At 39.7% G+C, this 72089-nt stretch overlaps 2 protein-coding genes and 1 long non-coding RNA gene across 3 annotated transcripts; 2 read left to right on the forward strand and 1 right to left on the reverse strand.

Annotated features, from left to right (window-relative positions):
• Positions 1 to 15103: 15103 nt before the first annotated feature.
• LOC104100351 (vicilin Jug r 2.0101) lies at positions 15104 to 19701 on the reverse strand. The gene is made up of 6 exons (XM_009607564.4): positions 19266 to 19701; positions 18986 to 19161; positions 16533 to 16613; positions 16156 to 16413; positions 15717 to 15993; positions 15104 to 15549 (listed from the first exon to the last, which is right to left on the reverse strand). The coding sequence occupies exons 1-6, from the start codon at positions 19591 to 19593 to the stop codon at positions 15347 to 15349; spliced, it is 1323 nt and encodes a 440-aa protein (XP_009605859.1). The 5' UTR covers positions 19594 to 19701; the 3' UTR covers positions 15104 to 15346.
• On the forward strand, positions 16832 to 18748 carry LOC104100348 (uncharacterized). The gene is made up of 2 exons (XR_687224.4): positions 16832 to 17382; positions 18477 to 18748. It is a non-coding gene; the product is annotated as an uncharacterized lncRNA (long non-coding RNA).
• A 14032-nt stretch (positions 19702 to 33733) lies between the features above and the next one.
• On the forward strand, positions 33734 to 34201 carry LOC138898729 (uncharacterized). The gene has a single exon (XM_070184825.1). It carries the CDS (start codon positions 33734 to 33736, stop codon positions 34199 to 34201), a length of 468 nt encoding a protein of 155 aa, XP_070040926.1.
• The last annotated feature ends 37888 nt before the right edge of the window (positions 34202 to 72089 follow it).

Genomic DNA, 72089 nt, shown 5'->3' on the forward strand with positions numbered 1-72089 from the left:
TCCAATTCATTCCAAAAACCTCAGCGAACTCGAACCAATCACCCAAGCAAGTCACACAATAATTATAAAGCATAAATTGAGCAGTAAATGGGGAAAATAGGGTTGTAATACTCAAAGCGACCAGCCGGGTCGTTACATTAAGCAAATAACTCAACAACAGGAATGACCTCAGTGGGTCCCAACAAAATAAGCATGTAGCCTAGACATGGTTTCTAACATGTATCACAACTCAACAGCTCTAGTACGTAGAGATTTCATGGTTACAGATAAGATCGGGTAACTACACAGTACCAGAAAAATAACGGAGTCACAATTCACACGATGCACACCTACACGCCTGTCACCTAGCATGTGCGTCACCTCAACACCAAACACATAACACATCAACATGAACCCCTCAGCACCAAGTTTAGAAGTGTTACTTACCTCGAACAAAGCCAAATCCAATATCGAGCAGGCCAAGCGATGCTTGACAAATGCCATCTCGTGCGTAACGACCTCTGAACGCCTCGATACTAGCCAAAAGCAACTCAAATACATCAATTAATGCCTAAGGAAACAATTCCAAATGATAAAGGTCGAATCTTTAATTACAAGCCCAAAATCGACCCAAAAGCCCAACTTAGGCCCGTACTTCAGAACCCGATGAAACTCACTAAATCCGACAACCCATTCAATTATGAGCCCAACCATACTAGTTTCACTCAAATCCGACTCCGAATCGGCGTTCAAAACTAAAAAATTCGCTTTATGAAGTTTTAGACAAAACCCCCCCAATTTCTCTTTAAAATTCATCTACCAATTGCCAAAAATGAAGATGGATTCATCAAATAAAATTAAAATAAAGTGTAGAACACTTACCCCAATCCTTGTGACAAAAATTGCTTCAAAAGTCTCCTCAATTTGAGTCCCACATCTCTAAATATAGCATTTTGCCTAGCATCTTCGCTTTTGCGAACAAATAAGCAGCTTCTGCGGCCTCGCTTTTGAGACATAACCTATGCTTATACGGAACCAGCTGAGAACTCGACTCTCGCACCTACGGACAAAATATCTGCTTCTGCAATATCGCAGGTGCGAGCCACCATTCGTACCTGCAAAATTCCTCGCTCTTGCGCATCCACATATGCGCTCCAAATCGCCGCTACGGTGGTCTTCCTCACCTTGCCTCTGCGACCATCGCACCTGCGCAAAACAGCCGCAGGAGCGATCACACCATATCTGCCACCAACAATTTAGTCAAAAATTATCCAAACAAATCCGAACCTCGTCCGAAACTCACCCGAGCCACTCTGGACCCCGTCCGAATATACCAACGAGTCCCATAATATAACACAGACCTACTCGAGGCCTCAAATCTTGCATAACAACTTCGAAATGATGAATCACACCTCAATTCAAACTTGGATGAACTTTGAACTTTCAACTTCCAAAACTCGTGCCGAAACATATAAAATCAACTCAAAATGAACCCAAATTTTGCACACAAGTCCAAAATGACATAACAAATCTATTCCAATTCCCGGAACCACAATCTGAATCCAATATCCAAAAGTAAACCTCCCGTCAAACTTATAAACTTTCCAAACCTTCAAATTTCCAGCTTCCGCCAATTAGAGTCGAATCCTCTAGGAACATCCAAATACAAATTCGGGCATATGCCCGATTCCAAAATTACCATCTGGATCTAACAGAACCGTAAAAACTCCAATCCGAGGTCAAATACTAAATAGTCAAACTTGGTCAACTCTTCCAACTTAAAGCTTCAACAATGAAATTCATTCTTCCAAATCGATTTTGAATAGCCTAAAAGCCAAAACCGACGATTCATACCAGTCATAATACATAATACGATGCTGCCTAAGACTTCGAATAGATGAATGGGATGAAAATGCTCAAAATGATCAGTCGGGTCGTTACAATACCATATTCATGTTGGTCGGTCTTTATTACGCTATATAATCTTCCGCATGAAATATGTATGACTAGTCCATATATTTTCTTAAATTGTGTTATTACCAGTCCCCGCAATCCAAAGATTTTGATTGATGTATATTTGCAACCTCTGATTAATAAGCTAAAACAGTTGTGGTATGATGGAGTTGAGACATATGACATATCAACTAAGCAAAATTTCAACTTGCGTGCTAACTTAATATGGACCATTAATGATTTTCCTATGTATGGAATGTTGTCTGGGTGGATGACTGCTGGAAAGTTAGCATGTCCTTACTGCATAGAAAATGGTAAAGCGATCACTTTAAGACATGGCCGAAAGCAGTCATGGTTTGATTGTCATCGTCAGTTCTTGCCAGTTGATCATAGGTTCAGAAGGATGAAGAACGCATTCAAAAAGAATACAGTTGAACGTGATTTGCCACCTCTAATTTTGTCCGGTGAGAAGATTTGAGAGAGAGTTCGGAACTTCACTAAAGTTACTGAGGCCCCACCTTCAATATTTCCTGGATATGATGTTACTCATAACTAGAAAAAATAGAGCATATTTTGGGAGTTGCCATATTAGAAGGATAATCTTCTCTGATACAATCTTGATGTTATGCATATTGAGAAGAACTATTTTGACAATTTGTTCAACACAGTGATGGATGATAATAATAAGACAAAAGATAACCCGAAGGCTAGACTGGACTTACAAGAATATTACAGGCGACCTAAATTATATTTGTAGTCTGCGAACAATGGTAAGGTGTTCAAGCCCAAGGCCAGCTACACATTCATTTTGGAACAAAGACGATATATTTGTGAGTGGGTTGCAAACCTAAAGATGCTCGAGGGCTATGCTTCAAACCTAGAAAAATGTGCCGATATGGTTGAAGGTAAGCTGACTCATGTGAAAAGTCATGATTGTCATATCTTCATGGAAACCTTAATCCCTATTGCATTTTGTGGTTTACCTGAAAATATCTGGAAACCCATCACAGAGTTAAGTTTGTTATTCAAAGACTTATGTTCTACCACATTAAAGGAAGAAAACCTATTTCAAATGAATCGGAATATTCCTGTAATCAGTAATAAGCTAGAAAGGATTTTTCCATGTGGTTTCTTTGATGTGATGGAACACCTTCCAATTCACCTTGTACACGAGGCGCGACTTAGAGGGCCGGTTTAATACAGGTGGATGTATCCATCCGAGAGGTAATGATCAAACCATGATTTATTCTTGTAATTTTCTTTAACGTTATCGTCTAATATGACAATATGCACGACTTTTGGCAAGTGTAAACGATTTGTTAAACAATCCATTTTTGTTCTTACTACTTCGACAGTCATGTGCCATGTGCTAGAAATAGGCCCAATCGGCACAATATCATGATTGAGATTGATCCATTATATCCACTAATGTCCATATTCAATCAACCAGTAAATTGTGGCCCAATCGGCCTAACTAGTATGGAGTACAAATCAGCTTCAAATGTTGCTAATTTGTCTGGAAGTTCAACCCTTTCTTAAGTAAGTGTTGATGTAAGAATAATTTACATGGACTGCTATTTAATTTGGTTGATGCAACTAACAAAATTTTCAATGTGTCGCTCAGGGACTTCGTGAGTCAATTTAGCCATGGTGGTGTATATTCTACATTTGAGGCATGGTTTAAAGAGTGTGTAAGTGCATCTTACATACTTTCTCACATGTGAATATACATATTTGGTCACTTGTGAATATACTTGCTCACTTGTGATTTATTTAACACTACATGTAGGTCAATAATCCAAACAACGGTGTTAATGAATTTTTGAAAGACATATCTTGGGGACTTGTACCTATGGTTACAACTATGTCTAAGTATTTTGTCAATGGTTACAAATTTCACACTGAGAAATGCCAAGTATAAAAAATGCAATAACAGTGGGGTGTGTGTCAAAGGTGGTGAAGGCAACTAGGATGGGAAAAATAATTATTATGGTGTGATCAAAGAGATTGTAGAATTATAATATTCTGGTTGGCCAAATAAGAAGATCATACTTTTCCGATGCAAGTGGTTTGACCCAACACCTAGAAGAGGTACACATGTACACTCGTAGTACAACATAATTGAGGTTAATAAAAAGAGGGAGTATGATCTCTATGATCCTTTTATAATTGCAGAAAAAGTCAGGCAAGTATATTATGCTCCATATCCATTGCGGAGGGATAAGGCTGATTGGTTGGTTATAATCAAAACTAAGCCTGTTGGTAGTGTGAAAGTTGAGAATGTTCTAGATGTTGCTTACCAAAACGATACCTCAAGTGTTAACCAAATGGTGGATGATCAGTTAGAAAATGACTTGGAGCATCCTCAACGCATATTAGAAGAAGTTGATATGGAGGAAATAACAATCATAGAAAATGAGGATGAAGAATCACCTAATGAAAATGAAATAAGTGAAGAGGAAGAATTATCGGAGAAGGAAGGATACTTCAAAGACGACTAGCATGTTAGTTTTTCAAGAACTCCCAACTTATATAGATTTATATTCTCAATTCTAACATTTTTTTTTAATTTATGCAGATGATTGATAGGGGTCGAGGTAGGTCTAGGAAGAATAAGAGGCCTATTGATCATGATGATAATGCTACACCTTCGCTTCCTTCCACTCCACACTTGCATCCCTCCGTTGTTGATGGCCGGCAACAATCTTCTAGGCACACATATATTCCACCACATCCATAGGCAGATCCAGGATTTAAATCATGTGGATTCAAATTTTAAATTTTTTAGCATTGAACCCATTATATTTTAAAGTTATAGGTTTATCTCTACTAATTTTTACAATTTTAATGAATTTTTACTCTGCATCAAAAGTTATGGGTTCAATTGAACCCGCAGAGTATACGCTAGATCCACCCATGTCCATCTACTCATCAGACTACCTACAATTCACCCGGCCATCAGTATTCTTACCATTCTCCGCCACAGGGCTATACCTCGCTTCCTCCACATGATCTGGCATATAGTTACATGGGTCTATCGAGTCAGCAGTCACAAGGCCATGTGGTGATACGCCCGTCATCTGCTCAATTTGTTTCATCACCATCTGGATCACATCCATCTAGATTTCAGCAAGCCGGATCGCAACATTGGTCTGGATTGCAATAGGGGTCTAGATCATTGCAGGGGTATGGATCGCAACCATCTTCATCAGCGACCCCGTCTCCCTCTCCACAGAGTTCGTCTCCTAGCATTTCTAGACTTCGTCTTTGGGATAGTAGCGTTGACCCAGATTACCCCCCCTCCCTTTCTATGCACGCTTTAGATTAATCGGAGGATGATGATCCAGAGGAAGTGTGGTATGATCATTATCATAGGATGATCATCAGGTCTGAGGGCAATGGGTAAGATTTATTTATTACTTCTTTATTTTTGCTGAATTATAATAGCTACTCTTGTTTATTTAATGTAATTGCTATGTTGCAGTTCATACCTAATCATCGAACTCCAAAGATAATCACTGAAGCTCTTGTCCGGTTGTATGATGCACCCTATGCGACTTGGAGTGAATTTCCACCAGAGCTCGTGGAGTAAGTGTTCAACCAATTTAAGGTTTTAATACAATTCTTATCTATTTAAGCATTATATTAACAATATTTTCATCTAACGTTACACACTTCATTTGTAGACTAAGTGTGCCTGGGAGGACCGGCATAACAGTGAAATTCTTGCAAAGTTTGTGTTAAAATGTCGTAAGAGACTATCAAATTCCTTCAGCTCAGCTCGAAAGAAGAACAAGAAGACTTCATGGGTTCTGCCGCATATATGGGAGGATCTGTTGAGGCAGTGGACCACCGAGAAATTCAAGAAGAGTGAACAGGGAAAGAAGGCCCAAGAATCTGAGAAGGGTGGCTCCTTGCACTGTGTGGGTGCAAGGAGCATGGGGACTGCGAGGAGACTACTGGTAATTCCTTAAAATATTTACATATATTTTTCTCAAACTATATTTATATATTTTAATTTATTTAACATGTTTTATTATATTTGTAGGAAAAAAACTATGCGAGGAAGATGACTCATGATGAGTTCTTCATGGAGACTCATATCCGGAAGAAGAAGGCACTGACAGATCCAAGTAGATGGGTCTAGGACTGGGCGGATACTACATATGTAAGTTTCACAAATACTATAACTTGAAATTAATATTTATAATATTATATAGTTAATAATTTTCTATCTTCTAAATAAAGGGTCGCTACAAGCCTAATGTGGAGGAGTACACTCAGAGCTTGCCACCGAATGAGCAAGGCGAGCGACCACCCATTTCAGACGAAGAAGCGCAAAAGATATGGTTGGATGTTGTTGGTGGTCCTAAAAGGGGGATAGCATACGGCCTTCCAGAGAGATCATTTTGGCGTTACAAGGCTGGATTGCAAGGTATAGGGACTTCCGCCCAGGGAGAGGCAATTGATAGGTCGATTCTCTCGTCTATGGAGAAGAAGATCGCAAAGCTGACAGCAGAGCTTGAAGAGATAAAGGCCAGAGAACAAAAGAGAGATAAACAATTTGATACCCTTCAAGTTCAGCTAGAAAAGAGAGACCAACAATTTAATATCCTTCAAGGTCAGCTAGCCAATCTTCTTGCTAGTGGTGCTTTCCCCATTCCCCGATCTCGTGAGCCTTCCCCAGATGCTAATCCTTCGAACTATGCCGACGATGAATGCTATAGTAGTGGAGATGAAGATGATGTAGTACAAAACACTCACTGAATAATGTTTGAACTTTTAACTTGTGAAACGTTTTGTTGTTGTGTATGATATTTTGTTAATATAGTTTAGTGGAGATGGAGATGGTGATAATGTTTTGTTAATATAGTTTTGATAGTTGTTATTGTTGTTGTTATTATTGTTGTTGTTGTTGTTGTTATTGGTTGAATATCTGCAATATAATGCTGCCATTATAGGTGTTTGGTTGTTGGCAGGTGGTGCAGCTATAAAACAACTATATTTTGCCAAAACATTACCCAGAAAACCGACCGACTTCGGTCGGAACTTTGGTCGGAAATGTTCATCTGATTTCCCAGAAAATCAAATTTACCGATTGGCTTTGATCGAAATTTTTGATTTTAAATTTTAATTATTTAAATAATACTAACCGATTTCGGCAGGAATTAATAATTTTAAATAAAAATGAATAATTATATATTTTAAAACTACCGACCGATTTCGGTCGGAATTGAATAATTTTTTTTAAAAAATAATTAAAATTCAGACCGAATTCTGTTGGTATTTTTAAGATAATTAAAAATTATTTTCAACAATACCGACCGAATTCGGTCGGTAACTTTATTTTATGTTCATACAACCTGGTCAAAGTGCGTTGACAGTTACCGACCGACTTCAGTCGTAAAATATATTGTTTTATCGACTAATTGAAAACGGTCAAAAATCGGTTGATTTTTGATGGATTCCGACCGATTTCGGTCGGTTTTTGTGGACGCTTTTTGGCAGTTTTTTAGTAGTGTCTTATCTATTCAATTTTAAAATTAAAGAGAATTTTTTATTTGAATCAATTTAAAATTACATATCTTATAATAATAATAATAATAAGTTATTTTTTAGTATTAATAGATTATTGGTATTTTAATCATTTTAACAGAAAAATATATATATTAGCCCTTTTTATCAAACACTTTAAATTTTCTTTGATTGGTTCAACCGTCTCTTCAGTGACGTTAGAGGACCTAAACTTGTAAGACGGCTCTAATCAGAACAATATCGATAGCAACCTGATTAGTTTGATATTGAGACATGATTGTTGTAGCTGATTCAACATTCCTATGCCATCAATACACACAAGAAGCTGTCAAATAAAATTCGCCTAAAAGAATAGGAAGAACAGATTTGCAAACTACATATTCTTTTCTTAAGCTCGTATATCCAAAAAGCAAACCCCCCAAAAAAAAGAACCACTCTAGTAAAACTCAGGTAACAGATCTACTCCAGATTTTCGTTTGAAGCAAGAGACTCCAGAGCAATGTCACCGTGGACAAGAGCAGTAGCAGGCGGCGCCAGAACGGCGGTTGCGTTGTAATAGTGACAGTGATTGATATTATAAGGAGCCATAGCTGGTGGTTTAGGACAAGTAGGTGGTCCAACTGGTGGACAAGGTGCTCCCTTCATGAAATCACAACGGCATCTCCACCAATAAATTCCTCCACCAGGTGCTACACAATAAGTACTGTACACCTGGTAGTCCAATCCCTATGTAGCATGGTCTACAAGTTTCATAGCATGCATTTTTATCGGGGCAACCTGTATACGGTCGAAATAGATTTCGGCCTTCCTACGTTCGATCGAGTTCGAGTGTTAAAAAGTCGGAATGAGATTTTAGGAGTGAGCTCTGAGGTCGGTACTAACGAACCTCGAGCCCGAAGGTCACTCGAGGAGGCGACTCGATAATCCTATCGAGCTCGTGACCGAATCGATCCGCAAGGCACTGCTTCGAGGTCGGAAATGCGCGACGCCCATCTCGAAGGTCGAACTCGATCCAAGACGAAAGGGCCCGACCAAGTAATGAGTTCGAGCTAGTATCTAGCTCACAGACAAGAGTCGTTGCAACCACACCAAGAGAGAAAATCTTGGCATGAATCAAGGAAGAGATAAGTCATCATGGACCTTCCACTATATGTTTTATTTTATTGTTTTTTTGTAATCACCCTCTTCTATAAAAGGGGGAATCCTTGTAAGCTAAAGGAGAATATTAACAGTTATCCCCTTGTGCTCGTTTTAATTATTCATTCTTTTCGCTTATTATTTTCATCCTCACAGTCAACAATACACATATTTCCATTTCTCTACGCGATTTATATCGAATTGCATCGCATATCCTTAGAACCATACGCAAATCGAATGTTATCCGATTTTTTCGGTAAACAGTTTGGCGCCCACCGTGGGGCTAAGGGTAACAGTGATCGTTTGATATAAATCTAAAGTACACGCCAGTTTGCAACTTCAAATCAGCAATGGCTTCACCTATCGACCACGAAGCCGGTCTTCAAGATGAAGCCAACAACTTGGCACCCGGGGCCGGAAGGCCAGTCGATGATGGCACCGAGGCTCAAATCGAAGCACCCGAAATTCGAGCAGAAGTACCATTGGTTGTCAATTCACAAATAGCTCTAGTGGCGAATCAGCGTCCCGAACCGGAAAGAAGCATTCAGGGTAGTACTCGATCCGTAGCTCGAGACACCCGTAACGTGGAGGAGATCGGAGTCAGCTTACGGATGATCTTCGAGATGTTACAAGCCCAACAAATAGCGATAGCTCAGTTGCAGAGCCAAACTCAGGTACAAAGCAGGCCGGAGCCCATTCTACTTCGAGAAGTAACCCACAGAACGGAACCAACCATAGAGAAGTCATATGAGCAAGAATCGGGGACTACTCCCGAAATTACTAAATTGCTCGAGGAACTCACAAAACGAGTCAAAGCCAACGATAAAAAAATAGAGGCATATAATTCCAGGGTCGACCAGATCCCGGGAGCTCCACCAATGATAAAAGGTCTAGATTCGAAAAAATTCATTCAAAAACTTTTTCCCTCGAGTGTAGCCCCAAAACCAATCCCCAAAAAATTTTGTATGCCCGAAATACCCAAATATAACGGAACAACCGACTCCAACGAGCACGTCACTTCTTACACGTGTGCCATCAAGGGCAATGATTTGGAAGATGATGAGATCAAATATGTATTATTGAAAAAATTCGGTGAAACCCTGTCAAAGGGGGCAATGCTATGGTATCATAATTTACCATCTAACTCCATTGATTCTTTTGCTATGCTTGCAGATTGCTTCGTTAAAGCACATGCCGGAGCCATAAAGGTCGAAACTAGAAAGTCGGACCTGTTCAAGGTAATACAAAAGAATAATGATATGCTAAGGGAGTTCGTAGCTCGTTTTCAAATGGAACGAATGGATCTGCCACCAGTCACAGACGATTGGGTTGTTCAAGCTTTCACTCAAGGTCTAAATGAGCTGAGCTCGAGGGCTTCACGGCGGCTGAAGAAAAATCTTATTGAGTACCCAGCTATTACTTGGACCGATGTGCACAATCGATATCAATCCAAAATAAGAGTCGAAGATGACCAGTTGACTTCTAGGTCCATTACGAAAAAGCAAAAGTCGGCAAGAGATCGATGCCGGCCATATAGCGGGAACGATACTACTGTTGAGTATCCGAGGCCTCTTTAAAATCAACCTCGTACACAGGGGAGCTTTATCATTGAACGCATCTGTGATGATTATCAAGTTCGGTGCAAAGGGAAACGTCGTATGGGCCAAATGGTCAAAACGAACCATGCTTGTATAGTTGGCCCGAGACTTGACGCAAAACATGAACCCATGTATAATGACTTGCAAAGAAAGCTCTCTTCTTTACCGATATCCTATGTTCAAGATTTATTATGCAAATAGGATCGAGTTCGAATCATTCGCTCGACTGCCAAACCTACGGGCTACCTTTATTTCGAGTTCGAGAAATCACTCACTCGACCATTAAGCCTACGGGCTACTTCAACTATTATGCCTACGGGCTACATTGCATCGAGTTCGAATCATTCGCTCGACTGCCAAGCCTACGGGCTACCTTTATTTTGAGTTCGAGCAATCACTCACTCGACCATTAAGCCTACGGGCTACTTTGATTATTATGCCTACGGGCTACATCGCATCGAGTTCGAATCATTCGCTTGACTGCCAAGCCTACGGGCTACCTTTATTTCGAGTTCGAGAAATCACTCACTCGACCGTTAAGCCTACGGGCTACTTCAACTATTACGCCTACGGGCTACATTGCATCAAGTTCGAATCATTCGCTCGACTGCCAAGCCTACGGGCTACCTTTATTTCGAGTTCGAGCAATCACTCACTCGACCATTAAGCCTACGGGCTACTTTGATTATTATGCCTACGGGCTACATCGCATCGAGTTCGAATAATTCGCTCGACTGCCAAGCCTACGGGCTACCTTTATTTCGAGTTCGAGCAAGACCATTAAGCCTACGGGATACTTCAACTATTACGCCTATGGGCTACATTGCATCGAGTTCGAATCATTCGCTCGACTGCCAAGCCTACGGGCTACCTTTATTTCAAGTTCGAGCAATCACTCACTCGACCATTAAGCCTACGGGCTACTTTGATTATTATGCCTACGGGCTACATTGCATCGAGTTCGAATCATTCGCTCGACTGCCAAGCCTACGGGCTACCTTTATTTCAAGTTCGAGCAATCACTCACTTGACCATTAAGCCTACGGGCTACTTTGATTATTATGCCTACGGGCTACATCGCATCGAGTTCGAATCATTCGCTCGACTGCAAATCCTACGGGCTACCTTTATTTCGAGTTTGAGCAATCACGCACTCGATCATTAAGCCTACGGGCTACTTCGACTATTATGCCTGCGGGCTACATCGCATCGAGTTCGAATCATTCGCTCGAATGCCAATCCTACGGGCTACCTTTATTTCGAGTTCGAGCAATCACTCACTCGATTATTAAGCCTACGGGCTGCTTCGACTATTACGCCTGCGGGCTACATCACATCGAGTTCGAATCATTCGCTCGACTTCCAAGCCTACGGGTTACCTTTATTTCGAGTTCGAGCAATCACTCACTCGATCATTAAGCCTACGGGCTACTTCGACTATTACGCTTGCGGGCTACATCGCATCGAGTTCGAATCATTCGCTCGACTGCCAAGCCTACAAGTTACCTTTATTTCGAGTTCGAGCAATCACTCGCTCGACTATTACGCCTACGGGCTACATTATTTCGAGCAAAACTACTCATTTCTTCGAATTAAAACAAACACTTGACTATTTAAGCTGAAGGACGCTCGAGCCCGATAAAGCAAAGGGGCCTACCCACGAGGACCGAAGGCAACAGAGATTTAAATTCAAACTATCTATTTAGTTTGAAAGGCCATTTCTCTTTAAAAATAAGAAAAAAATTTATTTACAAATTTTTCTTACAAAGGCGGCTACTCTTCCGAAAGGAAGTTCTTTATACAAAAATCGAAAGCGGTATCACAAGAATGCAGTGATCGACCTAAGGCCCTAAACGACTCAATCTTCATCGGAGGCCGTATTCTCGGCATCGTCCTCATCTTCAGACTCCCCCGAGTCATCGGAGTCCTCCTCAGGAAAGGCCAACCTCCGCCCTGGCGACTTCAATCTCGGACCCAATGTCGAAGCCCTGAGCTTTAACCCCTTTGAGAGCCTCTCTCCGAGCCTGCCACTTTGCATGTTCGACTATGCCCGCAACTTTGGCTTGATTAACTTCAATATCGAAGCCTGCAAACAAAAGGAGAAACATTAGAATTACCTACAACTCTGTGTAAAAGAAGCGGCGAAAACGCCATCAGAAGTTACACGATTCAAAGCATGTTGGGCCTCGTTGAAAAGACAGGCAGGCCCTACCACATTCATCACTGATTGATCTTCTCTGGTCACTAAGGACCGAAGGTAATTGGAAATTTCCACAGGGGAAGAAAAGATTCGGGTATCCTCGATAAAGTCGGGGACTGTAAAGACGCATAAGATGATCGAGCATTACATACGTCATGGTCAGGATCGATAAAAACATTAGTGTATATCTGATCGAGCTGCTGGGAAATCATATCGTTTCTCACCACATCCTTTTTCAAGAAACGAGGGGACTATTTGTATATGGTCAAAATAGATTCCGGTCTTCCTACGTTCAATCGAGTTCGAGTATTAAAAAGTAGGACTGAGATTTTAGGAGTGAGCTCTGAGGTCGATACTAACGAACCTCGAGCCCGAAGGTCACTCGAGGAAGCGGCTCGATAATCCTATCGAGCCCGTGACCGAATCGATCCGCAAGGCACTTCTTCGAGGTCGGAAATACGCGACGCCCATCTCGAAGGTCGAACTCGATCCAAGACCGAAGGGCCCGACCAAGTAACGAGTTCGAGCTAGTATCGAGCTCACAGACAAGAGTCGTTGCAACCGCACCAAGAGAGAAAATCTTTGGCAGGAATCAAGGAAGAGACAAGTCATCATGGGTCTTCCACTATATATTTTATTTTATTATTTTTTGTAATCACCCTCTTCTATAAAAGGGGGAATCCTTGTAAGCTAAAAGAGAAAAACAAAAGGAAGATCACTTCTTATATTGACAGTTATCCCCTTGTGCTCATTTTAATTATTCATTCTTTTTGCTTATTATTTTCATCCTCACAGTCAACAATACACATATTTTCATTTCTCTACGCGATTTATATCGAATTGCATCGCATATCCTTATAACCATACACAAATCGAACGTTATCCGATTTTTTCGGTAAACACAACCACCTGGTACACTGTCTAAATAGCAAGCATACCATACTTTTCGCTACCAAAACTGGGTTAAAAAAAAGAGTTAAACTTAATACGCTAACATCGCAAATAAATTTTTCACATTCAGCTCACCTATTGTAAAAGGTGAAGTCATCATTGTTATGTAGTGTATTGTATCATATCGTATCGTTTTGATATATACAATGTCTGGATATATTGTATTGTTTGTCGTCGTTTCATGGTATCATGCACCAACAATATTGTTTACCCTTAAAATCGGATAACAATTAGATTTGTAAATGGTTTTAAGGATATGTGATTTCACTTGGCACAAATTGAGAAATATGAAAATTGAAGTTAGAAATTAACTGTAAAATAAGGCAAACCAATATATCATACAGCTTTGGACCTTGAGCTAGGTTGCCCTCGCACCAACTAAGTCTATTTTTGAAGAGTAAGAACTTAACTACTGAATAAGAGAGCTTAAGAGAGAAAACGTAATATATTGCTTTGTTATGCGTCAATCTGTGCTTACAAAATGATTGAAACCCCCTTTATATAGTAGAGGAGTTCTACATATGGTATAATTCTAAATACAGAAGGAAATCTCTTGATTGGCTAATCAACCGGTCTTGACTTGATACATGCCGAGATCTCCGCCACAATCCTCGCCCGGTCACGGATTCCTCGACTTTCTGTTATTCGACTTAGCAGACTTCCTTCGATCTCGCTAGATCTCTATCCTTCTCGGTCTCGACCTTAGCTGGTCTCGATCTCGATCAATCCCTGAATCACGAACTAGGCAATATTTATTCATGTAACGATCCAATATAACTTGGGATTGAACCTCGGTCTGCCATCCCGGTCTCGATTAACCATACAAAATCGGGCCCAATTTTGACCGTATACAAATATAAAGAATAAACTTGTAATATTATAAAGAAAAAATAAGGTACAAGGTAGAATTATTATATAAAAAGGTAGGGTAAAAGATTAAATATGATTATTTAATAATAAAGGAAGGGCAAGATGAGAGAAAAAATATAAGGTAATGACGCAACCACACCAAATCGGTTGTTCCATAAAGTGACACTTTTCGTCGTTATGTAACGACAGATTTAACGATACGATACAATAAAATTTAAGTAACAATCAAAACAAACATTGTATTTTAAGTAACAATATAATACAATACAACAAATAACAACCATACAAACAAGTTGTAAGACAGATTACTCGTTATAACCAGATGAAATACATTAATTGTGTAATAATCCTTTGAAAATGTATAAAAGTTAAATAAAAAAAGAATCCTTCAAATGGAAATTAATGCCAATTAACAATGGGAATTTTTATCTTAAAGTAGCAGGAGTACTTATTAGTTTGGATTTCTTGAAGATGTGAAAGTACCTGAAAGATATGCTAGAAATCCAAGAACTAAGGTTGCGCACTTGGCCATTGTGAATTTCTTGAATTCAGAAACCAAACTGTTTCCAGACTCTATTCGATTTGTTTACCTTGGGAGAATATGCTAACTTTTGGGATAAAAAAGGAGAAGCCATGTTCTGTACTTTAAAGTTGCTCCCATTTAATAATCACTTTATATTTTCAGTGTCCATTTGCGGTGACTTGTTACTTAATTACTTACGATAATCATATTAATTCCATTTTCCCACATTTTTAGTAGGCTACATTTCTAACTTTAAATCTCTAAGTCCTTGAAGATTTTGGGATAAGAATGAGATTAAATGCAATTTTCTTCACAGAAAGAAGAGGATACGAGGAACTCAGCACAAGGTTCTCTATCTTCTGTTTAAAAAGGAGGAACTTTATTTATGTTACAAAAGTTACATTGCACTTGAGAAGATATTAGAAGACGCCAATAACGCTATGCCACAGAAGACGCCCATTTATTTTAAGTACGCAGATAGTACATCTACTCTTGGACCCATTTTCTTATTTACTCACAAAGCTCTCACTTCATTCTTGCTGCCTCGTGCTAAGGGGGCGGATTTACCTTAGGCCAAAGGTGCCTCGTGCTGTCTACAACTTAAAAAACGAAGTCCAAACTTGAAGAAACATATTGTCGTTCCCTTGTTGCTTCTTCCCTCATCTGTTGCTGTCGCTGCTCTGGTCCTGCCACAAAATAGGACTGATCTTGCTTCTGCAAGATTTCTTCCACCTCACTTGCTGGCATGTTGAATGACACTTCTTTTGCTTCTCTGTCTATATTTCTCCATATGCTTTGTCGACCTTAAATTTCAAACCAGCCAAGAATATAAAAAAGAGAGTTTAATTCTGTACAATGATAGTGTAAATAATTACACGCAATTATTTATAGAAAGTGGAATTAGTACCATGAAAAATAAGATGTTCCAACTATGTCAAGTAATAAAGAAATGAGGAAAGTAATACCATACCTGCAAGGAAGTTCATTCTGTTGTTATGAGCATTGAATCCAATACCAACCATTCTGAGATCTGAATCCCCGGTGGCTACAACGGTAATAGGATGGCCTGCACGAATTATCAGAACATCACCAACTGATAGAGAACCTTGGACTTTCTGGTAGTGGCGCCCCTGTCTCTGGCTTTGGCTACCAAGATGAGGGCATGCCATTTCAAAGCGCCCATTTCCTTCTACAACCATGACAAACCATGTTGTCCTTGTACAGTATACTGGTAATAACATTCCACCCTGCAAAATTAATTCTAGAACGTTCAAAATTAAGGTTCGGCTATATAAATCTTCATCGTCCATATCGCTCCATTCAGTATATGTCCATGGGATGTTAGTGTTTGGAAGCAAAATCCAATGTGAGGTCATCTCTGAAATTATTTAAATTGAAAAGTCGCTTACTTGGTTTATGTTCATGATACCAGCAGCAGCATCCAAATCCCTCAACTGTTCGAATCTCTCTGGGGTTGCCTCAAAGTACTGTCCAAATCTGTTTCCAAGTAATGGGCGTTCATTCAATAGATTGAAAGGACCTCTAGTTTGTTGCTTAGTGGAGCGTGAAGCGTGTTCGCTTATTGCTCTAATTTGCTCTTCAGAGGCTTTGACAAATATTCCCTTTCTTTGTTGTCCAAATAGCCCCTCTATCGTGTCCCTTGGGATCTAATGAATTATAAGAGCAAATACAATTTACAAGTAATTAAGATTGCAAGTAACGTGAATCAAAACACTGAATTAAAGAGAAGTAATTCTTTTGCTGAATTAAGCAGCAGCTGGCTTACATTGAAAGCAGTCTCCAGAATCTCACTGCTGAAAGCTCTGTAGAAGGATTCTGGATTTTCACCTCCACCACTAAAATATTCCTGAATTCAGATATTATATTAGTATCCAAAAACATCTTACACTACCATGTCCCAAATTGTCGGTATTTTGTATGAAGTCTCATTTCACCAAATTTGCAGGTCAAGAATAGAAATATTAAACAATTATAAAAATATTCCCTCCCAAATTTAAAAGGTTGAATAAAATAACCTCCCAGGGGAGAGACAAAATTTTGGGACCTATTATCTTCAATTCTACTCCCTCCAATCCAAAAGAATGACACTCTCTCTTTATTAGATCCTTTCCAAAAAAGGAACACATTTCAAAATTTAAACAAATTTAATTTAAATTTCTATTCTACCGTTCATGCAAGCTTATAATCACACGAATATTAAAATTACAAATTATAAAAAAAAATTATTTATATTATGACTTAATACCATATATTTCAAAAATCTTCATCTATATAATGACCGACGAACTGGGCCTTGGCCCACGAAACTAATTAAGTTAATAAGACAAATATTATAACAAAGTAACAAACAAACAAAAAGGGAAAAAGAAAGAAAGAGAAAGAGGCGGTGAGAGAGGGAACAAAAGAGGCGGTCTATGAAGGTTTATAAAAGAAGAAGAAAAACTAGCTTTATTTGCTGGTTTCATCGTGAAGTTGGCAGCAACTCTCCAAGAAAAAGAAAAAGAAAGAATATTAAGGAAAGAATAGCAAGAACCAGAAACCTAGAAGCAAAATCTAAGGCTAACGCTCCCGGCAAACACCTAAATTCCTTACTCTGTTATTGCTCCTTCATTCAGGTGTGTATGAAAAAAATATTTACCCATCAATCGATCTTTTCTTTTTCTAGGAGTAATACGTAATAGCTGAAACTTACAAAGTCAATTATGAAAATGGGGAAACTTCAACTTTGGGGCAAAGTAATCGGGTAGCAAATTATCAGGAAGCAAATAAGAGAAAAGATATTCTTTTCCAGAATAGAATAAAGACCGCAAGTCCTTTTGAAGATGGCTAGGAATAAATAAATTGATGCACACACCAGCCGAATATAAACTTTTCCGAGTATGAAGCACAATTTTTATAACCTGCTATTAAAGAATGTTGAAATTATTTTTAGAACAAAAATTTAGGTAGGAATGCTAGAGTTGCCACTCAAACTATTTGTACAGAGAAGTGACTTGGTGCAATAGTTGAAGTGGGAAGCAACTTGAAGTTGTTCGGCAATAGTATTGCGAGTGATGACTCTTTCATAGTTGATTTTCAACTATAGACTAGTTTCTTGCATCAAAAATATTTGACAAAAGTTTATTTACTTGCATATGGACAAGCAATAGTATAATTTGGTATGTTGATATATGCCAAATGATGCTTTAATACATGATGTCTTTTACAATTAATATGCTTTGGAGTTAATTTATTTATGATTTCTTCTCCTTATTTTGGATTTAATTCTTGATAGAAGAAGTATAAAAATATACTGTGCTATAAAGGAAATGGCTTTGAGAATCAACTTGGCCAGATCGCCGTTATCTAACGTCGGGATCGTTAGACCTGGTGCACCTGGTATGATAGACCGGTGTATATCACACTTATGCGCTCTAGAAGGGAACCTAGCTGACGGGGTTGTCATACGGCCATGGTAGACCCATGGTGATTCTAGCTTAAGTATCTCTCATTTTAAAGAGATTATAGAAAAATATAATTATGAGCATGTTTTCACTCCCTTGATTTATCATTTCATACATGAATTATTGTGTTGGGTTAATAAACTATTGTTGAAGATCTTATGAGATACATGATTTCTTATATATGCTTGTTCCAAATAATTGCTATGGTTGACATTATTACTCTCAATCGGTCCCGTGTTTCTTCTTTTCTTTTTTCCATACCACAGATAATATAGCTGAAGCTGACACTTCGATCAGGTATAGTGATTGACAGAGCTGACCATAGATCCCGTAAGCCTCGCACTTGCTTCGCGTGGGTTGTCATTTTGCTTAGAATTTTTGGCATGTTGTTGGTATAAGTCCTAGAGTTCTGGTCCTTAAGTCGGTCTTGGACTTATATTTTGGCTTGCGTAGTAATAGAGTAGCTTGAGACGTGTAAAGTTGATGTTGAATCATGTGGCTTTGTGTTGTTGATATTTTTTTTAGACTTTGTACTTTACTGTTATTGTAGTTATGGTGTGTCGAGTTTGGGTTTGCTGACACGTTTAAAGTTTTGGATTGCTACCGGTACAGAGGAGACTCTTGCCGGTTTTTTGACATGAAACCGAAAGAGTTAGTGGTCTTAGACCCACTTAGCGCCGGTCATGACCCTCGTCCGGTCGTGACAATCTACCTCTAAACTCCGTGTTAGATCAAATTAAGCCATATCAATTGAAATAGGAGGGACTATGGTTACCTGAAATTGGCCAGGAATATTAACGGTCTTGGCTAGCACGTAAACAAAGAACCTTTCATTGTTATTCCTGTTGATCATGTAGATTGTTGAACCAGCATTCACTCTGATTACATCTCCATTTTCCAAGTTGAAGGAGTTCTTCTCTTCTTGTTCCGCTATACTTATTGTTCCTCTTCCTGAAAAGAAAGAAAAACAATTACTCCGTACGTAGTAATTCACAGAGTTCGCCTAGTCGTTTTAGTATGAACCATGAGCAAATATACAAGCAAAAGGGACTTACCTCTAACAACAAAAAGTATGATTTCAGCATCACAGTGATGAGGAAACATGAAAGACAGAGGTTCAAATTCAAGGACTGCAACTCCATACTTCTCAAGTCCTCCAAGAAGTTCAGATCTTTCAGTGAATTTCTCAAGGACTCGAAATTCACCATGTTTTGATTTAAATCGAGATCTGAACCTCTGTGACTCAAATAAGTAGGGATTGTTCTCTTCTTCATCACATTGAGAATAAAGAAAGATTGAGAGGATCAAGAAGAAGAGAAATAAGAGCTTTGGTTTAGTGAAAATTGCCATAGTTATGAATATTGAACTGTGATGGAAGCTCATTCGGAAGTTTTGATGAAGAGATCTTTGATTTAGTGGGGGAATTTTTGATGAGTTTGAAACTCTGCAAGCATGCAGGTTGACAAGTGTTGAATTCAACACTAACGAGGAGAGGTGTTAACTGTGATAAGGCTGGTCCATGTTACGTGGGGTACAGTGTAAGGACAAATTTGTAAAGGATAAGATTTATAGCATGTTTGAACAAGCTTTTTTTTGAGATAAAAGTATTTTTTTTGGTCAATTTTTTTCTTCTTAAAATTAAGGTGTTTACAGCAAAAACAGCAACAACATATCCAATATTATCTCACACCGTAAAATTTAGGGAGGGTAGTGTATACGCAGACCTTACCCATACCTTGTGAGGATAGAGAGGGTGTTTCCAATAGACCCTCGGCTTAGGAAAGTATAAGCACCACATTAATAAAAATATAGATAAGAAGGGACAGTACCAAAAAACCATATAAAAATAGAAGAAAAATAACAATACAGTAATGTGATAACAATGGAAGAAAATAATGGTTAGTCATAAAAACCTACTACCAACAGAAAGCAAGACTGCGTGCCAATACTACTGTTATGAACACTCTAGACTACCTACTCTACTACCCTAATCCTCGACCTCCATACCTTCTTATCAAGGGTCATGTTCTCGGTCAGCTGAAGCTACGTCATGTTTTGCCTAATCACCTTTCCCCACCTTTTCTTTGGCCTACCTCTACCTCTCCGTAGGCCCTCCAATGTCAGCCTCTCACACCTCATAACCGGGGCGTCTGTGCTCCTCCTCACATGACCAAATCACCTAAGCCACGCTTCCCGTATCTTGTCCTCAATAGGGCCCACACCTACCTTGTCGTGATTAACCTCATTTTTTATCCTATCTAACCTGGTGTGATTGCACATCTATCTCAACATCCTCATCTATGCTACCTTCATCTTCTGGACATAAGCGATCTTGACTGGCCAACACTCAACCCCATAAAATATCGTTGGACCACCACTCTGTAGAACTTACCCTTATGTTTCGGTGGCACCTTCTTGTCACACAAAACACCGGAAGCGAGTCTCTATTTCATCCATCCCTCCCCAATACGATGTGTGACATCTTCATCAATCTCCCCATCCCCCTGAATAATAGACCCAAGGTACTTAAAACTCCCTCTCCTAGGGATGACCTGCGAGTCCAGCCTCACTTCCCCTTCCCCTCCTTGAGTCTCGCCACTGAACTTACACTCCAAGTATTCTGTCTTGGTCTTGCTCAACTTGAAACTTTTAGATTCTAAGATCTCCCTCCATACCTCTAATTGCGCGTTCACACCGTCTCGCGACTCGTCAATAAATACAATATCATCTGCAAATAGCATGCACTACGACACTTCCCCTTAGATTTTGCGCGTCAGTACGTCCATCTCCAGAGTAAACAAAAAATAGCTGAGTGTCGACCCCTGATGCAACCCCATCATAACCGGAAAATGATCTGAATCCCCACCCACCGTCCTCACTCGGGTCTTTACTCCATCATACATGTCCTTAATCAACCTAAGGTAGGCAACAGGAACACCTCTAGCCTCCAAACATCTCCATAAAACCTCTATCGGGACTTTATCGTACGCCTTTCCCAAGTCGATGAACACCATATGCAAGTCCTTCTTTCTCTCCATATACTGCTCCATTAATCTTCTAACAAGGTGGATGGTTTCTGTAGTCGAACGCCCCGACATAAACCCAAACTGGTTCTCGGAAACAGACACACTCCTCCTCACCCTTAGCTCTACCACTCTCTCTCAGACTTTCACAGTATGGCTAAGCAACTTGATACCCCGAAAGTTATTGCAATTTTAGATATCACCCTTGTTCTTGTATACAGCAACCATCATGCTCCACCTTCACTCTTCTGGCATCTTGTTCGTTCTAAAGTTTGAACAAGTTTTTTTGAAGCAAACGTGTGTGTTTTTGTCAAAAGTTTTTTTTTAATTAAGGTGTTTGACAAAGCTTTTGAAAGGAAAAAGTGCTTTTGATAAGAAGCAAAAACAGTTTTTGAGAAGCAGAAAAAAATAGTTTCTCTCCAAAAAGTACTTTTTTGAAAAACACTTTAAAAAAATACATTTATAAGCACTTTTTAAGAGTTTGGTTATACATTAATTGTTATTCAAAAGTGTTTTTCAAACTAAGTAGTCAAACACAAATTGTTTCTCACCAAAAGAATTTTTTTTAAAAACACTTCTCAAAATAGGCTAATTTTAGAGGTTTGGCCAAATAGGCTATTAACCTATTGACATAATTGGATACATGTGGCGAGTAAATAAATAGTAGTATTTAATTCGTCTCAATTTAGGTAATATTTTTTTTATGTTATATTTTTTTATTTAAAATAATACTTTTCTTTAATGAATGAGTTTGCGGTCACACAAATACTTATATAGTACTCCCTCCTTTTCAATTTAGATGGGTAGTTTGACTCGACACGAAATTTAAGAAATAAAAAAGACTTTTGAAACGTGTGGTCTTAAAAGCTTAAGGGGTTTTTTGTGAGGTCATGACATTTGTGTGATTATAAAAGTTTCTCATTAAAGGTAAAATGGATAAAATGAAGAATTTAAAGTTGAATTATTTTCAAATTTAGATATGTATCATTTATTTTGAAATAGACTAAAAATGAAAGTAACTCATCTAATTTGAAACGGAGGGAATAATTGTTTTAGACCATAATATCTAAAGTTTTTTTTTTCCTTTTCAAACTCCAGAGATTGAAATTGGGAGGGAGGGGAACAATACAAACTACTGATGCTATTGCTCATTATACCCTTTGTTCGATTCTTTGTACCGCATTCAGCCAAGATAGCATTAAATGGGTGGGTGCGTGCGGAGAATTAAAGAACTAATTGTCTTTTCTTTCTTGCTATATTCAAGTTTTAACTCACTAATCTTTATCGTTAGTGACGGATTTAAACTAGAACAAAATAAATATGATAGAAATATGTAGTTTGACTTGGTACAAAGTTTAAGAAGATTTTTTTTTTTTAAACTTGTGATCTTAAAAGTTTAAGGGATAAAAGTTTTGTGGGCCATGACATTTGCGTGGTTATAAAACTTCTCATTAAGGGTAAATGGTAAAATGAAGAATTTAAAGTTGAATTATATCCAAATTTAGAAATGTTTCATTTATTTAGGAACATACTAAAAAGGGTACCTCATCTAATTTGAAACGGGGAGTATATGTTTTGCATTTGACGCTAATCTAACAATAGACACTACTAAAAAATTGTCAAAAAGCTTCTAGAAAAACTGACCGAAATCGGTTGGAATTGAACAAAAACCGACCGATTTCCGACCGTTTTCAATTCGTTGAAAAAACGATGGTTGCTAACGGCTATCGACCGCATACGGTCGTGTTTTCGACGATAATTTTCAACGCACTTTGACCAAATATTCTAACATAAAATAAACTTACCGACCAAATTCGGTCGGTATTCTTAAAAATAATTAAAAATTATTTTTAAAATTAGCGACCAACTTCGGTCGGAATTTTAATTATTCATTTTTTAAAAATTGTTCAATTCCGACCGAAATCGGTCGGAATTATTAAAATATTTAAAATTTAAAATCAAAAATTCTGACCGAAGTTGGTCGGTATTATTAAAATATTTAATATTTAAAATCAAAAATTTCGACCTAAGTCGGTCGATAAATTTAAATTTCTGGGAAATCAATTGAACATTTTCGACCGACTTCGGTCGGTAGGCGGTCGATTTTCTAGGTAAGCTTTTGGTAAAATACTGTTGTTTTATAGTTGCACCACGTGCCAACAACCAATCATCTATAATGGCAGTATTACGAGCATGTTTGGACATAAGAAAAATTTTACTTTTTTTCGAAATTTTTTAACTTTTTTCCGAAATTAGTGTTTGGCCATAAATTTTCCAATTTTCACTTAAAGATAGATTTTGGAATTTTTCAAAAATTTGAAAAACTCAAAAACGCTATTTTTTAAAATTTTCACTTATATCACTCACAAAACTTAAAAAATAACCCATTCATGTCCAAACACATCTCTAGTTTTCAAATACCATTTTCACTTGGAAATTATTTTCACTTTTTTCCGAAATTTTACAATTCTTATGTCCAAACACCCACTACATTGCTGCCATTCAACCAATAACAACATCAACAACAACAACAAGAACAACAATAACAACAACAATAACAACTATCAAAACTATATTAATAAAATATCATCTCCATCTCCACTAAACTATATTAACAAAATATCATACCCAACAACAAAACATTTCAATGAGTGTTTTGTACTACACCATCTCCATCTCCACTACTAGAACCTTCATCGCCGGCATGGTTCGAAGGATCATGACAAAAAGGAGACACATATGGGGAAGGCTCACGAGACCGGGGAATGGGGAAAGCACCACTAGCAAGAAGGTTGGCCAGCTGACCTTGAAGGACATTAAATTGTTGGTCCCTCTTTTCTAGCTGAACTTGAAGGGTATAAAATTGTTTATCTCTCTTATGTTCTCTAGCCTTTGTCTCTTCAAGCTCTGCCGTCAGCTTTGTGATCTTCTTCTCCATTGACGAGAGAGTCGACTTATCAATTGCCTCGCTCTGGGAGGAAGTCCCTAAACTTTGCAATCCAGCCCTTTAGCGCCGAAATGATCTCTCTAGAAGGTCGTACGCTATCCCTTTTTTAGGACCACCGACAACATCCAACCATATCTTTTGCGATTCTTTGTCTGAAAGAGGTGGTCGCTCACCTTGTTTATTCGGGGGCAAGCTGTGAGTGTACACCTCCACATTAGTCTTGTAGCGACCCTTTATTTAGAAGATAGAAAATTATTAATTATATAATATTATAAACACTAATTTCAAGTTATAGTAGTTATGAAACTTACATATGTAGTCTTCGCCCGGTCCTCGACCCATCTAGTTGGATCTGTCGGTGCCTTCTTCTTCCGGATATGAGTCTCCATGAAGAACTCATCATGAGTCATCTTCCTCCCATATTTTATTTCCTACAAATATAATAAAACATGTTAACTAAATTAAAATATATAAATATAGTTCAATAAAAATAGAATTAAATATTTTAAGGAATTACCAGTAGTCTCCTCGTACTCCCCATGCTCCTTGCACCCACACAGTGCAAGGAGCCACCCTTCTCAAATGCTTGGGCCTTCTTTCTCTGTTCACTCCTCTTCTCGAATTTCTCAGTAGTCCACTGCCTCAGAAGATTCTCACATATGTGCGGTAGAACCCATGAAGACTTCTTTCTCTTCTTCTGAGCAGAACAAAAGGAATCAAATAGTCTCTTACGACATTTGAACTCAAAATTTGCAAGAATGGCACTGTTATGCCGGTCCTCCCAAGCACACTTAGTCTGCAAATGAAGTGTGTAACGTTAGATGAAATTATTGTTAATATAATGTTTAAATAGATAAGAATTATATTAAAATCTTAAATTGGTTGAAAATTCACTCCATAAGCTCCGGTGAAAATTCACTCCAAGTCGCATAGGGTGCATCATACAATCGGCCAAGAGCTTCAATGATTATCTTTGTAGTCTGATGACTTGGTATGAACCTGCAACATAACAATTACATTAAATAAACAAGACTAGCTATTATAATTCAACAAAAACAAAGAAGTAATAAATAAATCTTACCCATTTCCCTCAGGCCTGATGATCATCCTATGATAACGATCATACCGCACTTCCTCTAGATCATCATCCTCCGATGAATCTGAAGCGTGCGTAGAAGGGGAGGCATCTAGCTCAACGCTACTATCCCGAAGGCGAAGTCTAGAAATGCTAGGAGACGAACTAGGTGGAGAGGGATACGGGGTCGCTGATGAAGATGGATGCGATCTAGACCCCTGTTGCGATCTAGATCCCTACTGCGATCTAGACCCCTACTGCGATCCAGACTCCAGACCCTGTCACAACTCCATCATACCACAACTGTTTTAGCTCATCAATCAGAGGTTGCAAACATACATCAATCAAACTCTTTGGATTGCGGGAACTGGGAATAATACAATTTAAGAAAATATATGGGATAATCATACACATTTCAGGCGAAAGATAATACGACGTAATAAAGGCTAGTCATCATGAATATGGTGTTGCAGAAATAGAAAATTGCGTGAAACCATCAGCACACAAACCCAACAGAACATTCATCGATTCACTAGCATAATCCTGATATGTTCTACCAAAATACTTCCAAGCTTCCCCATTTGAAGGATGACACATAACACCAGGAGACCTTCTATTTTCATAGTGCCATCTCATATGAGGAGTGGAACTCATCGATGAGTACAACCTCTTTAATCTAGGAATAAGAGGTAAATAATGCATCGACTTCACAACAACCTTCTTCTTGCTGGAAACCCGCTTAAAACAAGGTTTTTCACAAAATTTATAACTTTCTAAATCTGCATCACCCTTATAATACAACATGCAACCATCTTCACAACAATCAATTCTCATAGACAAGAGTCCTAACTTAGAAACAAATCTTTTAGCCTTATAGAAATCTTCAGGTATATTGAAAGTTGGGTCAACTAGTTCACTCAAAAGGCCAATGAAAGAATCTATTCCCGCTTGAGAAATATTGGTATCTGATTTGATACTTAATAATATTATTGCAACAGACAACTGAGAGTGCATACTACCTTAACTTAGTGGACGACTAGCGGCCTCTAACTGTTCATAAAAATGTTTTTCCTCTTCGTTAGGAGCTTGTTCAACACTTTCATGGGGTTCAAACTCGAAGTGCATCCAAAAAGAATCTGCAACCATTTTATGGTATATAGGATGTTGAACGTTATTCCCCACCGACCTACTACTTTTACCAACAACTATGTTATGAAATACACCATCACTACCATTAACCTCTCCATGACTAGTCCACACAAAATAATTATCCATAAATCCTTTTTATTAAGATGAGTCTTAACATCCTTCGATTAAAAAGAATGCAAACACTTGCACTTCACACAAGGACACCTAATCATCCCTCCGATCAGAAATGGTTCAAGTGATTGTAACGACCCGACCGGTCATTTTGAGAGTAATAGCTCAGATCCCCTATTTCAGCTTCTCCCATATTTATTTATGCTATTGTGACTTGCCGGGAGGTTTCGTGTTGGGTTTTGGAGTGTTTTGGGACACTTGGACCCTAAATGGAGGTTTAAGCCTTAGGATTTGGATTGTTGTAGGAACTGTGTGAAGATGACTCTAGAATGAAATTCTGTCGGTTTCGTTAGCCCCACTAGGTGATTTTGGACTTAGAGGAGTGTCCGGATTGTGTTTTGGAGGTCCGTAGCTTATTTAGGCTTGAAATGGCAAAAATCGAATTTTTAGAGATTTTGACCGGTAGTGGACTTTTTGATATCGGGGTTGGATTCTGATTCCGAAAGTTGGAGTAGGTCCATAGTGTTGAATATGACTTGTGTACAAAATTTGAGGTCAATAGGACGTGGTTTGGTTTGTTTCGGCATCAGTTGTCGAATTTGAAAGTTTCAAATTTCTTTAAGTTTGAATTGGAGGGTGATTCGTGATTTTAGCGCTATTTGATGGCTCGACTAAGTTCGCAAGGTGTTTTAGGACTTGTAGGTGTGATTGGTTGACGTCCAAGGGGCCTCGGGTGTGTTTCAGATGCTCAACGGATCATTTTGGTCTTTGGAAAGATAGCAGATTTTTCTAATTTTTTTGTTGCATAAGTTTGTTCTTCGCGTTTGCGAAGAAGAGCTCGCATTCGCGAAGGCGTGGCCAGTGTAAGCATCAAAAAAGCGAGGAGTAGGACGCGTTCACATAGAGGAAAAATGGAACAATCGGGACCCCAAGGATTTGTTCTACGCGTTCGCGTAGAGGAGAACGCGCTCGCGAAGTGTCTGGCAGGTGAAGCTACGCGTTCGCGAGAGGACTCTCACGTTCGCGAAAGAGGAATTTTGATAAGTGGATTTTTGTTCTACGCGAATGCGAGGAGATGGCTGCATTCGTGAAGAAGGATTTCCTGGGCAGTACTTAAACATTCCTAAACAGGGGGTTTTGCCATTTTATCAAAAACTTGAGTTGGGAGCTCGGATTTGGACGAGATTTTGAGGGAGTTTCAGAGATATAGATTGGGTAATGATTCTACACTCCAGTTTGGTTGTATTCCACTAATCTATAATTAATTTCCTTTTAAATTTCAGATTTTGTGGTTGAAATTGGGAGGAAAATTGAAGAACTTCTTTAACAAAGATTTCGAGTTTTGTAAGGGGATTTGCGGTCAGATTTGAGTAATTTTTATATGGTTAGACTCGTGAATGAATGAGTGTTCGTATTTTATGACTTTTACCCGATTTCGAGAAGTGGGCCCGGGTCGACTTTTTAGGACGAATTTCGGAATTTTTATTAAAATCTTAATTTCATTAATTAAATTAGTCTATTATAGTTGTATTTATGATATGTAATTATTTTGGCTAGATTTGGTCCATTCGGAGTCGGATATTCGTGGTAAAGGCATTTTGACCGATTGATTGAGCTTGGTTCGAGGTAAATGGCTTGCCTAACTTTATGTGGGGGAAATACCCTTAAGATTTAGAACTATTGTGATATGTGAGAGCCTTGCACGTGAAGTGAAGAGTACGTATACGGGCTAGTTGTGGAAAAACCCGATTTTCTTACTGAGCAGCAACCTGTTTTCCTTTTATTTTGAGTTACACCATTTTAATGAGTATTAATCTATTTTTATTCTTAATTGAGTTATTCCAATATGTGTAGCTATCTTTTTTAGTCTAATACAACATGTCTACGTGTCTTAATTGCTTATGTGAACTCTGTGCAGCATGCTTAGTTAATTTCCTGCTTCTTCCCTGACTGGTACTTAGTATAAAACGTAAGATTTCATGATGTAGTTGTATATCTATTTTCGCTGCATATTTACTTTGGGACTATGGAACGGTATTCTGGGAGATCCCCATGTACTACATATTTACTTTGGGACTACAGAACGGTATTTCGGGAGATCCCCCCTGCACATTTACATTTGGGACTATGAGACGGTATCTCGGAAGATCCCCTGTTGTTATCTCTGTGTATTGAGCTGTTACCTTATATGAATTCTTTCTTGTTAAATTTCAGTCTTTATTTTACTGCGATATTTCATTTTTGCCTTGCTTTATTATCATATTCCAGTAGGGCCCGGACCTGACCTCGTCACTACTCTACCGAGGTTAGGCTTGACACTTACTGGGTACCGATTGTGGTGTATTCATGCTACTCTTTTGCATATGTTTTTCGTGTGCAAATCCAGGTGCTCCTTATCAACCGCACTATCAATGAGTCGGGACAGCTTTGGAGACTTCAAGGTATATCTGCCGTATCCGCAGACCTCTGAGTCCCCTTCTACTCTTCTCCACGTCCATTATCATCTGTTTTTTTATTTTGTTAGACTTTGATGTATAGAGGTACTAAATTTTTCCTTCTGTAGTTTGTGATTTACGATTTTTTGAGTTTTTGGATTGTTGTGTATTTTTGAATAGTTGGTTAAATTTATATTTTTATTTCATTATTCCTCAAAATGTTAGGCTTACCTAGTTATAGAGACTAGGTGTCATCACGACGTCACACATAGGGGAAATTGGGTCATGACAAGTTGGTATCAGAGCTCTAGGTTCATATGTGTCGTGAGTTACAAGCCGGTTTATTAGAGTGTCGCGGATCGGTATGGAGTCCTCTGTACTTATATTCGAGAGGCTGTGGAACTGTTAGGAAAACTTCACTACTTTGATTCCTTGTCGTGCGAAAATTGTTGACTTCAAAAACTCTAAACTACTGTATTCCATTCTCTCAAAGAAGGTGAGGACACGTACAAGCGGATCTGAAGACTAGGCACACGTGCCCCTGCTAGAGCCGCGAGAGGCTGGGGCCAGTGTAGAAGCCGAGGACGTCCACTTGTTGCAGCCAGAGCACCCGCACGAGCTGCTACAGAGGAGCCCTCAGTAGCTCCAGCTGGAGGGCAGACACCTGAGGCACATGTTCCTACACCAGCCCTCCAGGAGACTCTAGCTCAGTTTCTGAGCATGTTCAGCACCTTAGCTCAGGCTGGTTTGATTCCACTTGCTCTTGCCACATCTCAGGCCGGGGGAGGAGCACAGACTCCCGTTGCCGATACTCTAGAGCAGCGGGTTCAGGTCGACTAGGTTTCAGAGATTGTACCAATGCAACCGGTAGCTCCAGCTCAACCCGAGGTTAGGGCAGCAACTTCTGAGGTGGACCAGCTCAGACTTGAGAGGTACAAGAAGTACCACCAACCTACCTTCAATGGATTGGCTACAGATAATGCTCAGGGTTTTTGGGAGGAGTGTCATCGTATTCTCCATACTATGGGCATAGCGGATACGAGCGGGGTTTCTTTTATGACATTCCAGCTTAAAGAAGCAGCCTATCAGTGGTGGCGTGCTTATGAGTTGAGTAGTCCGGCTGAGACAGCTTCACTTATATGGACTCAGTTCTCATACATGTTTTTGAGAGAGTATGTCCCTCAGAGCCTCAGGGACTCATGGCGCACGGAGTTTGAGCAGGTGCGCTAGGGTGCTATGACTGTGTCAGAGTATGCAATTCGCTTAAGTGATTTGGCCCGACATGCACCGGCCTTGGTTGCCACAGTTCGAGAGAGGGTTCGACGGTTTATTGAGGGACTTTACCCCAGTTGGAGATGGATATTTCTTATCAGCAGGTTATGAGTATCGCCAAGAGATTGGAGGGCATGCTTGCCTGGGATAGAGAGGAGAGGGAGGCCAAGAGGTCTCGAGAGACTGGTTCTTATTCTGGTGCTCGTGCCCAAGCAACTTTCCATGGTAGGGGTTATGTGAGTCGCACTGTCCATTCAGTTCTTCCAGCCGCCAGTGGTATTCCGGTCCCTTCTAGGCCCCAAGAGCCTTATTATGCACCGCCAGTATCTAGTGTGCCTCCTGCCCGGGATGTTCGTAGCGGCCAGTCCAACATATCTAGCCAGAGCCAGTCACAGCAGCCACGCACTCCCATAGCTTGTTTTGAGTGTGGAGACACTCGCCATATGGTGAGGGATTGCCTTATATTTAGGAGGGGTGCACCTATAGAGACTTCTCAGCCACAACGTCATTACAACACTAGCTGCCACCCCACCTGCTCAGCCAGCTCGAGGTGGAGGTCGGGGAGGTAGAGGTCGCCCTAGAGGGGGAGGCCAGGCAAGATATTATGCCCTTCCTGCTAGTACAGAGGCAGTTGCTTCTGATTTTGTCATTATAGGTATTATTCCAATCTTTCATAGAGATGCGTTAGTATTATTTGACCCCAGGCTCTACATATTCCTATGTGTCCTCTTATTTTGCCCCATATTTGGGCGTATCACGGGATTCTTTGAGTTCCCCTGTTTATGTGTCTACTCTTGTGGGAGATTCTCTTTTTGTGGACCACGTGTATCGGTTGTGTTTGATTGCTCTTAGTGGTTTTGAGACCAGAGCCGACTTATTATTGCTCAGCATGGTAGATTTTGATGTTATCTTGGGCATGGACTGGTTGTCGCCCCATTATGCTATTCTTGATTGTCATGCCAAAACTGTGATGCTGGCTATGCCAGGTTTACCGCGATTAGATTGGAGAGGTACCTTAGAGTATACTCCCAGCAGAGTTATTTCATTTTTTAAAGCTCAACGAATGGTTGAGAAGTGGTGTGACGCGTATCTTGCTTATGTGAGAGATGTCAGGATTGATACCCCTGCAATTGAGTTAGTCCCAGTAGTGAGGGAATTTCCAGCTAATCTTCCGGGCATGCCGCCCGACAGAGATATTGATTGGCATTCATTTGTTACCGGGCACTCATCCCATCTCTATTCCTCCATATCGTATGGCTCCTTCTGAATTGAAGGAGTAGTTACAGGAATTGCTTGATAAGGGCTTCATTCGGCTCAGTGTGTCACTTGGGTTGCTCCTGTCTTATTTGTGAAGAAGAAGGATGGTTCGATGCAGATGTGTATTTATTACCGCCAGTTGAACAATTACAGGGTGCTAGAGTGTTTTCCAAGATTGACTTACGTTCAAGATATCATCAGTTGAAGATTCGGGAGCTAGATATCCCGAAGACTGCTTTCAGGACCAGATATGGTTACTATGAGTTTTTTGTTATGTCTTTCGGGATGACCAATGCCCCAACAACTTTTATGCACTTGATGCATAGTGTGTTCCGACCTTATCTTGATTCATTCGTCATTGTGTTTATTGATAAGATTCTGGTGTACTTTCGGACTCGGGAAGATCATGAGCAGCACCTGAGGACTACACTTCAGACCTTGAGAGAAAAGAAGTTATATGCAAAATTTTCAAAGTGTGAGTTTTGGCTAGACTCAGTGGCATTATTGGGTCATAGAGTATCGAGTGAGGGTATCCAGGTGGATCCGTAGAAGATTCAAGCAGTGCATAGTTGGCCCAGACCGTCCTCAGCTACGGAGATCTGGAGTTTTCTTGGTTTGGCGGGGTATTACCGTCGATTTGTAAAAGGTTTCTCATCTATTGTAGCACCTATGATTAGGCTGACCCAGAAGGGTGCTACGTTCAGGTGGACAGAGGAATATGGGGAGAACTTTCAGAAGCTCAAGACAGCTTTGACTACAGCCCCAATATTGGTATTGCCTATAGGTTCGGGGTCTTATATTGTATATTGTGATGCATCGCAGATTGGTCTCGGTGCGGTGTTGATGCAGGACCGTAGGGTGATTGCCTACGTGTCCAGACAGTTGAAGGTACATGAAAAGAACTATCTTGTCCACGACCTTGAGCTAGCATCCATTGTTCATGCCTTGAATATTTAGAGGCACTATTTGTACGGTGTCCCTTGTGAGATTTATACTGATCATAGGAGTTTGCAGCATCTGTTCAAGCAGAACGATCTTAATTTGCATCAGAGGAGGTGGTTAGAGTTGCTTAAGGATTATGACATCACCATTTTGTACCATCCTAGAAAGGACAATGTGGTGGCCGATGCTTTGAGTCACCGGGTAGAGAATTTTGGGAGTTTAGCATATCTACCAGCAGCATGGATGCCATTGGTTTTGGATGTTCAGGCCTTAGCCAACCAGTTTGTGAAATTAGATATTTCTGAGCCGAGTCGAGTATTGGCTTGTGTGGTCTCTCGGTCTTCTCTTTATGATCGTATCAGGGAGAGTCAGTATGATGACCCCCATATGCTTGTCCTTAAGGACACGGTCCAGCACGCTGATGCTAAGGAGGTCAATATTGGGGATGATGATGCATTGAGGATGCAAGGCAGGCTATGTATGCCTAATGTTGACGGTTTGCGTGCGTTGATTCTCCAGGAGGCTCACAGTTCACGGTAATATATTCATCCAGGTGCCGCAAAAATGTATCAGGACTTGAGACAGCATTACTAGTGGAGGGGAATGAAGAAGGACATAGTAGAATATGTAGCTCGGTGTCTAAATTGCCAACAGGTAAAGTATGAGCATCAGCGGCCAGGTGGATTGCTTTAGAAGTTGGAGATTCCGGAATGGAAATGGGAGCGGATCACTATCGATTTTGTTGTCGGACTCCCACGGACACAGCGGAGGTTTGATGCAATTTGGGTGATTGTGGATAGGTTGACCAAGTCGGCTCATTTCATTCCTGTGATGACTACCTATTCTTCCGAGCAGCTAGCTCGAATCTACATCCGTGAGATCGTCAGGATTCATGGCGTACCAGTATCTATCATCTCTGACCGGGGTACGCAGTTTACATCACGGTTTTGGAGAGCTGTATAGCATGAGTTGGGTACTCGGGTTGAATTAAGCACATCATTTCACCCTCAGACGGACAGACAGTCCGAGCGCACTATTCAGATACTGGAGGATATGCTCCGCGCTTGTGTGATATATTTTGGGGGTGCTTGGGACCAGTTCTTGCCACTTACGGATGGCACCATATGAGGCTCTTTATGGTAGGCGGTGTCGGTCCCCAGTGGGTTGGTTCGAGTCGGGCGAGGCTAGATTATTGGGTAATTACTTGGTTCAGGATGCCTTGGAAAGGGTTAAGGTGATTCAGGATAGACTTCATACATCCCAGTCCAAACAGAAGAGTTACGCGGACCGAAAGGTTCGCGACGCTGAATACATGGTTGGAGAGCGGGTCTTGCTTCGGGTTTTTCCTATGAAGGGTGTTATGAGATTCGAAAAGAAGGGCAAGCTAAGCCCAAGGTTCATTGGTCCTTTTGATGTGTTGCGGCATGTTGGTGAGGTTTCTTATGAGCTTGCCTTACCTCCTAGCCTAGCAGGAGTTCATCCGGTATTTCACATTTCGATGCTCCGAAAGTATCACGGTAATCCGGCTCACGTATTGGATTTTAGCTCAGTAAAATTGGACAAGGATCTATCTTATGTGGAAGAGCTAGTGGCCATTTTAGACAGGCATGTCAGAAAGCTAATGTCAAAGAACATTGCTTCCGTGAAGGTTCAATGGAGGGGACAACTGATCAAGGAGGCGACTTGGGAGACCAAGCAAGATATGTGCATCTGTTATCCTCATCTTTTCACCACTTCAGATATGTCTCTATGCTCGTTCAAGGATGAATGGTTGTTTTAAGAGGGGGAGGATGTAACGACCCGACTTATTGTTTTGAGAGTAATAACCCCGATCCCCTATTTACTTCTTCTCCCATATCTATTTTCTCTATTGTGACTTCCCGGGAGGTTTTGTTTTGGTTTTTGGAGTGTTTTGGGACACTCAGTCCCTAAATGGAGGTTTAAGCCTTATGATTTGGACAGTAGTCAGAACTGTGTGAAGACGACTCCGGAATGGAATTTCGTCGGTTCCGTTAGCTTTGTTAGGTGATTTTGGACTTAGAGGCGTATTCAGATTGTGTTTTGGAGGTCCATAGCTTATTTACGTTTGAAATGGCAAAAATCGAATTTTTGGAGATTTTGCCCGGTAGTGAAATTTTTTATATCGGGGTCAGATTCCAATTCCGGAAGTATGAGTAGGTCCGTAGTGTTTAATATGACTTGTGTGCAAAATTTGAGGTTAATCGGATGTGGTTTGATTGGTTTCGGCATCGGTTGTCGAATTTGAAAGTTTCAAGTTTCTTTAGGTTTGAATTGGAGGGTGATTCGTGATTTTAGCGTTGTTTGATGTGATTTGAGGGCTCGACTAAGTCCGTACGGTATTTTAGGACTTGTTGGTATGTTTGGTTGAGGTCCCTGGGGCCTCAGGTGTGTTTCAGATGCTTAACGGATCATTTTGGACTTTGGAAAGATAGCAGATTTTTTTGGTTTTATTGTTGCAGAAGTTTGTTCTTCGCGTTCGAGATGAAGAGCTCGCGTTTGCAAAGGTGTGTCCAGTGGAAGCATCACGAACGCGAGGAGTAGGACGCGTTTGCATAGAGGAAAAATGTAACAGCTCGTACCCCAAGGATTTGTTCTACGCATTCGTGAAGTGTCTGGCAGGTGAAGCTACGCGTTCGCGAGAGGACTCTCACGTTCGCGAAAGAGGAATTTTGATAAGTGGATTTTTGTTCTACGCGAATGCGAGGAGATGGCTGCATTCGTGAAGAAGGATTTCCTGGGCAGTACTTAAACATTCCTAAACAGGGGGTTTTGCCATTTTATCAAAAACTTGAGTTGGGAGCTCGGATTTGGACGAGATTTTGAGGGAGTTTCAGAGATATAGATTGGGTAATGATTCTACACTCCAGTTTGGTTGTATTCCACTAATCTATAATTAATTTCCTTTTAAATTTCAGATTTTGTGGTTGAAATTGGGAGGAAAATTGAAGAACTTCTTTAACAAAGATTTCGAGTTTTGTAAGGGGATTTGCGGTCAGATTTGAGTAATTTTTATATGGTTAGACTCGTGAATGAATGAGTGTTCGTATTTTATGACTTTTACCCGATTTCGAGAAGTGGGTCAGGGTCGACTTTTTAGGATGAATTTCGGATTTTTTATTAAAATCTTAATTTCATTAATTAAATTAGTCTATTATAGTTGTATTTATGATATGTAATTGTTTTGGCTAGATTTGGGCCATTCGGAGTCGGATATTCGTGGTAAAGGCATTTTGACCGATTGATTGAGCTTGGTTCGAGGTAAATGGCTTGCCTAACTTTATGTGGGGGAAATGCCCTTAAGATTTAGAACTATTGTGATATGTGAGCGCCTTGTACGTGAAGTGAATAGTACGTACACGGGCTAGTCGTGGAAAATCTGATTTTCTTACTGAGCAGCAGCCTGTTTTCCTTTTATTTTGAGTTACACCATTTTAATAAGTATTAATCTATTTTTATTCTTAATTTAGTTATTTCAATATGTGTAGCTATCCTTTTTAGTCTAATACAGCATGTCTACGTATCTTAATTGCTTATGTGAACTCTGTGCAGCATGCTTAGTGAATTTCCTTCTTCTTCCTTGACTGGTACTTAGTCTAAATCGTAATATTTCATGATGTAGTTGTATTTCTATTTTTGCGCTGCATATTTACTTTGAGACTACAGAACGGTATTCCGGGAGATCCCCCTATACTGCATATTTACTTTGGGACTACGGAACGGTATTCCGGGAGATCCTCATGTCTTGCATATTTATTTTGGGACTACAGAACGGTATTCCGGGAGATTCCTCCTGCAAATTTACGTTTGGGACTACAAGACGGTATCTCGGGAGATCCTCTGTTGTTATCTCTGTGTATTGAATTGTTACCTTCTATGAATTCTTTCTTGTTAAATTTTAGTCTTTATTTTACTACGATATTTTATTTTTGCCTTGCTTTATTATCATATTCCAGTAGGGGCCGGACCTGACCTCATTACTACTCTACCAAGGTTAGGCTTAGCACTTACTAGGTACCGATTGTGGTATACTCATGCTACTCTTTTGCACATGTTTTTCGTGTGCAGATCCAGGTGCTCCTTAGCAGCCGCACTATTAGTGAGCCGAGACAGCTTTGGAGACTTCAAGATATATTTTCCACGTCCGCAGACCACGGAGTCCCCTTCTACTCTTCCTCATGTCCATTATCTTCTGTATTTTTCTTTTGTTAGACTCTCATGTATAGAGGTACTAGATTTTCCTTCTGTAGTTTGTGATTCGCGATGTTCCGGGTTTTGGGATTGTTGTGTATTTTTTAATAGTTGGTTAAATTTATATTTTTATTTCATTATTTCACAAAATATTAGGCTTACCTAGTTGTAGAGACTAGGTGTCGTCACGATGTCACACGGAGTGGAAATTGGGTCGTGATAATGATATTGCATGCCTAATAAATTCATTAACCCCTTCTATAAATTCCTCCCTAAAAAACCGACGATTAGGATAAATCCTATTATACATCCAACTACGATATTTCATCTACACAAAGAACAAATAAATTGCATGTTATATTAAAATTAATTTATAGTTTAAGTTACATAATAAACTTTAGTTACAAAGTAGTTAATTTAAATAATGTGAGTGCATATTAATTTTAAAGTTCTCATATATCCCTAAAAAAGTTCTTTTCAAATTCAATTAGACCATTAACGGGAAATATATTTGAAAAACTTGCAAGATAGCAAACACTAGCATTAATTGTAATTAGACTAACTCATTCAATTAATATTACATAATTAGTTAAGCCTAATTTTTTAAAAGCAATAAACACCAATAGAACAATATTATCCCCTAAATTAATAAACCCCAAATTTCTAAAAGCAATAAACACTAATAGAACAATAAATTAAACCCTAAAATAATAAATTATTTCTAAAAGAAATAATAAAAAATAGAATAATAAATTAAACCCAAAATTAATAAACCCTAAATTTCTAAAAGTAATAAACAAAAATAGAACAATAAATTAAACCCTAAATTTTAAGAATTAAAGTAGCTTAAAAAAAACTAGGTGATTAACCTTCACGTGGTAGAAGTAGCGGCGGTTGAGCAGTGGTGAGAAGGATGGCAGGCAGTGGAAGAAGCAGCGGCAGTGGCAGTGGTGAGGCAGTGGGATTGGGGATTTTGGCGAAGAAGGTAATGGGGATGATTTTGTGCTTTGATTTTGGGGGAGAATGAAAGTGGGAATAGATTTTGGGTGGGATTTGGGCGAAATAGCCTTAGGGTGGATGAGAGAATGAGAGATAGAGAAAATTGAGAAATGGGGAAGAAAGCTCGCTGGTGGGTTTTAATTTACAGATTTCTAACTGACTTCGGTCGAAAATGGCGGTCGGTACATTTTAAGTGAAATATTGACTGTTTGGCCACAGAACTTACAGACCGAATTCGGTCGGAAATTTGATTTTAAATTTTTAATTTTTTTTTAATTAAAATAACCGACCGAAGTCATTTTTGTAACTACCCGGCCGGTCATTTTGAGCTCTAGCGCGTCGTTCGGAGGTTTGAAGCTTTGAGTAGCTTCACTTCATGTTTTATAACTTGTATGCGTGGTCGGAATTGAATTTAGGGAAGTCCGGAGTTGATTCAGAAGGAAATTCTAATTTCGGAAGCTTTAAGTTGGAAGAATTGACTAACGTTTGACTTTTGAGTAAACAACCTCGGAATCGAGATTTGAAGGTTCCAATAGGTTCGTATGATGATATCAGACTTGAGCGTTTGTTCGAGTTGAGTATCGGGTGGTCCAGGAGCATTTCGGCACTTATTGTACAAAGTTGGCAATTTTGAAAGTTTTAGAATTTCATAAGTTTAGTTTGTAGTGGATTTTGATGTTATCAATGCCCGTTTAGGGTTCCGAGCCTTGGAATAGGTTCGTATCGTGATTTGTGACTTGTATGCAAAGTTTGGCGTCATTCCGAAATGTTTTGATATAGTTCGGACGCATTCGTCGAAGTTTGGAAGTTTGAAAGTTTCAAGAAGGATTTCGATCATCGATTTATAGTTTCGATATTGTTTGGCATGATTTGAGGCCTAGACTAAGTTCGTAATATGTTTTGAGATGTGATGGTATGTTTGGACGGGCCCCCGGGGGCCTCGGGTGCGAATCAGATTGAAAACGGATCAAGTTTGGACTTGGGAGAAGTGCTAAGGCAGCTGAGATCTTGTGCAATCGCCTCTGCGGAAAAAGAGCCGTAGAGGCGAGCCAGCCAAGCGCAGGAGCGTATTTTGGTTGGGTAGTGTTGGGACCACAAATGCGGTCATTTTGCCGCAGAAGCGGAACCGCACCTGCGGAGAGGGAATCACACAAGCGGGGGCGCAGGTGCGCAACATGCACCGCAGATGCGGCCAGCGACTTGGCATGGGATCTCGCAGGTGCGAGATTGAAGCCGCAGAAGCGACTGTCCTAGAAGCGACCAGGGGACCGCAGATGCAAAAATATCGCTTGGTAGAGTTGTTTTAAGAACGAGATTTGGCTCTTCTTCTTTCATTTTTCACTTGGGTTGGCCAAACTTGGGGAGCCATTTTGAGTGGATTTTCATCAAGTAACACAAGGTAAGTGTTTCCCACCTATTACAAGTTAAATACATGGTTTATATATGAATTTAAACATGAAAATTAGTAGAAATTTGGGATTTTGGTAGAAAATCTAGAATTTGATATTTTTGGATTTTGATCACGAAATTGGACATGAAATTGGGAATAAATCATATATTTGAGTTCGTAATATTATAAAAGTTTCAGAATTCGGGCACGTGGGCCCGAGGGTCAACTTTATTGACCTTTTAAGCAGAGTTGGAAATTGTTATAAATTGATTAATTATGGGTAATAGAGAATATATTTATGGATTTTCACATTGTTTGACTAGTTTTGGAGAGACGAACATCGATTTGAGGTGTATGAGTGGCATTGGAGCCGGTTATGGAATTTCGGAGCGAGGTAAGTCTCCTGTCTAACTCTGTGAGGGGGAAACTACCCCCTAGGTGATGTATTTGATATGTGCTACTTGTTGCGGGGGCTACGTACGCACCAGGTTACAAAAGTCCGTACGTAGCTAGTTTTATGTTATGTCCGGGTAGACTTAGGTTACCGCCATGCTATAACTGTACTATTTGAGTTGCTCCTTGCCTATTAAATTCCTTTATGTTACGCTACAATTTGAGACTAGACTTGCGTAAATTTATAGACTTGCTATTGTAGAGAATTGACGAGCTTCATGATTAGCCGTGGAATAATTGTGCTCCTGTGACGAATTTCTCCCGCGCTATGCGTTTTCATCGAAAGGTTTTCCTTAAAATTTATAACTCACACGTTTTTTCGTGAGTGGGGTCAAGGACCCGTTAAAGCTTCTTATTCTAATGGGATCGGGTCGTTCGCCTCGGTAGGATTATGTACCACACTCTCATAGGAGCGGGCAGTTCACCTCCGCATTAAAATGGATGCATCTATGGTTCGTGTCGTTCGACCCTCGGCAGTGCACATAGTATGATAGGATCGGGCCATATGCCTCAGAATTTATATAAAATACTATTATGGAATCGTGCGTAATATTTGACAAGAAGCCAGTGTATCTGCGAGTTTTCCTAATTAGAATTGTGATGACCTATCTGGTGAGGTCCATTATATATATATGCTCCGGTGGAGGAGGTAATTGCTAATTGAGAGCTTGAGAGAATTGTCGAGAGGAGGATTGTACCACGTATTAATACCCGTTTACTTACTCTGCCTCGCATTTGTTTACTTCTTATTGTTCATAATTTATTGGGCTACTAGTAAGTGTCGATGTCGACCCCTCGTCACTACTTCTCCGGGGTTAGGCTAGATACTTACTGGATACGCGTTGATTTACGTACTCATGTTGCACTTGCTGCACTTATTGTGGAGATACATATATGTCTGGTGGTCTTCTGGGTGCAAAGGCGTGGCTATTGCAGGGACTCTACCGTGAGCTGTATTCCATGTTACGATCTGCAGCCTGCAGAGTCTCCATCAGAGGTATTTATATCCACCTGTCTAATATGTATTCCAGATAAATGTTTTATTTTATTATATTTCCTAGTTGATGCCCATGCACTTGTGATACCTGATTTTGGGGGTTCCTACTGGTTGTTCATTATTGTAGTTCATGTAAATATTATCATTTTACCCTGTACATTATATTTTATGCTATTTAATTAATGGAAATTATAATTTCAATAGTAATAAAAAAATAAGTAGTTAAGTTGGTCAATCACCGTTGGCTTACCTGACGGCGGCGTTAGGCGCCATCATGACCTATAGTGGATTTCGGGTCGTGATATATATAATATGTTACACATACACACACACATACACACACACAGACACACATATATATTATCTATCAACGATACACTTTATTATCTATTTACTACGACACTAATTGTATCATAACATGTTGGATATAACGACTATTTCAATTAAACTCGATCAATTATATTTATAATGTTTACCATCTGTGTGCTTTCATATAAATTACACTTCATATCTGTATACGTGTCATATATTATAATAGAGTGTGATTTTGTTTCATAATGATAATTTACACTTACATATATATGACAAGGGTTGATGATTTATTCTCAACTGTTCATTACATCGCTCGAATACTTGATCGGTGAATAAATAAGAAAATAAATCTTGAAGTTTAAGTGACTACATGCTCCGATATAATGAGTGACTAGATGCTCCAAGATGTGTACAATCTACATAGTCTTGAATGTTTGATTCTCGATGACCTTATTAGTACTTTGCTCGAATACTTCATTAGTGGATCAATTGGAAATTCAATTATATTCGATTACAACTTACTATAACACATTTAAAAACAAAGTGTATATTTCTATCAGATGTAGTGCTATATTAATACTTAAGTTTTAGCAGCAACAACATATGTATATTATAAGTATACATATGTTGTTGTTAAAACCGAAGTATTATGTAACGATCCGAGCGGTCGTTTTTCTTTCTAGATCCCTGTTATCCTAAATAACACTCCATGTACGTGCTTTTACTATTTTATGACTTGCGGGGATAGTTAGTTCGGGTTTGGAAGGGTTCGGGTTGAAATCGGAACACATAGTTCTTTAATATTGACTTTAAAGGGTTAAGTTTGCCTTGGGTCAATATTTTTAGTAAACAACCTCAAAACCAGGATTTGACGGTCCCAATAGGTTAGTATGATAAATTTGGACTTAGACGTATATTCGGATCGGATTTTGGATGACTCGTGAGCGTTTCGGCGCTTAATATTAAAAGTTGGCACATTGAAGATTTTAAAGTTCTTTAAATTTTGTTTGAGGTAGTAGTTGGTGTTATCGAGGTCCGATTGGGATTCCGAGCAAGGGAATAATTTTGGGTGGTGATTTGTGACTTGCTCGCAAAATTCGGCATCATTCCGAGTTGATTTGATAGGAATTAGACGCGTGGAAGCATTTCTGGAAATTCTTGAGTTTCACAATTCGATTCATGCGTTGTCATATGATTCGTATTTCTAGATGTTATTTTGGTATTTCGAGCGCGTGACTGGGTCCGTCTTATGTTGTTGGATGTGTGAGTGTTATTGGGTGGGGTCCCGGGGGGCCCAGATGCGGAACAGAATGGAATCAGACTAGGAATTTGCATGAAGAACTGCTGGTTCACCAGTTCTAGTGCGTCCGCACCTGCGAGATTTTGGCCGTAGGTACGAGCTTTTGACAGCAGAAGCGGCCTGGCATGGACTGCCCAGTGGTCGCAGAAGCAAGGCAGGAACCACACTTGCGATGGCACGGGTGCGAGGGAGTTGATTGCAGAAGCGGGAGGGTTCGCAGTTGCTACACATGTGTCGCAGAAGCGGGCTCGCAGAAGCAAGGCTTTTCCCGCATAAGTGATGGAGGCAAACCTAGGAATGGTCCGCACCTGCGATGTTTTGTCTGCAGAAGCGAAGACGTAGGTGCGACAGTGGAGTCGTAGGTGCAAAATCACTAGCGGCAGTGAGGTTCATTTAAGTCGAGACTTAGGCTATTTTGGCTTTTTTCTTTCATCTCTTGGGCAATTTTGGAGCTCTTTGAAGAGGGGTATCACCTAGCACTTTGAGGTAAGTAATTTTTATATAAGATGAGTTTAATACATGCATTATTGGGTAGATCCTTAGCACATAAAGTGTAGAAATTGTGGGTTTAGTTGAAAAACCTAGGTTTTAATAAAAATGAGATTTAACCATGAAAATGATTATGGAATTAGTTGAAAATTATATATTTGAGTTCGTGAGGTCATGGGTAATATTTATGTTCGAAAATTTCCGGAATTCGGGCTCGTGGGCCCGGGGATGAATTTTAGGAATCTTCCAATTTGGGTTGGGTAATTACTCTAATAGCTAAATTAGTAACTTTTGAGTGTATATTGATTAATTTATATGATATTTGGCTAGCTTCGGATTGTTCGGCACCAAGTTAAGTCCTTACAGTGAATTTGTGGGCCGGAAAGTGAGCTTTGTGAAGAGGTAAGTCTCATGCCTAACCTTGTAAGAGGAAATTTACCCCATAGGTGTTTTAAATTACTATTTGCTTCAAATTGTGAAGGCTACGCATGCACAAGGTGATGAGAGTCAGTGCGTAGCTACTAATTATGCATAAGTCCGAGTAGTTTTAGGACCCAAATCATGAAATACTTGTAATGTTTGCACTCTACTTGTTAATTCAAGTGCCTAAATTATATTGAAACTTGATACAGGATTAGTAAAGACCGAATTTAACTTACTTGAGTTTTGGCGGGTTACTTGACCGTTAATAGAATTTGTGCTTCTTTGTGTATTAGCCTTGTAATAGCTTTTAAATCGGATGTCATAAAGTACTCTCTCTTCTTGTAGAGCGGGCTGAATGTCTCGACAGTATAATAGATGCATCTATGGTTCATGCCGCTCGACCCAAGGCAGTGTGCATATTATTCTAGATCGGTCCATACAACCTCGGCATAAATCGTGCGCGTTAATTCTTGGAGCCCAAATACACTTGATATTATTTTTATGAATTGAGGGGTTATAACACATTTATTGGCCCGAATTTTATCTAGAGTTAGTATGTGTTAGTTGAAGATTTTTTGGGATTTACTGTCAGTTAAAGAATTATTTATTCACTGCTTGCTAATGTGTCATTATTATTATTCACATATCTTATGCCTATTTAAAATTCATGTATTTTATTGTTGGCCCATAGTAAGTCTTGACGTCAACCCCTCATCACTACTTTTTCGAGGTTAGACTGGATACTGACTAGGAACATGTTGTTTATGTACTCACGCTACAGTTCTGCACTAATCGTGCAGGATCTGAGGCAGGTGCATCTGGTAGTCATCTAGGCGCACACCCACGTTGCCTCGAGGCTTAGTGGTGAGCTGCTCTCTGAGGCCGTTCTGCAGCACCCGTAGTCTCTCTTTTATTTACTTTCTGTCTACTCTATTTCAGGCAGTAGCTTAGTGTTTTGTATATTCTACTAGTTGCTGATACACTTATGACACTAGGTCTTGGAAACATACTAGTAGACTTTATAACTTTTGAGCATTTATTTCACTGCATTTGCTTTTTTATTAGTTTTTGCTTTACTTTATTATAATTTTCACTTCTCTCTTATTTAATAAAGAAAAATCAACTACTTTGAAATTATTAAAAAGAATAAATACATGGCTATTTCACCGTTGGCTTGCCTAGCGGCGACGTTGGGCGCTATCATGGCCTATAAGGGAAATTGGGTCGTGACAACATGGTATCAGAGAACTAGGTTCACGTAGGTCTCACAAGTTATGAGCAGTGCTAATAGAGTCTTGCAGAGACGTCCGTATTTATCTTCGAAGTGCTATAGGGTATTAGGAAGCTACTCTTTCTTCATCTCCTATCGTGTAGTTGATGTTGTCCTAAGTATCTTTCTCTTATTCTCTCACAGATGGTGAGTACGAGCGCGACAGATGTACCCGACCATGAAGGAGCTTCTCCTCCTGTTGCTAGAGGCCAGGGGAGGGCTCCAACTCATAGTGGAGGGCGAGGGCGTCCTAGAGTTGCTCCAGTTATGCCACCAGTGGATCCAGTAAAGGATCCTATTATTGAGGAGCAGAGCGAGGTGCCTGCAGCAGAGCCGGCCCCAGTGGACTTCATGTCCGCACTAGGATTTCAGGAGGTTATGGGCCGCATGTTGCGGTTCATGGATTCTATGACTCAGGCTGGTTTATTTCCAGTAGAAACAGTCACATCTGAGGCGGGATGGGGAGCACATACCCCTACCGCTCAGGCTCCAGGGCATGCAACTGTCGTATATCAGACCCCGGGCGCACTACCCGTGGGCGGAGCTCAGCCAGTTGCAGCAGCTATACCTTAGCCCAGACCAGCTGTGGCCAATGAGCCGTAGAAACTATTGGACTAATAGACCAGGCTACACCCTCCTATCTTTGGAGGTGAGCGACATGAGAACCCCCAGGACTTTATTGATCGTTGCAGGGACAGACTGCACAACATGAGGATATTGGAGTCCCACGGGATGGACTTTACCACCTTTCAGCTGGACAGCAAGGCCTGTAGATGGTGGTAGTCCTATCTTCTCGACAGACCAGCAGGTTCTCCTCCCATGACATGGGACCAGTTCATACGCCTCTTCCTGGATAGATATATCCTACCCTCTCAGAGGGAAGAGTTGCGATTTTAGTTCGAGCAGCTCCAGCAGGGCCAGATGTCGGTGATCGACTATGAGGTGAGATTCTCTGAGTTGTCTCGCCATGCACTTATGATACTTCCTACCGATGCTGAGATAGTGCGGAGGTTCATTGCGGGTTTGCACTCTGGTATCCAGGACACTATGGCCCGAGAGGTTGAGATGGGGACTTCGTACGAGCTGGTTGTGGAGATAGCTCAGAGGATCGAGGGTGTTCATCAGCGGAGCCGAGAGCAGGTGATGAGGGATAAGCAGTTTTGATATTCTGGAGGGTTCAGTGGTGCTCCGTCTGGGGGCAGAGGTCAGTCTAGCAGGCCCATATATCCAGCATCGCCGCCTCCTCGGGGTGCTCCATTGCGGCCCTATCTCAGCGCCATTCTATAGAGGTCCTATTGTTCCCCAACTATTCAGGGTTCCTCCAGTGGGCCTTCAAGCCATCAAGGCCAAACTTCAGGTCAGCAGTCCACCATACCGGGAGGTTGTTTCGAGTAGGGGGATCTTGGTCATGTGAGGAGGTTCTGCCCCAGGCTTCGGGGCAAAGCAATACAGTAGGGTCAGAAGCCTATTATTTTAGCAACAGCTACCAGGTGGGTAGGGGCCGTCCTAGAGGTGGAGGCCAGTCAGGTGGCGCTCCAGCGAGACCAGATGTAGTAGTCTCAGATGCCATGATCACAGGTATTATTTATTTCTATGGTAGGTTGCTTCAGTACTATTTGATCTAGGGTCTACGTATTCATATGTTTCATCTCTGTTTTCTCATTTCCTGGGTGTTCCTCGTGAGTCCTTGGGTACTCTTATTTATGTGTCCACACCAGTCAGCGATTTCGTTGTTGTGGATCAGATTTGTCGGTCCTGTATCATGACTTTCTATGGTTATGAGACTAGAGTGGATCTTCTGTTGCTCGATATGACCAACTTTCAATTCATCCTTGGCATGGACTAGTTGTCTCCATATCACGCCATCCTTGATTTCCATGCCAAGACTGTTACCTTGGCGATGCCATAGTTGCCTAGATTGGAGTGGAAGGGTTTGTCTCTCTGTGCATCTAATCGGTTTATCTCTTTTATGAAGGCTCGACACATGGTCGAGAAGGGTTGTCTTGCTTATCTAGCTTATGTTCGGGATACTACTACATAGACTCCTATGAATGATTCAGTGCACGTGGTTCGGGAGTTCTCCGATGTGTTTTCTTCTGATCTTCCAGACGTGCCACCAGATCGTGATATCGATTTCTGTATTGATTTGGCTCCAGGTACCCAGCCTATCTCTATTCCACCGTACTGCATGGCTCCAAAAGAGTTGAAGGAGTTGAAAGAACAACTTGAGGAGTTGCTAGCTATGATGACCCAAAGTGTCATCTTTAAATTTAATAAGTAGTTATATGTTCTAAGACCTCAAAAAATACTATTTATCATCAGTCCGTATAATTTTCTGAAACATTGACTTTGGTCAATATTTTGAGAAAAGGGATTCGGATTAGTATTTTGACAATTTTGGTAGGTCCGTATCGTGATTTGGGACTAAGGCGTATGCCCGGAATCGAATTCCGAGGTCCCTAGCCCTAATATGGAATTTTGATGAAAAATTAAAAGTTTGAAAGCTTAATAATTTTTAAGAAGTTACTGATGTTGGATTTATTGATAGCGAGTCCGTGTTTTGGTTTCGAAGCTCGGTATAGGTCCACTATCATATTTATGACTTGTCTGCCAAATTTGGCAAGAAAAGGAGTTGATTTGACGTGATTCGGACGTCCGATTGTAAAAATATAAGTTTTAAAGTTTTCTTGAAAATTTCCTTTGATTTGGTGTCTGATTCGTAGTTATAGGTGTTATTTTGGCGATCTGATCACGCGAGTAAGTTCGTATGATATTTTAGGACTTGTGTGCATATATGGTTTTGAACCCCGAAGGCTGGGGTGTAATTCGGATCACGATCGGCGCATTTTGGAACCATGAAACTGCTGAACCTGCTGCTACTCGTTTGCTTCTATACGATCGCGTGACTGTGTCCGCGATCCCGAAGGCTTAATGGTCATTGATGAAATTTGTTCTATGCGATCGCATAGTGAGGTCTGCGATCGCACAGTGACAGCAGGCAAAGCACCGCGAACGCGAGGGCCAAGCCGCGTTCGCATAGAAGGAATGACGCTGAAGCTGAAGCACAAAGTTTGTGCTATGCGATCGCACAAGGTGGTCCGCGATCGCGGAAGGCTGAGAAGCTGTGCTTCGCATTCGCATAAGCCCTTCCGCACTCGGGTAGAGCAAAAAACTGGGCAGCCAAAAATGTGCATCGCGATCGTGAAGCATTGTACGCAATCGCATAAGGTAAAAAACCAAGAAACAAAACTTAAGTTCTGGAAATGGGATTTCGACCCATTTTCAACCATTTCCAATTTTTGAGCTCGGGTAAGGCAATTCTTGGGCGATTTTGATGGGAAAATATTGGGTTAAGGGTTCCTTATCCTATATTGATTATATTTTATGATTCCATACTCATTTACATCATGAATTCGTGAATTTATGGAAGAAATATCAATTTTTTATAAAATCTTCCAAAAACGAAAATTTAAGATTTGAAGGTCCATTTGATATCGGAATTGGATAATTTTTGTATGGTTGAACTCGTAGCGGAATGGATGTTCAGATTTCGTGAGCTTTTTCAGAATTTGATATGTGGGTCCCACTATCGAATATTTAAATAAATTTTGGATTTTTATCCGGAAAATTAGTAAATTCATGATGAATTAATTCATATGATTCGTATTGAGTATAACAAATTGTTTGTGAATAGATTTGATGCTTTTAGAGATAAATTCAAAAGAAAAAGTTGTGGTCGAATAATTTATTGAAATTTGCAAAGCGAGGCAAGTTTCGTGATTAACTTTGACTTGAGGGAATAGAACCCTTAAATTATCTGTTATGTGAAATACATGTGAACGACGTATAGGCGAGGTGACGAGTGTCTATACATCATCAAATTAATTGTTTGCATAATTATTTGAAAATTATAAATCAATTTAAATCAAGAATTAATTGTTATAATAATTATTTCCCTCATATTCTTTGTCAAATATTGATTCCTCAATTCCTGCAATAATTGTTACATGCTATTTGATTTATGTGTCTTAATTGTTATTTGACATTTAGCATACTAAATATTAAAATGTCTATTTTCTCCCTGATTTTCATAATAAATTGCTATTTGTCATTGTTTGTTTCATAATTAAATCATAATTTTTGTATGTTTGTTGTCTTAAAGATTTTATATTAATTATTACATTTATTGGGGTAATTTCTTCTTTAAAAATTGGTAAATGGATATATTGGAGGAACGAGTTGCACGCCGCAATAGAATTGATTGAAATGAATATTGGGGAATCGGGTTGCACGCCGCAACGAAAATGAAAGCAAATATATATATTGGGGAATCGGATTGCACTCCGCAATAGACTTATTTAAAAGTCAATATTGGGGGATCGGATTGCACGCCGTAATATACTTATTTAAAAATCAATATTGGGGGATCGGATTGCACGCCGCAATAGACTTATTTAAAAGTCAATATTGGGGGGATCGGATTGCATGCCGCAATAGACTTATTTAAAAGTCTAAATATACTTGATTAAAACAAATATATGAGAGGATTGAAAATGAATATATATTATGAGAGCGGATTGTACGCTGCAACAGAAATTGATTGAAATAATAATAATAGGTTATGACTGCTGAGTTAACTTCAATTATTATAAATGAGTTAGCCGATTTATTTTTATTACTTGTTGTTATTACTAATATTGCGTACAGGTTAATATAAGTGACCCGCCTTAACCTCATCACTACTTTGTTGAGGTTAGGCTCAGCACTTACCAGTACATAGGATCGGTTGTACTGATACTACACTCTGCACTTCGTGTGCAAATTTCGGAGTTGGTCCCAGCGGCGTACCATAGACTTGCTCGAATTTCAGCTACTCAGAGGAGACTTGAGGTATAACTGCACGGTGTCCGCAGTTCGTGTTTGCTTCCAGATAGCTTTATTTTATTCAGACCTTTATTTGTATTATTCTAGAAGTTCGTGCACTTGTGACACCAATTCTAGGATGGTATTTAGATTCCGTTATTTTTATGGTTTATTCACTACATTTTAGAATTTACTTCCTCAATTGTTTCTGTGATATTAACAAATTTAAAAATTATTTTACAATGGATTATATTATTCTAACGCTGGCTTGCCTATCAAGTGAAATGTTAGGCGCCATCACGGTCCCGAAGGTGGGAATTTCGGGTCGTGACACTAGCAAAGGGGTTCGTCAGACTGAGTGTGTCGCCTTGGGGTGCACTGGTGTTGTTCGTGAAGAAGAAAGATGGGACTATGCGGATGTGCATTGATTATCGTCGGTTGAATAAAGTTACCATTAAGAGAAAATACCCGTTGCAGGGTGCCAGAGCGTTCTTAAAATCAACTTGCGATCGGGGTATCATCAACTAAAAATTCGTGATTCGGATGTTCCGAAGATGGTTTTTCGGACTAGATATGGCCACTATGAGTTCAGAGTGATGTCCTTTAGCTTGACTAACGCCCCGACAACATTTATGGATTTGATGAACCGGGTGTTCAAGCCATATATTGACTCGTTTGTCAGTGTCTTCATTGATGACATTTTGATCTACTCGCGTAGCATGGAGGAGCACGAGCAGCATTTGAGAGTGGTTCTTCAGACCTTATGAGAACAAAATCTATATGATAAGTTCTCAAAGTGTGAGATCTGGTTAGATTCTGTGGCATTCTTGGGGCATGTTGTATCATGCGAGGGTATTAAGGTAAATCCCAAGAAGATCGAGGCAGTTCAGAGTTGGCCTCGTAATACCACAACGATTGAGATCAGGAGCTTCTTGGGGTTAGCAGGTTATTATCGCCGGTTTGTGGAGGGTTTCTCATCTATTGCAGCACCTCTGACTAGATTGACCCAGAAGGGTGCCCCGTTCCGATGGTCCGACGATTGTGAGGCAAGCTTTCAGAAGCTCAAGACCGCATTGATTTCAGCACCGGTGTTAGTGTTTCCTTTCGGTTCAGGGATGTATACTAGGTATTGTGATTCTTCACGTGTTGGTTTGGGTTGTGTATTGATGTAGGAGGGACGAGTTATTACATATGCTTCATATCAGTTGAAGCCCTACGAGAAGAATTATCTCGTGCATGATTTGGAGTTGGCTGTGATAGTTCATGTCGTCAAGATCTGGAGGCATTATCTTTATAGTGTGTCCTGTGAGGTTTACACCGATTATCGCAGCTTGCAGCATTTGTTCAAGCAGAGGGATCTCAATTTGAGGCAGCGCAGGTGGTTGGAGTTACTAAAAGATTATGATATTACCATCTTTTATCATCCGAAGAAGGCGAATGCGGTTGCAGATGCCTTGAGCAGAAAGGCAGGGAGTATGGGTAGTTTGGCATTCATTTCAGCAGAGGAGAGGCCATTAGCTTTGGACATTCAGTCCTTGGTTAATAGACTTGTGAGGTTGGATATTTCAGAGCCCAGCCGAGTTTTTGCATGCGTCGTCGCCCATTCTTCACTATTTGAGCAGATCAAGGCTCGTCAGTACGATGATCTGCACTTATTAGTTCTCAGAGAGACGGTAATACATGGTGGTTCCAAGGAGGTTACTATCAATGATGATGGTGTTATACGACTCCAGGGTCGTCTATGTGTTCCTAATGTTGATGGATTGAGGGAAAAGATTCTAGAGGAGGCACATAGTTCCCGGTATTCTATTCATCCAGGTGCTACGAAGATGTATGGCGGCCTGAGGCTGCATTATTGGTTGCAATGGATGAAGAAAGACATAGTTGACTATGTAGCGAGGTGCCTAAATTGCCAGCACATTAAGTAGGAGCATCAGAGGCCAGGTGGCCTACTCAAGCAGATGGTTATACCTGAGTGGAAATGGGAGAGCATGACTATGGACTTCATAGTTTTGTTGTCGCAGACCTTGAGGAAGTTTGATATAGTTTGGGTCATTGTCAATAGGTTGACCAAGTTGACCCGCTTCATTCCGGTGGTGACCACGTATTCTTCAGAGAGATTGGCCTAGATTTACATTCATACGATTGTTCAGTTGCATGGTGTGCCTCTTTCCATCATATCAGATAGAGGCCCTCAGTTTACTGCGCATTTATGGAGGACAGTACAGAGTGAGTTGGGGACCCGAGTAGAGCTCAGCACAGTCTTTCATCCGCAGATCGACGGGCAGTCAGATCGAACGGTTCAGATCTTAGAAGATATGCTCAGAGCATGTATGATTGACTTCGGAGGGCAGTGAGATCGATTCTTGCCTTTGGCCGAGTTTGCTTACAATAATAGTTATCAGTCCAGCATCGAGATGGTTCGGTTTGAGGCTTTATATGGTCGACAATGTTGTTCGCCCATCAGATCGTTTGAGCCCGATGAGGCTAAGTTATATGGTACTGATTTCGTGAAAGATGCCTTGGAGAAGGTGAAATTGATTCAAGAGCGACTTCGCACAGCACAGTCCAGACAATAGAGTTACGCGGATCAGAAGGCGTGTGATTTATCATTCATGGTAGGCAAGAAGGTTCTCTTGAAAGTCTCTCTAATGAAAGGAATCATGAGGTTCGGGAAGAAGGGAAAGTTGAGCCCAAGGTTTATAGGCCCATTTGAGGTGTTGAGGCGAGTTGGGGAGGTTGCTTATGAGCTTTGTTGCCTCCTAGTCTATCTAGAGTTCATTCGATTTTCCATGTGTCTATGCTCCGGAAGTATCATTCCGACAGGTCTCACGTGTTAGACTACAGCTAGGTTCGCCAGTTGAGGTCCAAGAAGATTTCTATGGTAAAGGTTCAGTGGAGGGTTCAACCAGTCGATAAGGTGACTTGAAAGATCGAGGAGGATATGCAGAGCAGATATCCACACTTATTCGGCACTCCAGGTACGATTCCAGACCCGCTCGAGGACGAACGTTTGTTTAAGAGGTGGAGAATGTAATGACCCGACCGGTTGTTTTACTTTCTAGACCCCGGTTCCCCTAAATAAGACTTCCCGTATGTGTTTTTACTGATTTATGACTTGTGGGGATGGTTAGTTTGGGTTTGGAAGAGTTCGGGTTGAAATCAGAACACTTAGTTCCTTAATATTGGCTTAAAAGGGTTAAGTTTGGCTTGGGTCAACGTTTTAAGTAAATGACCTCGAAACCAGGATTTGACGGTCCCAATAGGTTTGTATGATGATTTTGGACTTGGGTGTATGTTCGGATAGGGTTTTGGATGACCCGAGAGCGTTTCGATGCTTAATATTGAAAGTTGGCACATTGAAGGTTTTCAAGTTCTTTGAATTTGTTTTGAGGTAGGATTTGGTGTTATCAAGGTTTGATTGCGATTCCGAGCATGAGAATAGTTTCGGGTGGTGATTTGTGACTTGACTGCAAAATTTGGCGTCATTCCGAGTTGATTTGATAGGAATCGAACGCATGGAAGTATTTTTAGAAATTCTTGAGTTTCATAATTCGATTCATGTGTTTTGGCGTCCGATTCATATTTCTAGATGTTATTTTTATATTTCGAGCGCGCGAGTGGGTCTGTATTATGTTGTTGGATTTGTGAGTGTAACTGAGTGGGGTCTCGTGGGTCCTGGAGGCGGAACGGATTGGAATCGGACTCGGAACTTGCATGAAGAACTGTTGGTGCACAAGTTCTGGCGTGTCCGCACCTACGAGATTTTGGCCGCAGATGCGAGCTTTTAAACGCAGAAGCGGCCTAGCATGGACTGACCAGTGGTCACAGAAGCGAGGCAGGAATCGTACTTGCGAAGGCGCAGGTGCGAGGGAGTCGATCGCAGAAGCGGGAGGGTTTGCATGTGCCGCGGAATCGGGCTCGCAGAAGCGAGGCTTTGCCCGCAGAAGCGATGGAGGCAGACCTGGGCATGGTCCACACCTGCGATGTTTTGTCCGCAGTAGGAGATCCGTAGGTGCGATAGTGGAGTCGCAGGTGCGAGATCACTGAAGGCAATGAGGTTCATTTAAGTCGAGACTTGGGCTATTTTGGCTCATTTCTTTCATCTCTTGGGCGATTTTGGAGCTCTTTGAAAAGGGATTTTCACCTAGCACTTTGAGGTAAGTAATTTCTATGTAAGATGAGTTTAATACATACATTATTGGGTAGATTCTTATCGCATAAAGTGTAGAAATTGTGGATTTAGTTGAAAAACCTAGGTTTTGATAAAAATGATATTTAACCACGAAAATGATTATGGAATTGGGTGAAAATTATATATTTGAGTTCGTGAGGTTATGGGTAACATTTATCTTCGAAAATTTCTGGAATCCGGGCACGTGGGCCTGGGGATGAATTTTAGGAATCTTCCAATTTGAGTTGGGTAATTACTCTCATAGCTAAATTATTAAATTTTGAGTATATATTGATTAATTTATATGATATTAGGCTAGTTTCGGATTGTTTGGCACCAAGTTGAGTCCTTAGAGTGAATTTGTGGACCGGAAAGTGAGCTTTGAGACGAGGTAAGTCTCCTGTCTAACCTTGTAAGAGGGAATTTACCCCATAGGTATTTTAAATTACTATTTGCTTCAAATTGTAAGGGCTACGCACCCACGAGATGACGAGAGTCCGTGCATAGCTACTAATTATGCTTAAGTCCGGGTAATTTTAGGACCCAAATCATGAAATACTTGTAATGTTTGCACTCTACTTGTTAATTTAAGTGCCTAAATTATATTGAAACTTGATAAAGGATTCGTAAATACCGAATTTCACTTACTTGAGTTTTGGCGGGTTACTTGACCGTTAACAGAAATTGTGATTCTTTGTGTACTAGCCTTGTAATAACTTTTAAATTAGATGTTCATAAAGTACTCTCTCTACTTGTGGAGCGGGTCGAACGCCTCGACATTATAATAGATGCATCTATGGTTCGTGCCGCTAGACCCTTGGTAGGGTACATATTATTCGGGATCGGGTCGTGCGACCTCGGCATAAATCGTGCGTGTTAATGCTTGGAGCCCGAATACAGTTGATATTATTTTTATGAATTGATGGTTTATAACTCATGTATTGGCCCGAATTTTATCTCGAGTTAGTATGTATTAGTTGAAGATTTTTTGGGATTTACTGTCAGTTAAAGAATCATTTATTCACTACTTGCTAATGTGTTATTATTATTATTCACATATCTCACGCCTATTAAAAATTCTTGTATTTTATTGTTGGCCCGTAGTAAGTGTCGATGTCGACCCACCGTCACTACTTCTTCGAGGTTAGACTAAATACTTATTGGGTACATATTGTTTATGTACTCATGCTACACTTCTGTAGTAATTGTGCAGGATCTGAGGCAGGTGCATCTGGCATTCATCCAGGCGCGCACCCACGTTACCCCGAGGCTTAGTGGTGAGCTGCTCTCTGAGGCTGTTCTACAGCACCCGCGGTCTCTCTTTTGCATTTACTTTCTTCTACTCTATTTCAGACAATAGCTTAGTATTTTGTATTTTCTACTAGTTGCTCACACACTTATAACACCAGGTCTTGGAAACATACTAGTAGACTTTATGGCTTTTGAGCATTTATTTCACTACATTTGCTCTTTTATTAGTTTCGCTTTACTTTATTAAATTTTTTACTTCTCTCTTATTTAATAAATAAAAATCAACTACTTTAAAATTATTAAAAAGAATAAATACACGGCTAATTCACCGTTGTGGCTTGCCTAGTGGCGACATTGGGCGCCATCACGGCCTATAAGGGAAATTGAGTCGTGAAATATTAATATAGCACTACATCTTATAGAACTATATACTTTATTTTTAAATGTGTTATAGTAAGTTTTAATTGAATATAATTGAATTTCCAATTCATCCACTGATGAAGTATCCAAGCAAAGTACTAATAAGGTGATCGAGAATAAAACATGCAAGATTATGTATATATATATATATATATATATATATATATATATATATATATATAAAACTACATCTTATAGAACTATACACTTTGTTTTTAAATGTGTTATAGTAAGTTTTAATCGAATATAATTGAATTTCCAATTGATCCACTGATGAAGTATCCGAGCAAAGTACTAATAAGGTGATCGAGAATAAAACATTCAAGATTATGTGTGTGTATATATATATATATATATATATATATATATATATATATATACATGTGTGTGTGTATTGCTAAATATATATGTAGCTATTGTAAATAACAAAAAATCTAATAATAATACCGATCGAAATCGGTCGGTAAATTATATATACATATTTTTTGTTATATTAAAAACCCAATTGCCCCTGGGCGGAAAAAAGTAATTTTAAATTTTCGACCGATTTTCGTCGGTATACTTGATATTTTTTAATTAAAACTTATTTTGGCAGATAATAGGCAAGTAAGACCAGGTCTTGGTCAAAGATTGACTAATTTCCGACCGACATCGGTCGGAATTTTTATATGTGTCAGAGATAGCTGTGTTTCTTTGTTGTGGGACCACTATTTCCGACCGATGGTGGTCGGTAACTTTGTGAGAAATATTTTCTTTGATTTTGGCGACCAATTTACTTATTTTCCAATCGAATTCAATCGATTTTTCTTCCGACCGATTCGGTCGATATTCTGTGGACGGGTTTTACCAGTTTTCTAGCGGTGAGACTTTATTCAAACAAGACATGCATGTTGACTCAGATGGAGGTAACCTTACATGTCGATGAATATATACATCAAGGTGAACATTACACGGTGTCCATTAAAACTTAATGCTTATTGTAAGTGTTAAACTATTTGGTTGGTGAGCCAGTGACAGGTGAAACATAACGAGGCTAAAGTATTTGTTGACACTTCAAAATCAATTGCTAAATTACAGAAGAAGTAAATCCAAATTGAACACGCGCGAACAGAAAACACTTGGCAACCAACACGCATGCAGAGACGACGAAGGTTTGCCTCTGAATATTTGTGTCTTAAATATATATGTGCAAAATGACACTAACATCCGGCAGATGCAATGTACTAATAGAATTTGCATACAAATATATTAGGATTCCAACATATATCTGTATGTGTGTGTATTAAAAACGAGTAAGGTGTCAATAAAATAAGATTCTGGGGTGTACGTATTGAGCTAAATAATTTCCATATGACATGATATTTTTATTAGATGCAAATAAGAAAGTATCAATCTTTTCTAAAGAGACCCAAAAGAAAAGTAACGTAGCATATAAAATGAAGGGAGTACTAATTTTGATTCCTGAAAGTTGTGAAAGGTAAGTACTAATATGTTTACCCAAAAAACGGATTGAGTTAAATTTGTACGTAATTCTAAGGATATGTGGTATAACTTGACACAAATCGTAAGAATGAATAGAAATATCCAGTATTGACTGTAGAGAATGAAAAATAAGCAAGGTTGGGAAGAAGATGATTTATAAATTAAGCATAATGAATCAATTTATGAAGCTAAAAAGGATAAATCTTCAATAGGAGTGTATGATATCTTAGTTACAATGTATGCAAAAACGTGGCCCTTAGAGAAATAATAACCATCTCCTTTATAGTGGGAGGATCTTACTTTAGATATAATTAAAAATAGATAGTGGGAGACCCATGATAAATCAGTTTTTCCATAATCTCTGTCAGGATTTTCTCCTCTAGTGGGATTGCAACAGCTCTTGTCTATGAGCTCGATATTGACTCAAGCTCTCGATCTTGACTCGAGCTCAATTCTAACTCGGATCCTTGTATTGATTCGGAGTCAGTGTTGGTCGGTCTCTGCCTCATAAGCTCGATAACTTCACTTTGCATCATAGTTCGATTTGGATTCGAGCTCGATAATGATATCGAGCTCGACATTGATCGGTCCCTCGGGCTCGAAACTTGGTGACCTGACTTCGGACCTCGACCTGATACTATGAAGACGCTTCTCCAATCCAATGCATTACCATTTCGACCAGTTTGTATGAAGGACTAACCGATTTTTACCATATACAGATAGTCTCCTCGTTTCTTGGGAAGGATGTAGCGAGAAACGACATGATTTCCCAATGGCTCGATCAAATACAAGATGATGTTTACACTGGGCTCGATCATGACGCACGTGATAGCTGTCCCGTCGGTTTAGTTTTTCAAGGCATTTAATGTGTGTTAGACGGTGGTCGGCCATTATCGAAATTGAACCGCCATTGTTATACCTATAAATAACCTTTTTTTCACTTTTAATCACTTTTACATCTTCAAACTCTAAATTTTTTAACTTCTTTTTCACACTTTCTGAATTCACTCGCAAATCTATGATTCTTCTGTGCAAAACCTTTCTTCAAAAATACCAAATCTTTGTTACCTCCTTCTATTCTCGATCTTTACATCCAAAAAATGGCGAAAACATCAAAAATCATTCCTCAGAAAGAAAAAGATTCTTCTTCACAGCATGCCGCCAACAAAACACCGACGGAGCCACGGCCTGAGGAATGCGTTTGTGGGACGTGTGTTCTTACGTTTGATTTTAAGGTCGACAAAGGCTCGTCGGTTACCGGTCGATGTGAGCTTGTATCGAAGTATATGTATTGGATAATCGAGAGGCACCTCGAACAGCTACAGAGAGATTGCAATTGGGAGAACAAAGAAATAGTAATACCGTCTTTTGAAGAAGATATCACCACTTACGTGAAAGGGTTTTTAAGTGTGTATACTTGCCCTTTCACATTAGGTCCCCTCGACCCTGTTATTATTGACTTCTGCCGTCAATACCAAATAACCCTAGGCCAGATCCATCCTTCTTTTTGGCGGATCATTATTTTGATCCATTACTTCATGAAAAAAATCGAGGGGATGCCTTTCACCCTCGACCATCTCATCCAATTGTACTGTCCTCGTCTATTTCGAGGCAAGTTAATAAAATTTCAGCGTCGGGCTACCAAGGTTCTATTCTCGAGTATAGACTAGGACATGGATCGAGTCTGGATAGACAGGTTCGTTCGAATAAAGACTTCGAACCTGATTCCGACTGAAAAGATGCCTTTTTACGAGGAGTGGAACATGAAGCGTAAGTGTAATTCTGCTGTTATCTCCTACTATTTTGTCCCTTCGTTCCTTTTCTCACTGATATCCCCCTTTTTATGATGCAGCAGTTCCTTGGATGCCCGGTGCAGTCCCCGATCTCAAGAACTGGGTATGGGATCTAGTTTCGACCTCCACATACGCCGAGCGTTTGTGGCGTGATTTGTTGAAGTGCCGATGGGAGGCCAAAAATCATAGTGAGCCTCTTTCTCGTATCTTTGGCAGTTCGAATGGGATGTTTTCCATATACTTGAATCAATTTTCCTATATGTAGGTGTGGAAAAAGATACGGTTTTGAGGCCCTCATCCGTCGAGGAAGAGGCTTCGGCTTCTGATCCAAAGCTGGTGAAGGATAATAAGAGAAAAAGGGTCTCCACCTCCGAAGATCTAAAACCAAAGACGAGGATGGCTCGTAAGTCGAGGAAGAATACCATCCCTTTTACCGTAGAATCAGTTTTGCGTCTAAGGGATGAAGATGAAGAAGAATAAGAAGAAAATGACGGGTCCGTGCTGGTGGCCCGAATGAAGAAAACCATCGATGCCTCAAAGGCAGCTGAATCGATGGTGATTTATAGAGCTCTGCCTTAGACTGAGGAGGTATCGAAGAAGGTTCAGGCAGAGTCCCCAAATCACTAGGGATCGAGGATGCTTCCCACCGAAGTCAACAAACGATGGGTATGTCGGAAGGGGCCGATCATGAAGCTCTCCGAACTAAGGAGAACACCCCAAGTGAGTCACTTGGGGTAATAGTAATCACGGACTCGCCCACTCTCCCTGCCTTTTCCGAAGGGGCGATTCGGGAAGCCCAAGATTTGGGGGCCCTCGAGATGAGCCGGTCTCATGAAGGGGAGGACCCCTTCTGTGATTTGTTTACTGTGGTCGATGACGTTGTTGGCCCTAGTGATGTGTCAGGCCTTTTCTGCTAAGTGAAGCAAGCTCTGAATCAGGTAAGAATTAACTCTCTTCGTTGATATTAATTTTATGTTAGATATTCTTTTCTCACTTTTTTTCTTCCTTCTTTGCAAGCCGTGGCGGTTCATCGAGAAGAATGTTCTCAGTCTCGAGTTGAGCTGCATCGGTTCAAGGCCGACCCTCCATGGGTTACGGAGGAGAGGAACGCCCTCAGACTCCTTTCCGGTCAAAGAGAAGAAAAAATCAAAGGCCTTCTAGCTGAGTTGGCCAAGACTTATCAAGACCTAACCGACTTGACCGAGCAGGTAATGATAATATTAAGAACTCATTGGCTTGATTCAGGATCGGAAGCTAATATTTTGATCTCACAGCTGTAGCAAAAACTTGAGATGATCGGGCAGCTTCGTGAGGAAGTTGATATAATAAGGGCGGAGACCATGGGATGGAAAGACGGCATGGACCGTCTTGCTGCACAAAAGGAGACTGTTAGGGCCTATTTTTCATCGACTACAAGACAACTTCAAGGCATGAAGGAGAAGAGCTCGGTTCAAGCGAGAAGAATTGAGGAACTCGAGGCTCGGCTAGCCTCCGAACTTGCCAAGGCCAAATCTAATGCTGAAAAAGCAAAGTCCTATGCGGATGCATTAGTGGCCGTTTATCGGGCGGATGCTGAAGCTACTCAGGTACAAGTAAGAGAGGAAACTGAGACCGCCAATACTCGAGCACATTAGGTTGCTGAACTTGCTAAATGCCGATCTCGGAGGGAGACCCTCGAAGAGATCCATGCTCGAGGTTTTGATCTCACCGAAGAGATAAAAAGAGCTTGAAGCCGATGCTGAAGCCTTGGCTTCAGATGATGATGATGGTGATGATGATGGCAATGATGGGAGCAAGAGTGAGGAGGATCCCGATGGAGAAGAGACTGCCCCCGTAGATAACCAAGAAACATAGCCCTTAGTTTTCATTTTGGTTTTTTGCGCAGCGTCCTGTTCGAACATTGCAAATATTCTTGTATATATAAAGAGCATTTTTTTCCTGACTCGCCTCCGTTTTATTCTCTGCCTTGAGAAAATTTTGTTTTATTCATGCCTTATGAAGGTTTTCATAAGGCTTTAGGCAATTTGATCGAATCTGGATCTTGTAGCCTTTATAATAGAGTGAGTGCTTGCTCAAACTCGAAATAAGGTAGCCCATAGGCTTAGTAGTCGAGTTGAGTGATTATTTGAACCTGAAGTAATGTGGTCCATAGAATTTAACGATTGAGTGAGTGCTTGCTCAAACTCGAAATAAGGTAGCCCATAGGCCTAGTAGTCAAGTGAGTGATTCAAACTCGAGGTAATGTAGCTCGTAGGCTTAATGGTCGAGTGAGTGATTTCTCAAACTCGAGATGATGTAGCCCGTAGGCTTATTAGTCGAGTGAGTGATTCGAACTCAAGGTAATGTGGCCCGTAAGCTTAATGGTCGGGTAAGTGATTGCTAGAACTCGATATAAGATAGCCCGTAGGCTTAATGGTCGAGTGAGTGTTTACTCGAACTCGAAATGAAGTAGCATGTAGGCTTAGTAGTCGAGTGAGTGATTCGAACTCGAAGTAATGTAGCCCGTAGGCTTAATGGTCGAGTGAGTATTTGCTCGAACTCGAAATAAGGTAGCCCGTAGGCTTAGTAGTCGAGTGAGTGATTCGAACTCGAAGTAATGTAGCCCATAGTCTTAATGGTCGAGTGAATGATTCGAACTAGAAATAAGGTAACCTGTAGGCTTAGTAGTCGAGTGAGTGATTCGAACTCGAATTAATGTAGCCCGTAGACTTAATGGTCGAGTGAGTGATTCGAACTCGAAATAAGGTAGCTCGTAGGCTTAGTAGTCGAGTGAGTTATTCGAACTCGAAGTAATGTAGCCTGTAGTCTTATGGTCGAGTGAATGATTCGAACTCGAAATAAGGTAACCCGTAGGCTTAGTAGTCGAGTGAGTGATTCGAACTCGAAGTAATGTAGCTCGTAGGCTTTTTGGTCGAGTGAGTGTTTGCTCGAACTTGAAATAAGGTAGCACGTAAGCTTAGTAGGCGAGTGAGTGATTCGAACTCAAAATAATGTAGCTTGTAGGCTTAATGGTCGAGTGAAAAATTCGAACTCGAAATAAGGTAGCCCGTAGGCTTAGTAGTCGAGTGAGTGATTCGAACTCGAAGTAATGTAGCCCGTAGGTTGTTGGTCGAGTGAGTATTTGCTCGAACTCGAAATAAGGTAGCCCATAGTCTTAGTAGTCGAGTGAGTGATTCAAACTCGAAGTAATGTAGCCAGTAGGCTTAATGGTCGAGTGAATGATTCGAACTCGAAGTAATGTAGCCCGTAGGCGTTTTAGTCGTCGGCCCTTAAGCCTGTTTGCGTAATAGAATCATATGACCATGATAGTGAGGTGTATAAGATATGTTAAAAGTGAGTAGTATTTTAAGTAATTTGAGATAATTCTTAATTATGTGGTTAATTGAGTAATTATTAATTTTAGTGAGAGATTAACTATTAATTACAATGATTGGCATTTAATTATTGGATAAGGATATCATCCTTAACGTGGCAGCAAGCCACCCAACTATATATATGACTCTTAAGTCATTATTGAGTAGGTGGCAAGACTAAAGGTAAAGGAATGTGGCTAAGCCACCATTCCATATTTAAAACATCTCCAACTTACGAATCTGAAAGCAACATAAGTCATTATCTTGAGAATCATGAAAGCAACGTATTAGTCATTATCTTAAGAATAATGAAAGCAACGTATTAGTTTTAATCTCCATGGACCAACAACGTTGGATGCTAAGCATGCTAACGGATTTTTCCCTAATTCGACCCGCCGTTACGTGTTTTCGCAAAAGACGTATGTTAGAGGAAATGTCAAGAGAATCGGTTCAGGTATGTTAAGGCTATCCATTCTTTCTTTTTGGCATGATCCAAATGATACAAATGAAACAAGCAAAATACGCAACTTTCATAAATGACTTTATTCATAGAAGTACTGGGAGTGTCTATATTCTTGATTCTCCATGTGAATTATTATTATATCTTCTGTTCATGGGTCTCAGAAAAATACGTATTTGATAAAGTTTATCTGAAAGGCATATTGATTTTATGATATTCCGAGAAATCTTAAGTAACGTGTTTCTTATGCATTTCATGTATTTATACATGTACATTGACCCATGACCATATGGCATTATATACGCATATATTATATGTATATGGGATATGGAAAAAGGTTATGGCGTTATATACGCACCAACATCTGATCAGCTGGTATACGTTGATGTTTTGCCCACAGTGGCCGAAATGATATGATGGGATGCCCTTAGAGGCTTGATGATGTTATGAACACATATACCTATGCACGGTATGACATTTATACGCATATGCATGACATTATAAAAATGAAATGATTCACAGTGCTATGCAGACGTACATGTCGAGTCTTTTACTCCATGTTTCTCTCATATCTATTATTTACTGATTTTCATTCCTTACATACTCGGTACATTATTTATACTGACATCCCTTTTGCCTGGGGACGCTGCGTTTCATGCCCGCAGGTCTCGATAGACAGGTCGAGAGTCCTCCAAGTAGGCGATCAGCTCAGCGGAAGATGTTGGTGCACTCTATTTACTCCAGAGTTGTTTGTTTGGTCAGTATGATTTAGATGTGTATTGTTTGGTATGGCGGAGCTCTGTCCTGACCTTTATGACAATTATGTATTCTTAGAGGCTTGTAGACAGATGTCATGTACGTAAAAGATTGTATGGCCTTGTCGGCCTATGTTCAGTGTACGAGTGGTTATTTCGGTCTTAGAGGCCCATATGTCTTATGTATAAGTTGGCATTACATGTTGTATTCTACCTATCTCACGGCAGCCTCTCCGACTCAGTTATCTATGGTAGTATGATACGAAAAGATATGTTATGTTGGTACTTGGTTGAGTAAGGTACTGGGTGCCCATTGCGGCCCATCAGTTTGGGTCGTGACAAAAGTTATATCAAAGCAGTTTTGTCCTAGGGAGTCTACAAGTCGTGTCTAGTAGAGTCTTGTTTATGGGTATGGCATGCACCACACTTATAAGTAGGATGCTACAGGGCATTTAAGACTGTCACGCTTTCTTCTTACTCTAGATCGTGTGGTAGAGCTCAGTTGTAAGAACTCAATTTCCTAAACTCGATCTAATTCATAATACGACGATATCTATATCCAGAAAGATGGTTGGTAAGAGATATAGTTGTGGAAGAGTTGAGTTAGATGAACTCGAGTTTGCATCATTCCTATGATGGATAAATGTGAGGTTTTCAGCAGAACATGTGTGTACCTTACATGTAAGCTTCTTGATAAGGAGCCTTAAGGCAAGAATATCTATCCACCTCTATGGTGAAAGTTAATGAGAGATTCAGAAGATAGATACAAGTTTCATCAAGTAAAAGGAGCAAGACGAGAAGAGTACGAGGTACCCAGTTAATGAAGATTATCGGTGTTTTCAACTCCGGCAGAAAAATATAAGCATTGTGACTTACCTTCAACAGTAACAGATGTATGTAGAATTGTCCACACCCATCTCATTTATACCCTATTGGGGGCTAACATGTGTAGTTTAAGAAAATGACAGGATATTAGGATTCGGTTGGGGTTAGAGTAACCCAAAATGGTAAATGGATTGTTTGTGTTAGTTGACATTTCCGAAGGATATTACAAAGGTGCTAATAGATCTCCTTGTGAGGCACCCAGATGGTGCACACTAGAATATTACAGTTAGATGTGAATATTAGCATGAAAAACAAATCAGAAGATAGGCACGGAAAGCCTGGGAGGGATAAATATTACCTTAGTGTGGCTCGCGTCCCTAGAAGAGCGAGAACATTAAGTAAGTCGAAGAGCCACTGGATGGAGCAAAGGGGAGCTAAAAGCAAAAGAATGTCTTGATCGAGTTTTCAGAATAAAGTGATAGACATAAATGTTAGCGGGAAATAAGAAAAGAGTTAATGAAGCATTACGAGTAAGATATGATACATGGATGACAACGGTAGATCAAAAAGATGACAATATTACAAATTCTATAGTCAATTGAAGGAAAATACGAGAGGTGACAGGCCTTGAGACAACAAAAGAGTATAGTCTATAAAGTCATATCCTTATTTCAAGAAATAAGTTCATGACTCCAACGCGACTACCAGAAGGAAAAGTTAGACCCCAGAATAATAGAAATCAGTATGGGATGGTGAACAAGATAAACTAAACATAAATTAGGGACTGAGTGATTGGATATTAGTCAGCATTATGAGAATTTTAGATTTTGTTTCGGCGATAATAGAGTGGAAGACAGAAAAACATTCATGAGAAATTCAGAGAATGGTCATTCAGGAAGACGCTTGCCTAAAGCAAGCAATGTGAGCAAAGTTAAGCTTAAGGGACTGTATGTGCCAGTTATACTAAGTGTCACCCTCGCGAATAAGGAATTTTATTATCCTTGAAACAGAAGGATTGCCACAAGGCGAGTAAGGGTCATCGATGATTTGAAAAAAATGCCAAAGATGAAAAGGTAAAATATCTATAGGTAGATCCTCGTGGCTCCAACTCCTAGTACTCCCCTAAAGGGGGGAATATGGAGTGATGTGGCATTAAGTTAGAATTAAGTAGTTCTAGTAACTATGGATTAATAAAGGAATAATGTGATAAGAATGAGAAAGGGATAAGATTGCACTTATTCAAATCCTACAGATATGCTACGATTCCAGAACATTATGCAAATACGACGTCAAGGAGAGGAGGTAAGGTTTCCTGCCTGAGATGTTATTGATAGATAAGAAGTCAGTGCGGGACGTAAGTTAAGATAAAGGAAATGACCCATGAAAGATTACGCAAAATATTGATATGAGAATGAGCCAATGAGTAGTTAGTAGTTGATTCAGGAAGAGCCTAGTTATGGCTAGACAAAAGGATATATACAAATAAACATATCGTGCAAGATAAACATAGTGAACCCCAACATGGGGAATTCAATCTCGCAGATATGACATTGTAATACTTGAGAAATATTCAGCTAGGAGTCGGGGTATTTAAAGGTACCATATGAATGTTATGGAAATAAAAGATAGTCTCACTAGAAAGACAGTCAAAACTTCAGTTCAGGAGCAACCCTACAAGCACAAGGGTGTGAAAATAAGTAACTACGGATAATTATAGGCAAGGAAGAACATCAAAAATTTCGTCAAGTATACGATGTAATAAGCTCGCAGCTTCACAAGAGTCAGAAGGTCTTCCCTAAGTACTACAACTAAAGACTAGCTGAGGAAATAAGGAAGACGTCTTCGACCTAAGCACAGTAACCTAAAAAGGAAATGGTCATGTAAAAACAGTCTCACTACAACATTGTATGGACTCCATGAGAAAGTAGCACCTACCATGGCTAAGGAACAGGAAAAAAATCAAAAGTAATATTCGAGACCATGTGAGTTGCAAAAGAATTACGGCATGAGTGGGAACTAAGATAAGCTAAGTATACGCGCAACAGAGAGGCAGAAAGACCAGGAAAAGTAATAGCTTACGTTTAAAGGAAGCTCAAAGGGAACAAAAGGGATTATGCACTTAAGACTTCCGAGTGATATCCATGCACCATATATGTTGACATTCATACAGCCGTAGAAGACTCCGATATAAGTTAAAAGAAAGAATTGACCTAAGGCATAGACAAAGGATTGAATTATTAAAAGATTGTATCATGGATATTCCATAGCGCCCATGAAAGGCTAAAGTAATAACTAATACCGTGAGCCACAGATTAGAAGATAGCTTAAGCCTACATAAAGGCTGAACAGAAGGAAGAGGAAACTAAAGAGTTACAACAACAAAGTAAATCATGAGTCTGATTATTGGACCCAGAAAATTATAGATATCGTGATTGAGAACATTGCAGGATCGATCTTAATATCAGAGGTACAAGAGAGATAGTATAGTAGCCATATTCTATAACGGTCTACGATAAAGTCAGTTAGAAGAGTACCGGCCTCATAAGAAGTCAATACGAAGCTCCCACCGGAGTGTGTATGCACCAGAGGTGCAAGTATTATAATAGAGCTTCAAGTCGCGGATGTGAATTATACCTATGTGGAAGAGAGGTCATGAAAGAGATAGAAGACATGATGCGAGATTTTAAGGTAAGTAAGGCAAAGGTGAACAACGTACGAGATACTCAAATGCAGAAGATCGTAAATAGTCCATACTTCGGATAGAAGACTAGAAGCGCTGGGATTCAGTATCCAGGAATGATAGCGGCATCGCCAGTGGCATATATCTTCCAGCCTATGGTTTCTAGGTACCGAGAGGCCTAGTTAACAGAGTAAAGAAGAGTTTGAGATGATGTGATGTCTCGCTTGATGTTCCAAAATAACACAAGGAAATCTATGGTGCAAACAAGTTAAAAGAAGGTTGCGAGTAGTATAACTAGATTTGTGTAGGTCGCAAGCTAAAGTATGGTAAAACGACAAGGTTTTAGGAAGACAGGAGTAAGGATCAGAAAGGGCGAGTGAGAAGGTGATGAGAATGGATAAGTCCTTAGGATTAAGCCTATGAAAACAAGAGAGCTGGTGGTTTTTCTAAGTTATAGAAAGCTCTGTATAGCCTGAATGAACTCAAAGGAGTCTAAGACTAATAACATTTAAAAGAGATGGAATGTTGCCCTGGTAGTAAAATGAGGGTATACTTGTGATAAATGAAGGATGACGTTTGGACCTTCGATTGAGTGATGATTTGAAGGGATTTCAGGAATTGTACAGGATTAAAATACCCATGTACGTGAGTCACATTAGGATGCTATAAAGTACGGTTATTGAAGTATAGTATCACCGCTAAGTGGATCAGGAAAATCACTTCGAATATTCCTCGATTCAATGTAAGCCTTAGTGGCAATGTTTTACGTAAGAAGTTTCAAGATATGAGTGGTAGATTGTAGATCAACATTGAGGTAAATCAACAATGGATGGATAGAAGTTACAAAGTACCAAATGAGATATGGCAATATTCGTAAGTTCGACAAAGTACCGACCGAAGAATTTCAATACACCTATAGATGCCCAGAGGGACATCTTATCAAGTTCTGTATATGTTCCCAAAGTGAGGACTAAAGATTGGCTAAAAGCTGAAGGGAAGAGTCGCATAGGAGCACATGCAAGAAAAAAGTCCTACAGGCTGCATGGCAGAAGGTAGCAAAAGTTACGAGATTAGAAGAATTCCGACCACAGACCGTGGTGTGAGAAAGAGGCCTAAGGGGGGGGGATGCCCTGGCCTTTAGATTTATTCAAAGAACAGTTGCCTAAATGTCAAGGAGAATATTAAAGTATTCGGAAGACATAAATTATGAAAATGATAAGTGCATCAGTCAACATTTGAGGACGAATGTTCCAAAGGGGGGAATGATGATACACCCCATATTTTTGTACGTGAAAGTATGCCATAAGTAAATTAATAGAAGCTCGGAAATGAGATGGTACATCCCGCATTTTAGTATGTTAAAATTTCGTCATAAGCTAATCGACGTAAGTTCGAGAATGAGATTATTTTAAGATTATAACCATTATGCTATTTCAAACAAGTGATGAGTAAATTCGTGAAGGTGAGAGGGTAAGAAAATTAAAGAAAATGAATTTTCGTCAAATTTTAACATGTTGGGATAAAATACGGCCCGAGCTAAAATATCCGGTATTTATGGACTAGTGTCATACAAGGAACCACATGACCATGATAGTGAGGTGTATAAGATATGTTAAAAGTGAGTAGTATTTTAAGTAATTTGAGATAATTCTTAATTATGTGGTTAATCGGATAATTATTAATTTTAGTGGGAGATTAACTATTAATTAAGATGATTGGTGTTTAATTATTGGATAAGGATATCATCCTTAACGTGGCAACAAGCCACCCAAATATATATATGACTCTTAAGTCATTATTGAGTAGGTGGCAAGATTAAAGGTAAAGGAATGTGGTTAAGCAACCATTCCATATTTAAAACATCTCCAACTTAAGAATCTGAAAGCAACATAAGTCATTATCTTGAGAATCATGAAAGCAACGTATTAGTCATTATCTTAAGAATCATGAAAGCAACATATTAGTTTTAATCTCCATGAGCAACGTTGGATGCTAAGCTTGCTAACGGATTTTTTCCTACTTCAATCCGCCGTTACGTATTTTCGCAAAAGACGTATGTTAGAGGAAATGTCAAGAGAATCGGTCCAGGTATGTTAAAGTTATTCCTTTTTTCTTTTTGGCATGATCCAAATGATACAAATCAAACGAGCAAAATACGCAACTTTCATAAATGACTCTATTCATAGAAGTACTAGGGGTGTTTATATTCTTTATTCCCCACGTGAATTATTATTATATCTTCTGTTCATGGGTCTCAGAAAAATACTTATTTGATAAAGTTTATCTGAAAGGCATATTCATTTTATGTTATTCCGAGAAATCTTAAGTAACGTGTTTCTTATGCATTTCATGCATTTATACATGTACATTGACCCATGACCAGATGGCTTTATATAAGCGTATATTATATGTATATGGGATATGGAAAAAGGTTATGGCGTTATATACGCACCACCACCTGATCAGCTGGTATACGTTGATATTTTGCCCACAGTGGCCGAAATGATATGTTGGGATGCCCTCAGAGGCTTGATGATGTTATGAACACATATACCTATGCACGGTATGACATTTATACGCATATGCATGACATTATAAAAATGAAATGATTCACAAAGCTATGAAGACGTACATGTCGAGTCTTTTACTCAATGTTTCTCTCATGTCTATTATTTACTGATTTTCATTCCTTACATACTCGGTACATTATTTGTACTGACGTCCCTTTTGCCCGGGGACGCTGCGTTTCATGCCCGCATGTCTCGATAGATAGGTCGAGAGTCCTCCAAGTAGGCGATCAGCTCAGCGGAAGATGTTGGTGCATTCCATTTGCTCCGGAGTTGCTTGTTTGGTCAGTATAATTTAGATGTGTATTGTTTGGTATGGCGGGGCTCTGTCCCGACCTTTATGACAATTATGTATTCTTAGAGGCTTGTAGACAGATGTCATGTACGTAAATGATTATATGGCCTTGTCGGCCTATGTTCAGTGTACGAGTTGTTATTTTGGTCTTAGAGGCCCATATGTCTTATGTATAAGTTCGTATTACATGTTGTATTATACCTATCTCACGGCAGCCTCTCCGGATCAGTTATCTATGATAGTATGATACGAAAAGATACGTTATGTTGGTACTCTGTTGAGTAAGGTACCGGGTGCCCATCGCGGCCTATCGGTTTGGGTTGTGACAGCCAAACTGTTTACCCTAAAAATGGATTGAGTTAAATTTATACGTAGTTCTAAGGGTATGTGGTATAACTTGACACAAATCGTAAGAATGAATAGAAATATCCAGTATTGACTGTAGAGAATGAAAATAAGCAAGGTTGGGAAGAAAATAATTTATAGATTAAGTAAGATGAATCAATTTATGAAGTTAAAAAAGGATAACTCTTCAATAGGAGTGTATGATATCTTAGTTACAATGTATGCAAAAACTTGGTCCTTACAGAAATAATAATCATCCCCTTTATAATGGGGAAATCCTACTTTAGATATAATTAAAAATACATAGTGGGAGACCCATGATAAATAAGCTTTTCCATAAACCATGTCAGGATTCTCTCCTCTAGTGGGATTGCAACGGCTCTTGTCTATGAGCTCGATATTGACTCGAGCTCTCGATCTTAACTCGAGCTCGATTCTGACTCGATCCTTGTTTTGATTCGGGGTCAGTGTTGGTCGGTCTCTGCCTCATAAGCTCGATAACTTCACTTTGCATCGTAGTTCGATTTGGATTCGAGCTCGATAATGAAATCGAGGTCGACATTGATCGGTCCCTCGGGCTCGAAACTTGGTGGCCTGACTTCGGACCTCGACCTGATACTATGAAGACGCTTCTCCGATCCAAAGCATTACCATTTCGACCGGTTCGTATGAATTACTAACCGGTTTTTACCGTATACATAATAAAAGTTATACAGAAAAACCAGAAACACCGTTGCGCATTCAGAAACCAAACTGTTTCCAAAGTCCAAACTCTCTTCGATTTGTTTGCCTTGGGAGACTATTATATGCAAAATTTTGGTGATTAATATTGAAATCGGAGAAGCCATGTTCATTGTGCTCTGAAGTTGCTCCTATTTGATATAGGTAGTAATTTCATTTTCCAGTTACTTCTCGATACTTTGATACTTCAGCAAAGGAAGTCAATCTTCTTTTCCCATGTAGGATATACATACCTAACTGTAAATCTCAAATTCTTGAAAATTTCGGGATAAATTAGAATGGGATTGAACGCGATTTTCCAACACATTTTCACGCTACACTTATGTAGTAATCGTGCAGGATCTGAGGCAGGTGCATTTTTCATCCAGGCGTGCACCCACGTTACCCCAAGACTTAGTGGTGAGCTTTTCTCTGAGGCCGTTCTGCAACACCCGCAGTTTCTCTTTTGCATTTACTTTCTTCTACTCTATTTCAAACAATAGCTTAGTGTTTTGTATATTCTACTAGTTGTTCACACACATTTATGACATCAAGTCTTGAAAACATACTAGTAGACTTTATGACTTTTGAGCATTTATTTCACTGCGTTTGCTCTTTTATTAGTTTCGCTTTACTTTATTAAATTTTTCATTTCTCTCTTATTTAATAAATAAAAACCAACTACTTTGAAATTATTAAAAGGAATAAATACACGGCTAATTCACCGTTGTGGCTTACCTGGCGGCAACGTTAGACGCCATCACGGCCTATAAGGGAAATTGAGTCGTGACATATTAATATAGAACTACATCTTATAGAACTATACACTTTGTTTTTAAATGTGTTATACTAAGTTTTAATCGAATATAATTGAATTTCCAATTGATCCACTAATGAAGTATCCGAGCAAAGTACTAATAAGATGATCGAGAATAAAACATTCAAGATTATGTGTATTTATGTATGTATGTATATATATATATATATATATATATATATATATATGTGTGTGTGTGTGTGTGTGTGTGTGTTATATGTGTGTATTGCTAAATATATATGTAGATATTGTAAATAACAAATAATCTAACAATAATACCGACCGAAATCGGTCGGTAAATTATATATACATAATTTTTGTGAGAAATATTTTCTTTGATTTTTGTGACTAATTTACCTATTTTCCGATCGATTTCGATCTGTATTCTGTGGACGGATTTTGCCAGTTTTCTGACGAGACTTTATTCAAACAAGACATGCATGTTGACTCAGATGGAGGTAACCTTACATGTCGATGAATATATACATCAAGGAGAACACTACACGGTGTCCATTAAAACTTAATGCTTATTGTAAGTGTTAAACTATTTGGTTGGTGAGCCAGTGACAGGTGAAACATAACGAGGCTAAAGTATTTGTTGACGCTTCAAAATCAATTGCTAAATTACAGAAGAAGTAAATCCAAATTGAACACGCGCGAACAGAAAACACTTGGCAACCAACACGCATGCAGAGACGACGAAGGTTTGCCTCTGAATATTTGTGTCTTAAATATACATGTGCAAAATGACACTATAATTTACTTCATCCTGCTATGGCCAAAGAAAAAGTCATCCGGCAGATGCAATGTACTAATAGCATTTGCAGACAAATATATTAGGATTCCAACATATATTTGTATGTGTGTGTATTAAAAACGAGTAAGCTGTCAATAAAATAAGCTTCTGGGGTGTATGTATAGAGCTAAATAATTTCCATATGACATGATACTTTTATTAGATGCAAATAAGAAAGTATCAATCTTTTCTAAAGAGACCCAAAAGAAAAGTAGCATATAAAATGAAGG

The sequence above is a fragment of the Nicotiana tomentosiformis genome, chromosome 9 (assembly GCF_000390325.3).
Source record: "Nicotiana tomentosiformis chromosome 9, ASM39032v3, whole genome shotgun sequence".
NCBI lineage: Eukaryota > Viridiplantae > Streptophyta > Magnoliopsida > Solanales > Solanaceae > Nicotiana > Nicotiana tomentosiformis.

Bases quoted from the DNA above. Each gene is read 5' to 3' on its own strand.
- LOC138898729 (XM_070184825.1), top strand. From the start codon at position 33,734: ATGGTTGGAGAGCGGGTCTTGCTTCGGGTTTTTCCTATGAAGGGTGTT.
- LOC104100351 (XM_009607564.4), bottom strand. From the start codon at position 19,593: ATGAGCTTCCATCACAGTTCAATATTCATAACTATGGCAATTTTCACT. The intron at 16,414-16,532 runs GTAAGCCAGCTG...ATAATTCATTAG, and splicing joins TTCTGGAGACTGCTTTCAAT to ATCCCAAGGGACACGATAGA. The intron at 15,994-16,155 runs GTAAGCGACTTT...TTAATTTTGCAG, and splicing joins GTATCATGAACATAAACCAA to GGTGGAATGTTATTACCAGT.